Source organism: Engystomops pustulosus, chromosome 9, assembly GCF_040894005.1.
Source record: "Engystomops pustulosus chromosome 9, aEngPut4.maternal, whole genome shotgun sequence".
In the NCBI taxonomy this organism is placed as follows: domain Eukaryota; kingdom Metazoa; phylum Chordata; class Amphibia; order Anura; family Leptodactylidae; genus Engystomops; species Engystomops pustulosus.
In genome coordinates, this window is record NC_092419.1 from 91520145 (window position 1) to 91592233 (window position 72089).

General features: G+C 42.3%; 1 long non-coding RNA gene across 2 annotated transcripts; it reads left to right on the plus strand.

Annotated features, from left to right (window-relative positions):
• The first annotated feature begins 4075 nt into the window (after positions 1-4075).
• LOC140076838 (uncharacterized) lies at positions 4076-48104 on the plus strand. 2 transcript variants are annotated; one of them, XR_011849665.1, is made up of 4 exons: positions 4076-4160; positions 6956-7044; positions 45894-46009; positions 46270-48104. It is a non-coding gene; the product is annotated as an uncharacterized lncRNA (long non-coding RNA). The 2 variants fall into 2 exon arrangements; XR_011849664.1 differs by lacking the exon at positions 46270-48104 and having other exon boundaries at positions 45894-46083.
• Positions 48105-72089: the final 23985 nt, after the last annotated feature.

The window sequence follows — 72089 nt, forward strand, 5'->3', positions numbered from 1 at the left end:
AGTAAACCTAGATTCACTGACTTTGGAGTTATTTTTTGGAAATTAAAACGTAGCTTTTATTTCACATAAATAAAAGAAGTGAGGACAAAACTGTGATTGTAAACATACAACATAAATGTGATTGCTTTGTTAGTTTTTCTTTAGGTAGGTACATGGACTGTGCATGCTAGTGTATCCTACTTTAATTGTTGCGTCTCTTTTTGCAACATTACTAACAGCAATTTAAAAAAAAAAAAAAAAAATGTTTTATACAGCACTGTGGTGATTTTGGATACAGTGTTGTATCACCACTCAGTGTTTCTGGCAGGGCGACTACGGCAGTACTAGATCTGAACTGCAGCTTCTTCACTGATATTCTTTTCGGAGTGGCTAGATGGTATTATTATCTACCTTTGGCTTATTGCGACTGTGCTTGAGCCACTGGTGAAGGTTGGCTTGAGCGATTTGTGCTACTTTTTTTGTGTAGCCCTTCTACCATTGAGCTATACCAGTCTTATCTGCTGCCTATCTGGTAGTACCATTCACACACATACTCCTGGCTGTTCAGCTAATTAATAGAAGCTACGAATTAGCCCTATCACTGCCATTCACACTGAATTGACCCTAGGACCCAACGCGTTTCGTTTTGCCAGAACTCATCAGGGGTCTTTAAGGAGAGGCACGAAAAACTAAGGTATAGATTGTGTAGACGGATGTGCTGTGTGCACGCCCGGCTAACAACATGCCGGGCGTGCACACAGCACATCCGTTTTGTCCTCACTTCTTTTATTTATGTGAAATAAAAGCTACGTTTTAATTTCCAAAAAATAACTCCAAAGTCAGTGAATCTAGCTTAATTGAAGGAGCTATTGGCCAAACACCGCTAAACAATTTTTCAGTGAAAAAGTATACAGTAAACCTGTCCTTATATGCACATTGGCCTTATCCTGCATTGACTGGTCATCAATGCCCTATGGCTTATTTTTCTGCCTAGGGATTTAATGCATTGATACTTCTGTATGGCCTCTAGTAGAAACTAAGGCTACGTTCACATGGACATGTACTCGGCCAGCTACCTGCTAGCTAGGTGAGCACACGTCAGCGCGCTGGGGAGGATGAGTGTGAGCGCTGCTCATCCTGCCCTCTCCATAGGAAACAGTGCTGCCCGGCCTTATGTACAGGGAAAGATAGAAGCTCTAGCTTTTCCCCGTGTATGGTATGGTGCCACATGTGTGTGGCTCTGTACCGTCTGTGGGTCACAAGAACTCTCTATGGGGACGTATATATAAACTTGCGGCCGGATATATACCCTTATAAAGCAGTGTGAATGGGACCTAAGCATGTATAATTAATGTACTTGTTTATCCATATGCTTCAACGTACATGTGAACAATCATTTCTTAAAACTTCGGGCAAGGCTACGGGGAGTACAGTTGCAAAAGTATAGATATAGCTATCTATCCATAAGTATATATGACAGGAGGGCTCTGTTACAGATTTAGAATTTGGACCAATGCACTAGAAGTGATTGGGTCCCAATGTAAAATTAGTTACATGTGCTATTTATAATATTCCTTGCTTCAAGTCATCATTATTTACTTTTACACATTTAGCTTATTCTTTACTTTCTTTTTGCACATCCTGTGTGCATCCAATAATGTAACATAACATTCATCGTCAGAATGTCTAGGCTTCAAGACGTGAAATAAACTCAAATAATAAGACATTTCTGATGAGTAAAGCAGTATGACACTGATATGTACGTGAGGAAGAAACTGATATGAACGTGAGAAGACAATTTTTCACACTGTCATTTGGAGGGTTAAAATCTGTTATATGACTGAAAATCACGAACAAATGCAGATCACAGACCTTGGATGTGCCTGTTTATAGTCTAAACTTGGGAAAAGCCATTGTGAGAATTACCAGATGGTGAATAGGACCAATGCTATACAAGATATTTCACTGAAGACTTGCCAGCAGCAAGATATGTTACCCCATGTTCTGTGTTCCAATAGAAGAGAGTACATAACACATCCAAAACTGCATAAACCAGCTGCCCGATAAAAATATGATAGCGCATATTAACCTTTACTCAGCATGAGAAGTGTAAAAAATACACTCTCACTGTTAAAGATATATTACCATACTTTACTGCTTTTTATCTTATTTAAAATATTTGTGTATTAGTACATTAGTATATTTGATGAATAATCATATTAAAATCTTATAAATGGAAAGTAGGTTCTAAAAAGTACATAAAAGTGGTTAAAGTGACAAATAATTCAATGAATTTGACCTTGTGCAGCCTTGAATATAAAAATGCCTTCATCGAATTTTTGCCATAAACAGGTTATAAAAATAGTTATAAAAATTTTAAAAATACATGATTTTTGGTAGTATAAAAAATGTTTTGCCAGTGAATGGCACAACATATAAAACACAAAAATCAAGTCAGAATTCTCATCCTCCAATAGAAAGACATAATAAAAGTTATTTAGCAGTTTACTCATGTACTCTAAAAATGGCATTCAAAAACACAAGTAGTTGCCCCCCCCCCCCCCCGAAAAAAAAGATTGGTCCTAAATGCTAAAATCAGACTGGTCCAGAGGGCTACAATGCATGTAGTGCACACTGCAGGGTGGGCCTCTGTGCAGCATAGTGATATATGATGCATGGAGTCCCTGCTTCCCCCTTTGAAACAGAAGCTATGGAGTAATCGTGGAGACAGGGACTCTGTCATCAAATATTACTGTGGTGCTCACAACCCTTTGCTTGGTCAGTTATTCAATGACCAGACACAACCGTGTGCTTTATCTCTTAGGCCTCTTGCACACGAACATGCTAATTCCAGGCCACAAAGAATGTGCCCGTGGCCTGGAATAGCCATTGAAGCAACAGCTAGCACATGTTTGTGTGCATGGGGCCTTCCAGACTCCAAATGTGGCAATAACATTAATAAACTTAAAATTTAATAAAATAATAAAAATTTTGCTGCAGAACTCCATCTTCCATACTTGTTTAAGTAGATAATGGATTCTATGGGAACAAAATTTTGCTGATAGTACATCCTGGAAATAATTCTGAATGCTATATTTGGGGTCAGGGAGGAATAATTCCCTACTATGGACCAATTCCTCAAGGATCAGGCCCGTTCCACACTTGCGTTGCAGATCACGTCAGAGTTCAATCAGTTTTCAGTCACAGTTTGTTCAGTGTCTCAGTTTTTCATGCACATTTTCACTGCAATTTCGATGTGTTTTTCATGCACAGATAATGCTTTCTTTTCTATGGCAATTGATGCGGTCTCCATAGACTTGTATGGTGCGTTTTTCATGCGCGTGACATGCAAAAGTAGAGCATGCTGAGAGTTAAAAAAAACGCGCGTATGTGCGTTAAAAAAAATGCAAGTCTGAAAAGACCCATTGATTACAATGGGTCAGATTGCAATGCAAGTTCTGCGCTTCAAAAGCACACGCAGAACACACACGTGAAAAACTCAAGCGTGGAAGGGCCCTCAATGCTATTGGGGCATGTTGATATTATGATATACAAGCTGTAGCCTCGCCTATCTCTATCTCTAGCTATCTATATCTATCTAACTCTCTATATATCTAAATCCCTCTAATCTAGCACTATGGAATAAAGTCTGCTGATTTAGTTTCACTATTTTTTGGTGTGTCTTTTTAGATTATTTTATAGATGATGTTGCTGGGTTCTGTTGGCGAGCACATTCTGATATTTTCGCTGTGCTGCTGTGGATTTTATCTATCATTTTACCTCATATTAACTCAAATATTACTTCACATATTACCTCACACATAAGCGTCTTATACTCATTACTAACAGTAACTAATCAAAGCTCATAGTAAAAGAAGCTAAACTGTGACCAACTACCACAGCAGCAGCAGACAATGGCTCCTGTATATGGTGGTTAATAAGATTATTTTGGAAAAATTTTGACTCAGGGGAATGTCATAGACTCAGTTTTGAGTCACAGTGAGCAGCTCAAAATGGTGATCTGTGTCCTCATGGTTAGGCACACTGCTGTCCCCTACAGGACCTACTACCCAGAGACTACAGGACCTGTGATGATGTCATGTGTCATGTGATTATGTCCATATCATCACATGACCTGCAGAGGAATGCAGTGCATAGAGCTGCACTAACTCACCTGTGAGGTGAGGGGCTAACTGAGGGAACATGGAGGGGGGGTCATGAGGGGGTAACTGAAGGAGGAAGAGGAGATATTTGGGGTAACATGAGGGGGTAATTTTGTGAGCAGGGCAGAACATGAGGAGGTAACTAGTTGAGTAGTGGGGAGAACACAGTGCCCCACATTTATTACTAATAACATTTCAAACTGCACTATGTGCAACTAAGCGCTGTGAGGGGGAAGCACATTGACGGGGCTGTGTGGGACATTAATGGGGACTGTGAGGACAATACTGGGGCTGTGTGAGGACATTACTGGGGGCTGTGTGGGGACATTACTGGGGGCTGTGTGAGGACAATACTGGGGCTGTGTGAGGACATTACTGGGGGCTGTGTGAGGACATTACTGGGGGCTGTGTGGGGACATTACTGGGGGCTGTGTGAGGACATTACTGGGGGCTGTATGAGGACATTTCTGGGGTCTTTGTGGGACATTACTGGGGGCTGTGTGGGACATTAATGGGGACTGTGAGAACATTACTAGGGGCTGTGTGAGGACATTACTGGGGGCTGTGTGAGGACATTACTGGGGGGTATGTGTGTGAGGACATTACTGGGGGGGATGTGTGTGAGGACATTACTGGGGGGGGATGTGTGTGAGGACATTACTGGGGGGGGATGTGTGTGAGGACATTACTGGGGGGGATGTGTGTGAGGACATTACTGGGGGGGGATGTGTGTGAGGACATTACTGGGGGGGATGTGTGTGAGGACATTACTGGGGGGGATGTGTGTGAGGACATTACTGGGGGGGATGTGTGTGAGGACATTACTGGGGGGGATGTGTGTGAGGACATTACTGGGGGGATGTGTGTGAGGACATTACTGGGGGGGATGTGTGTGAGGACATTACTGGGGGGGGATGTGTGTGAGGACATTACTGGGGGCTGTGTGAGGACATTTCTGGGGGCTGTGTGAGAACATTATTGGGGGCTGTATGAGGACATTACTGGGGGGGGACATTACTGGGGGCTGTGTGAGGACATTACATGGGGCTGTGTGAGGACATTACTGGGGGCTGTGTGAGGACATTACTGGGGGGGATGTGTGTGAGGACATTACTGGGGGGGATGTGTGTGAGGACATTACTGGGGGGGATGTGTGTGAGGACATTACTGGGGGGGATGTGTGTGAGGACATTACTGGGGGGGATGTGTGTGAGGACATTACTGGGGGGGGGATGTGTGTGAGGACATTACTGGGGGGGATGTGTGTGAGGACATTACTGGGGGGGATGTGTGTGAGGACATTACTGGGGGGGATGTGTGTGAGGACATTACTGGGGGGGATGTGTGTGAGGACATTACTGGGGGGGATGTGTGTGAGGACATTACTGGGGGGGATGTGTGTGAGGACATTACTGGGGGGGGGATGTGTGTGAGGACATTACTGGGGGCTGTGTGAGGACATTTCTGGGGGCTGTGTGAGAACATTATTGGGGGCTGTATGAGGACATTACTGGGGGGGGACATTACTGGGGGCTGTGTGAGGACATTACATGGGGCTGTGTGAGGACATTACTGGGGGCTGTGTGAGGACATTACTGGGGGGGATGTGTGTGAGGACATTACTGGGGGGGATGTGTGTGAGGACATTACTGGGGGGGATGTGTGTGAGGACATTACTGGGGGGGATGTGTGTGAGGACATTACTGGGGGGGATGTGTGTGAGGACATTACTGGGGGGGATGTGTGTGAGGACATTACTGGGGGGGATGTGTGTGAGGACATTACTGGGGGGGATGTGTGTGAGGACATTACTGGGGGGGATGTGTGTGAGGACATTACTGGGGGCTGTGTGAGGACATTACTGGGGGCTGTGTGAGGACATTATTGGGGGCTGTATGAGGACATTTCTGGGGGCTGTGTGAGAACATTATTGGGGGCTGCGTGAGGACATTTCTGGGGGCTGTGTGAGAACATTATTGGGGGCTGTATGAGGACATTACTGGGGGGGACATTACTGGGGGCTGTGTGAGGACATTACTTGGGGCTGTGTGAGGACATTACTGGGGGCTGTGGGGGATATTACTGGGGTTGTGGAAGACATTACGGGAAAGCTGTGGGGAGACTACTGGGGCTGTGGGGAAATTTTTTAGTGCACGTTCACACATGGCACTAGCGTTGTGGTTTCAAATGTAATGCTAGTTTCCAGGAACGGGCTTCGTCTTGATCGCATATATGATTCCAGTGAAACGCATGCAATCAGTAACTAGTAACTATGCATGTATGAAACTTTTGGCTTTCCTTTTTATTTAATTTTTGATACTTTTAATGGTTATTGTGCTCATTAACGACTCTGTCTCCCTCCAAAGTTCGCCACTGTCTAGTTTCCTGCAGTGTTCACTTTTCACCTTAATCCAGATGTGAAAGTTGCAACTTTTTTAAAAAGTCGCAATTTTTTCCACAAATCTATGGATGCTCCTGAAGAGACGTAGAATTTAGCTGGAGAACTGTTTGTGACTTTTGAAGGCTTTTTGCGACTAAAAATCACTACAGACCAAACACCATATGCACCAAAAATTTAAATCGCTAACATCCATCTGACCAGTAGGAAAGTAAAAAAAACAGACGGAAAAAGACGGATTTATGATTCCTGTGCCCCTTGGTGTCTTGTATTTTTTAAATGCAGGGCCAACGCCATGTGTGAACGTAGCCTTAGAGTGTTTTGAGGAGAGTGTTAGGGGTAGCAGCAGGATGTTAGGGAATAAAAATGTAGGGACAATGAAGAACATAACATGTCTGTATGGTGAACTTCACAGGAAGGACACGTGGCTAAAAAGGAGACGTGGTGATGCCTGACCTAATGGAGAAGATAGAGGACACGTCACCTACAGACACTGGAAATAAAGTAGGGATTTCTCCAGTGTTTTTTTGTAGATGCATATAAATAATATTGTTATTGGCACAACCAAATGTGAGGGGGGTATGTATTTTTTAATGATATATATGCATTGGGGCCCAGATCTTTTATCACCCTAGCAAGGCCCCTGCGCGACGGTGCAGATTTTTTAAGCGAGAAAACATACACAGACCACCACACATATATGTGCACACATACTCTCAGCTTTATATAATAGATAGTATATTATAATAAGACAGAACACAAATGGTGCACATCACCATCTTACAGATCTCCTTTTCAGTCCACTACGCTGAGTTAGCAAGGTTGCAATGGGATGATCTGCTGGACTGTAGGGAAGTCATATGAAGGAAATCAATTGTATCCCAGTGCTATGAGTAAAATCCAATATGTCTTTAATGAAAATCTTTCGAAATCATTGCAAGCAGTGGTAGACGCTGAGCTTATTCTTTTTTAGTGCTACTGACATTCACCTACAAATTTTTGCCTTAATTTCCACTGACTTTTCATTATCCATTGCGAAGGTGTCTGCAACAATAATGGGTTGTTGTCTGCTCTTTTTGGTATACTGGGGTACTTTTACTAGGGATCCGGGGACCGCATTTCCGTCAGGTTTCCCAACTATTTCCGTTATGCACCGCATTTAACAGGGGGTTTTGGTGCACGCGATCGGATTTTGTCACAATATTTGGCTCTGACTTTCATGCAACACAAATCGTGGGGCCTGGCTATTGGACAACCCGACTGAATCGGACTAAGCACAGGATTTAAAATTCAAATTGTGTCACAAGATATGCACTCATATACACCGGGAAGAAGAAGGTGAACTCCGGCGGAACTCAGCGGGGAAGCGACACATGCAGGATATCAGTGCACGATCTTGGTGAATTGCTCATTGGACAGTCATGCTGTTTGGACAGTCCGGATCAGGGATCGCGACAGGACCGGGTAAGTAAATGTGCCTCATTGTGTCACACCACTTGTATACCAAAACCTGTATTCTATTTTTCTGAAACGCTGAAAAGCTTTAAAAATTATCCCAAAAGACAGACTTGTATTTTTTTTAAATTGTGGCAGATCACTTCTACATATTTACTTGAATGTGAGCTTTGCTCTGTCACTTTTAAGGGCATCTACCACCAGGATGAAATACTGTATGCAAATGAGCCTGAGGGGCTCCAGGCTCCATAGGTGTTCATAAAGTCTGGAGCCCATCCAGCTCATTTTCATACAGCCTTTCATCCTGGTGGTAGATGTCCTTTAGAGAGAATAAAGTTACAGTACCATCTCCAATTGGTCAGCACACGGTAATAGTAAATTGATTTTCATATTGCTGATTGTTGTATGAAATTTTAAAAATACATTTTTATTAGAACCTACTTTACCAAACTTGCTATAGTGAGTCTCTACTAGCACCATGATTGCGGTTTTTTTGTTTTCTTTATGCACATGCCGTGTTTTTGGTGGTTTAGAGTTAGTGACTGCAGGCTGTACCATAAACTTGTTGCTGTTTTGGCATCCCATGGCATGGATCTTTCTGGGAACTGACATCTGTTTACCCCTAACGGGGTTATATGCATCTCATCAAGTATAAAGTCCACCAAATTTGGGGTTTTACATTCTGGGATAACTTCCTGATGTTATTACTGGAGGCGGCGTCCTCTCTGTGTGTTCCCTTATTTTCCCTGCTTTATGTTCACCCTGGCTTAGACATGTATTCCTCATGGCATAGAAAGCACTATTACTTGTGGTATACAAAGAGTTAAACAGCTATTATCTCAGTGATAGAAGATGGAATGACAGATCATATAGCATGAATGCACTTCATCCAAGGAAAACAAATTTGCCCATTCATAACAGTTTGGTTATTGAAAATTATCCTAATCCTCATTCTGCGGGATATTGTTCGTTTCTTAGTAAATCTGAATGCACATTTCCAGTTTAGCACTTTCATTAGAATTGATGGGATGCAATATAAAGCCGAACATTTCCTTTTATTTCTCCAAACGTACGCAGCAATCTCAGTTTTTCTATCAGACAGCCTTGTTCCTTTAGCAAAACAGGAAAGGGTTTTATTTATTGCACCATTGAAATTGCAAATGAAGGTAATAAAATCAGCAACATGCCTCCAGTGCTTTAATGGAAATATAGTGGCTTAATATAACTCATGTTTGTGTTCAACATGCTGCTAAAAGTCTTCCATGCAAATGCAATTACAACCATTAATCTCAATACCTTGCAGCCATAATTTACCGGGATGTTCACAAAGTTGTCATTCATTGTGTTTCCATGTGTAACTAACAGTTTTAATGTTCCTGGCTTTGCCAAGAAGCCCTTGGGCATACTGTTAAACAGGGCCATTTTAATTCTTTGCCCCTTGTTACTTCTGCATTTATCTGCGCCGTGCCATCATAAATTCTCATGTAGAGATGTATGTACAGTTCATCCTGTTTACAGGGACATAAATACACCGAGAGGCGCCTATAATTTCAGGCAAGTTGTCTTGACTTGTTTGCACTTGCAGTGACATTGCAGCAGTGTCTTATAGGGCTGTATCCAAAATTATCTGCATCGCTGAAATGATTTAAAGAGATGGTCTCCATCCCGAAGAACCCAACCCACCCTCAAATCATCGGCTTGGGTTAACCAAGGACGGGAATATCGCTCCAGGCAAATGGTTGCATTTCATTGCTTTCTTATCAAATAGCTGAAAACCTCCTCCTATGACGTACATGTGTTTTATGCCACGGCAAATAATTACTGCCACTTGTGCTAATAATTAACAAAATTCCTATTCACTCTTCTTCCGCATCAGTCTTTTTATTACTGTGTTCTGGTAGATAATGTTGAATAAAGACACAGGTCCATTAAAGTCATCCTATAATTTTAGAGTGTTGATGAGGAAGGGAAAAAACCCCTAATGTTTTGACACATATTTATAGTCCAAGCATTGATGATAGAATTATACAGCATAAAACAATAAATGCTGTGGGTATTTTGCTCACAAGGACATCTAGGGGGGCATTTATTATCGCCTTTCAAATGGAAAACTGGCAGAATTTTTTCCCCCTGCTACACTTTATTTAGGAACTCACGACTATTTTTTTTTGTGCGCAAAATTATGGCACTGCTTGTGAATTCATTACTTTTCTGGTGCTTCTAGTTTTCTGACTCCTTTTGTTGGTGCAAAATTAGAGCAGCAGCTAAAAGTTGGTCTAGGGAATTCTATTTCATCTTCTTAATCTGTTTTGTTTGTGCACCAAATCATTAATCCCTTCGCCAAAATCTTACATCCCACTAAAAATTATAGCACACTTCCTGCGCCCAAATTAATAAATGACCCCAATATTTTTTTGTAGTTTCACTCAATGTTTTACTATTGATTGAATTGTACTTTTTGTTTGGGGGATTCACAGGAGAAGTTCTAGAGATTGAGGTGAGAGTAGCAAATAGTAGGAGAATGAAGCAGAAGTTCTATGGAGTATTGGATGTTAATTATGGGATCCCATAGACTGAAAAGGTCAGAGATATATGGAGGAGAAAGCTTGTAAATGGCTTTGCAAGTACTTTAAGATGAATTTGGTGTGCAATGGGTAACCAGTGGAGAGACTGTCAGAGAGGAGAGGCAGATAAAAAACGTCATAGATTAGCTGGGCGACAGAGTTAAAGGGGTATTCCGGATATATGAATGTCTGATACAAAAACTTATAATGCTATAGATGAATATAATAAAAATCAATGTTATTTGTTACAAAATGGAGCTTAAATAGTTTGATTTTATGATTTACAAAATGTTATGGGCTTTCTAAAGAAGGCGCAGTTATCACCAAGACGGCCACCACTGGGCACTACAAGTCCCATGATCCTTCAGTTCTCTGTAACTCCTCCTCCCTCTTATGCTCTGCTCCCAATGATGATGTAACCGACTTTCTTGGACTGTTACCATAGTAATGATGAGTGATAACCTCACTGAGATAACGTCTCACCAAAAACCGGCGATCGGTTGCCATGGTAGCCTCGGGTCTTCTTTTGACACGAGGCTACATGGCTTCTGCAGATTCGTTACAATGAGCCAGTGGCTTATTGTAATGAATGACCTGCAAAAATGCCATATATTGCAATACAGAAGTATTGCAGTATATGGTAGGAGCAATCTGACCATCTAGGGTTAATGTACCCTAGATGGTCTATGAAATAGTGGAAAAAAAAAGAAAAAAAAAAGTTTAAAAAATAAAAAAAATTTATAAAATATAAAAAATTCAAATCACCCCCCTTTCCCTAGAACTGATATAAAACATAATAAACAGTAAAAATCACAAACATATTAGGTATCGCCGCGTCCCAAAATGCCCGATCTATCAAAATATAAACACGGTCACGGCCGGCGGTGACCTCCGAGGCGGGAAATGGCGCCCAAATGTCCGAAATGCGACTTTTACACCTTTTTACATCACATAAAAAATTAAATAAAAATTATCAAAAAGTCGCACAGATCTCAAAATGGTAGCAATGAAAACGTCGCCTCATTTCGCAAAAAATGACACCTCACACATCTCCGTGCACCAAAGTATGAAAAAGTTATTAGCGTCATAAGATGGCAAAAAATTTTTTTTCTTTTTTGTACACATTCGTTTAATTTTTGAAAATGTATTAAAACACAATAAAACCTATATAAATTTGGTATCACCGCGATCGCACCAAACCAAAGAATAAAGCTGAGCTGTTATTTTGAAGTCGAAAAAACTGAGTCCACAAGAATGTGACGCACATGCTTTTTTTTTTAAATTTTTCCACATTTCGCAGTACACGGCATGTTAAAATAAATAACATTACGGGAAATTAAAATTTGCTACGCACAAAATAAGCCCTCACACAGGTCTGTACACGTAAAAATGAAAAAGTTATGGATTTTTGAAGTTGGAGAGCGAGAAATGAGCGGAAAAACCCTGCATCCTTAAGGGGTTAAAAGGCCAATAACATTTTAATTCTTTATTACAGTGTATGTCTACAGCATCTTTCTGCTAATTAATTAATTACATATTAGCTTATATTTTAAGAACCCATTTGTATATAAATTACCATATATACTCGTGTATAAGCCAAATTTTTCAGCACAAAAAATGTTCTGAAAAACCTCACCTCGGCTTAAACACAAGTCAATAAAAAAATAAACTTACATACTCATCTTCCGGCGCCCCCAAGTAGCCGCACCCAGCATCGGGGAGCCACCCGAACATCGGGACCACGCGAAGGAGAGTATGTAAGTTTAATTTTATTTTTTTTTAAGTGCTGGGCAAACTGGGGGCTAATAAAGGGGGCTGACTGGCTGGCTAGATAAGGGGGCTGACTGGCTACTAAAGGGGGCTGGCTGGCTACCAAAGGTGCTAGCTGTATACTACAGGGGGATGGCTGTATACTACTGGGGGCTAGCTGGCTATATACTACTGGGGGCTGTCTGTACACTACAGGGGGATAGCTGTATACTAAAGGGGGCTGGCTGGCAATATACTAAAGAGGGGTGCCTATATACTACTGGGGGCTTGCTGGCTATATACTGGGAGGCTGTGACCAATGCATTTCCCACCCTCGGCTTATACTCAAGTCAATACGTTTCCACAGTTTTGGTGGTAAAATTAGGGGACCGGGTATATACACTGTTCGGCTTATACTCGAGTATATATGGTATGCTTATTCCTGGAATACCCCTTTAAGGATGATTAAAGGGTTGTTAAAGAGTTAGCTGACATGCTTGAGAGAAGGCTTTTGCATTAGTCCTAACATTATATGACGATTGGATTAGCAATTGTTTAACCAAATTTTTATACCCAAAAATACTCCCTGAAATAATCATCAAAACTTTATTTTTATTTTATTTAAAACATATGGCTGCCAGGACCAAAACATAAATCCACAAAGGGGAGATAACAATTGTAATAACAATACATAATAATAATAATAATACGTAATAAACACACTGTAATATAAATTTTCTTTAGCTAAATATATCAGTGTTAATGCAAGTTGCTTTCCAAATTGTAAGTATTACAAGCAATACATACAGAACTGATCACTGCATAATAGTCACCAATGTGACCACCACCAAAACACCACCACAAATAGTAACTGGACACCTTCAATTCTGTAGAGATCCCCTCTCTGCAGTCATTGTAACAGGCAGAAGACCTAGAACAGCTTACTAGGTCTTCATTAGTGTGGCCTTTACTTCTGAACAGAAATCCATACTGTATATATCTGTGTATATATAGCTGTGTAAACTGTTACCAAGTACATTTTCTATGTAATATTCCACATTATGTGTTGTATAACTTTTATTAGAAACATACATGTCTACTGTTTCACTGTTAAGACTATTTGATTTGTGTTTATAGTAAAAAATGTAGGCTAGCTGTCATCGTAAAGCTTATATAATGTGCGGAAATGTAGTACGATGCTTGCTAGACATAACATGGAAATACAGGTTGTAGTGTTTTACTTATTTCCATGAAATCTAGGGCTGGAATGCCTCACATGTCATATAAGACCAATTAACCCATAACAATGACTGAGACATTGTCCAGCTGTTTGACATGCCTAGTCAGCTTTTGTCTGGTACCAATACATTTGTCTTCAGTTTTCAGGTGATATTCTAATATTTACATAATGTTTACTCATATAGATTGAAATTGTTGCAAAAACTCCTAAAGGACAGACACTAATTATCCTATATTATGGATAAATACCTTCCTGACTCTTAATATTGCAGAATTTCCCCAGTGCCATCACATTAATTTGTGAAATATCTCTGTGTACATTTCCCTACTCATGGGATATCTCTCTATGCATTATCCTTGTATTGTAACATTACTGTGTGTTATTGTCGTGCATTAGGGAGACCAAAATAAAGTAAGTTTTATGTTCTGAACTGAAGCTACCAAATATGGTTATGGTAGACTCTCTACATTTCCAAATTTGAGCGGTAATTTCTTGGTACATTCCTTATCCATCATCTATCAGGATGATCCCCTGCTTAAATGTTTCAACTTGAATCTTGTTGCTGTCTATAGTTATCTAAATCTTTCAACATCTGCAGAGCTGCATATGTTTTACCATCTACTAAGCTATTTTACATGATGTCTGTCGGGCTGGCGTAACATAGGGAGCATATCCAATGTGTCAATATTTGAATCAATTCTTTTCTCCCATTGTTCAATTACATCCTTTGCGCGGCTCATCCCACAGAACGCTATAGGAGCAGAGCAGCCGTGCCACAAATATAGACAGGAATAGGACCTTCTTTGTAATTTTTTGTGTGGCTGTCCTGCTCGCAGCATAATTCCCTACATCTACTCTCTCAACTCAGTCTATCACCCAACCCATGCTCTTTGATCTGCCTGTAATCTTAGATTTTCTGTTCCTCCCACTCACATCACCAAGAAATCTCCCAAGCTGCACCAATTCTCTGGAATGCCCTAACATGGACCATTATCTACTACTACTATCTTCAAACCCATCTCTTAAGGCAAGCCCATCACATTCCCTAACTGCATGAAACTCTCTCTATACTAACCCATCCTGTGTAATCCTCCCATCTGTTATCCGGTAAAAATGTCAAGCTCCAAGCTTCTCTAGAATCCTACTGACCTTGGATAATTTATATAAAATGTTGGGTGAAGAATAATTCAAGCAACAGCATTTTTATATATTAAATTATTTTTATTCAGTTCCCTTATGAAAAATGGCTGGACCATTATACAAGCTCTTATTCATCTTACTCATGTGTCACCCCTTTATCCTCATAGACTGTAAGCTCTTGTGAGCAGGGCCCTCACTCCTATTGTTCTATATGATTATGTTTTACTCTATAATGCCTTATTTTATTTGTATATGTCCCCCATAATTTGTAAAGGCTGCAGAATACGACGATGCTATAGAAATAAAGATTATTCTTATTATTAATAATGGTGATTGTAAACTAGCTTCCGTTTTTGCATTTACAGCTGTGTGCATGAGCCACTTCTTGCTCTGTCTGCCTATAATTACGCACGCCTCTTGCAGGCATTTATGTCCTCCTTCCTCCCTTTTTACTGCCCTAGAGCCGGTGATGTAAGCCAGCTCTCAGGAATTACCACGCTGTATCCCCCCTGTGGATCTGACTGCTTCTGTCTCACCCTCCTCGCTGGCAGTTCTCACTGCACAAGTGTTGAAGGAGCAGGGTTAGGGTAAGACAGTGTAACAGTCTGTAAAGCCAGTTCACAGAGCGGCTTGTGTAGCCCTTTATGTACATTAGCATAATTTTCAAAGTTGATTTTTAGAAGGAAGGCCATGGATAAAAAACAAACAATCACACTGTCTGGATCTATGATTAAGTTTCCCTGGTTTATCATCCTGTTTTTGATGGTAGATTTCCTTTAAATGGAACCTGTCACAATGAACCCCATTTCCTGTGCCCTGCCATGTCCACATCAGCAAAAAAGTTTTTAAAATAAACCTTGCCTTTTTAAGTTGACCTTATTTCCTCTTCTGAAGTGTCCATTGTCGGCTGGGTGTGTTGATTGAGAAGGAGTTTCTCCCACCCTCGGGAAACTGCTCCGTCATCATCCAGATTAAAATTTTAAAAATCTGGCCATCGTGCTAGGCCCACCATCCCCTTGAGTCTCCCCTCATGAAGTCTCAATCCTGGTTCCGTCCCTTGGTTCCTCCTCTAGCTGACTGCATCAGGCAATTCCAGCGGCTGCACGGTCAGTATCTTCTTGTGGAGAAGCACCGATGAAGTGAAGTCGTCTGCACGGTCTCCACATCAATCTGCGCATGTGCGGCACAATGCTAGGGCTTGCCGGGCACTGAAGAGGTACTCCTCCCGAAACTCTTCCATGCGTTGTGAATGGGGCTGTGGACAGGTGTGGTGCTGTTTTTGAAAGAAACTATGGGCAGCCACTTAATTCTCTGAATTATAAATGTTACAGAATACATGTTGGTGTTAACTACATTCTGATTATTATTATGTAGTTAAATAACTAAGAAGACTTGCAATTGGGAATCTTGTAAAATCAAACATATATAAAATTTCTTAAAGAATAATTGGTATTCTTTTTGGGTCACATGAAAATTTCGGCAATATGCCTCAGATAAGACTTAATTTGTAAGACATGCATTGCCTCTTTTATTAATACACAGCGGAGAGGAAATTAATTACTAGCTTTGGTGCTTTCATTTATCTTCGGCAAGAAGATAAATCTGTAGAGTTGTGTCTTATCATACGATCTGGGGTATCCAGACTGTCATCTCTATCATCTTTATTACTGCAGTCCTCCCACATAGCATTCGCTGCTATCATCATAACATGCATTAACTTGTTTTATTGCATTGTCCTTAATTCAGCAGGGTGCTATTAATAATTTACACCAGGAGTGTCAGGAATGAACAAATATTTTCCCATCACAATGTGATTGATTTCTCTGGCTGTGCATCTGCCTTAAGTTTAAAGATGAATGTTTAATATTTTTTTTTTCTTTTTTTTTACAAACTCTCGTTCCTCATCCCTTTTCTGTGATATGCACCTAAAATGCTGAACTTTAGCCACATTTTTGGGGAATTGGTAACTTTTAATATCATTTGATGAAATTCATTCTATTGAAATATGTTTTCACATTGAAAATGTTGGCTTCATTAAAATTTTAGTTTTTTAATTAATTTACAATTGTATAGATTTTTTTTCCGATAGATTTTTTTTCTGAAAAGCTTAAACGCCCACCGAATACTCAAATAGGCTAGAGACTATTCCACTTGATGTTCCAGAACATTCACACACCCAGCTTGGTCAAGCATGCTTGTGTGGAGAGGGGAGAGTCTTATCAGAACAAGAAGATCAGATATATCAGTTATATCTTATTCAATAAACCTGGAGACAAAATGTACATTGTGCACCCACAGAGTAGTAGTTAATTGAAAAAATATACATAAGTACAGGCAGTTACTTAACCTATCCACGGGCCTTAAGGTTTTACTTAAGTTGAACTTATAAGTATGTCGCAATTGTATATTTATAATTGTAGCTCCAGCCAAAAAGAATTGTACTCCTAGTGACAATTGGATTTTCAACATTTTTTACTGTAATGGGAACAAGGATTATCAATAAAGCTTAATTCCAGACACTTTACAGCTGATCATTGCAGCCTGGGAGTAAAGAAAAGCATCCAGAGAGCTGCACCAGAGGTCACAGGGGCAGAGGGGTTCATCTGTAACTCTGTTGGACCCCTTGTCGCTCCATGAGAGTAATGCAGATGGTGCAGATGGTGTGCGCATGACCGTTCTTCTCCATACATCTCAATGGAGTCGACAGAAATTGCCAAGCAGCGGGCTCGGTGATCTCTAGCAGCTCCATAGAGATGAACGGTCATGCACAGCCGTCTGCTCCATTAATCTACTAGAGCGACTAGGGGTCCGACCAAACAGCAATTTAGGCTCTATCCTGTGGAAAAGGCCTAACTTGAATTTGTGGGAAAACCCCTCTAAGTAGGGGACCGCCTGTATAGCCCACAGGAGGCCCACACTCCCCTATAGGTGAAGGGTTACATGTATCAGGCTAAACCTAGGCCCTTGTGATAGTGACTACACAGTGCCTCCCTGCGTGTCCAATAAACTTTTGACGTTATATATCTCTTCTTGAACTCTACTCTCCGATATTGTCAAACGTTGTTTAATCCCACTCAAAGGCAGATTTTTGGATAGTTAGGACACCTCTATACACATTACGTGGTTGGCTTGCTCCGCTGAACATCACTTTGTTGAGTTGGCTTTTATCTAATGTGTTTGGCCAATGTAATACTTCTTATATGGATAATTTCCATGTTTGCTTTACGCACTAAGCGAACCACCAAATAAAATTATTCTGTATGCTCACATTCCTCGAAAGCCCTAGGAATAGACCCTATTATCCTTCTGAGGTCCAGTATTGGATTAGAGCCTGGACCCACAAGATAAAATGCCACATACCTTACACAGTGAGTAAAACATATAAAGTGATTTTCTGACCTTGTTCATAGCTATGAATGACAAAACCGCATGTGTGAAAAAGAGAATAAAAATACTTTCAGAATAACAGGCAATCTTTATTAAATACACTAAAAAATACTAGTAAAAACACTAGAATGAGCTATAATGGTGAAACTTTTAGAGACTGAGCACCCAAATGACTACCAAAACCAACCTATTTATTACAAAGTGCCAATATGGCAATTTAAGCAGTAACTTATTGCTACTGCTCTGTTGCAGCTTTCAGTTGTATCAGCATTCTGAAGTCACCAATACAATAGAAGGAAAGTGGAGAAATTCAGTGTATTATTGTAGCTTCCCGACAGGGTCCCCTGAACAGGAGGAATTGTTGGGCCTTGAGTAAAAGCTCTAATGGTAATGAAACTTTGTCCACACCTTCTTGCTCCTTCAGTAGTCCCAGGCAGTCCAGGAGAATTGAGCATGGCATGTCCTGGGCTTCCTCGGGCTGCAGAAGGAGGCCTTGAGGCCAGTCTGGTGAACTGGGTGACAGCATGGATGCCCACAGAGAAGTCTCTGTGTGCCACCTCTGACATCGTGCCATAAGTTTGCCACCGTTGTGCTATAGTGATGCCTAAATGTGATAAATACTAGAATAACAATGAGAAAAAAAAAATATATATAAATATATAGGCGGTCTCCAACTTAAGAAGACCCAACTTGTACACAACCCCTTAAGAACAAACCTACAGAACCTATCTTGTACATAACCCGGGGACTGTCTGCATATATATACACCAACGTCAACACAAGTTTACCAAAATGGAGTCCTTACTGAGAAACTTTGCATAATACTGTCTTTGGATGAAGTACAATGTTATTTTGTTTATTGATCTATATTTTAGTATTTACATTTAGAAATGAATTTATCACATGTGTTTGACTCATTAATACATGCTTTTTCAGGTGGGTGACTAATCATTCTAGATGTTTTCTTCACAGACAGGTATTTTTTTCATCATTTTTATTTGTATATACAATAAAGATTGCTATTTTCAATGCATTTGTGGCCTACACTGGTCGTAATATTGGTTTGCACATTATTTGCCATATTCCTCATACTATTTGGTTGTGACTGGGACTCTTCTTTCAAATAATAAACATACCATGATTATTTTTCTGTAACAACTAGACAGAGAATGATGTTTTTGTACATCATGCTGATAGTTTGGTAACCCAAGAAGATTTGGGCAGATGAAACTGTCGACAATATAAAATATCTGTTTTTTCCTTCAGAATAGAAATTTAACACTTTATATATTATATTATACTATTTTATGCCTGATCTCCTCTTCTTCATTTGAGCTTGACTCAGTGTCACACACGGGGGTGTGGGAGAGTCTCTGGGGGCAAAAGTCAGTGTACTCCCTTGACAACCGCGGGAGATGATGGTTCTAGCCACAACCCGGCACCGAATCTAAGTGGCCCCTGGTCTTCGCCAGAGCCCGACACAAAGTGGGATGGTCTTGCTGCCGCGGGAAGCCACCAGGTCATTCCACGGGTGCGACTAGGCCCACGGTGGCAGCCAAAGTAGGGACACGGGCAGGCAGGACCTCGGGAAGGCAGGACCACAGGATGGCAGGACCTCAGGATGGCAGGACCTCGGGATACAGGACAGCCACAGGAGTACAGGACCACCACAAGAGTACAGGACCGCCACAGGAACCCAGGACCACAGGAATACCACAGGAACATGGGAAACACAGAGGCGTCTGTAAACGCACAGGAAAGATGGAGGCGTCTGGAAACGCTCGGGAGGCTTTCACTTCAGTAGAATGACTTGAAGATCCGGCAGGGGATTCTGGGAGCCTCTGGATTATGTAGCAGAGCCGGGAATGGCAGCGCCAATTAGGAGGACGCTATTCCTTTAAATGCAGAAGAGTCGGCGCGTGCACCCTAACAGCGGAAGTGCGCGGCCCAGACAAGGCAGGCGTGCGGCCTGCCCGAAGACCACAGCCTGGAACCCGGAGAGTTAAGTACAGGGCCGGGGGAGCAGGGACAGCGGCAGCGGGGCACAGATGAGGGCACGGGTGCACATGCGATCCGTACCGATCCGACTTTCAGAATTTACCAGGCACAAAGATGTGATCATGTATTGCCTCTCAGGTACAGAGCCATGCAAAGCCATAGGAAATGGGGCTGCTGCAGGAATGGTGGCATTATAATGCTGCAGGAAACGGGTCATTATGAGGGGAGCTGCTGTAGGAAAGGGGACAATATAAGCAGGAGCTGCAGGATAAGGGGCATCATATGGGAGGTTGATGCAGGCAACAATATGGGCATATTAAAAAACTTCAGATTTAGCCCCCCTTTCCCTAGAAAAACATTGTTTGAGTGCAGTTAGTCACTTTTGACAAAAAGGTTGGACCTCTGTTCTAAAGCTATATTACATGTAATAAACAGCAGAGCCTTGACATTCCCCCGTAAAAGGCCTTTTCCTCTGGTGAGCAGAAGTCATTATGGTAGAATTAACAGAGCCTTTCATTATATATTTAAAAATATAATTGGCAAAAATATTATTTTTAATCAGGAACTTTCAAGGTTTGATCAAGCAAAGTTCTATAGCCTCAATATTCAGCCTAGTTTTGTAATACTTATGTAATACAGATATACAAAGCAGAATTTCCAGCTGCCTGAATATTTTACATGGAAGCTTGTAAATCTGTCTCTCATTTCAGCTCAAAATAGGAAAACAGATTTGTAGCTGATGATTGACAGGCCTGTGTCATATAACCCCTGCCATCAAAAACAGAACGCTTGGAAGCAGAAAAGTAAAACCAAGTTTGACACCTGTTGCATTGCAGCTGTGTTTGACCTTAAAATGTGTCCTTTATTTGCTTATTATGTATATCTGGACAGAAAAATGTCACCGGCGGAATGGGAAAAGCAAGAAAGGTGTCAAACTATCAATGCTATCATTCACCTCTAATGGGTGTTTATGAGATCCTGAGCTAATCTGTCTCAGGAAATATGTGTAGGTGAAGTCAATTACGTTTCAGACCTTCAAGTCTAAAGAGCAGCATCACGTTGATGTATTTTATACAGTGTTACTGGCTTTTGCAGAAAGGACAAACTAAAAGTATCGTAATGATAATATATTATCTTGTCGCCAAGAAGGAAAACATTGCCTGGATTTTACAGCAGTTTCATTTTCTAAAATGACTTCTCCTTAGTTTTTCCAACAATTCATGTTTTAAAGTTGGTCGTATAAAGTGGTATCATGGCCTTAGCCGCTTATTTCATTGGAACCAATTACCTACTTAATGTGGACAATAAGGGGACTAATGGGAAATCACAAATGGGAATCAGCAGTAATACAAGAGACACAGATAGTGAGCCCTGATACTGAGCCCCCCAATACAAGTACTACCAACTAAATGGTGTTCAGTAACTGAGTGTGAAACTAAGTGAAAACATGTTACAGGACAAACAACACATACAGAGAAAAATAGCCAACAATCCAGGTCACAACAAAGATAGCAATGAAGTACCAAATCACACAAGCAGAAGAGTGGTCTGAAAAGGAGCTAATATCGACATACCAGAATGCAGCAAACTGAGTCTCTCTCACAAGGAATGGAGCAGATCAAGATAAACTATAACTGAATGTGTGCAGGAGGATAAGGATGTGATGCAATCAACTCCAAAACAGCTACCAAACTATGTCCATGTTCACACAAACAAATACACTGAAATACAGAGACAAAATCAATGTATCCTTAGATGCACAACACAAACCAAGGATGGTGCTAACACACATTTCACATCGGCATAGAATGCCTAGGACTATATGTATAAGGGTGTTCTAATATGGGAAGGAAGCGTCATCTGTTTTCATACAAAAAATGTCAAAAAAGAGTTCAATTATAGACATGCAATTATAGAAGTCCTGCTCCATTCTCTGTATAGTGGCTGGCATAGGAACTGCATGACACATCCCATTAAAGTGAATTTGCAACCCAGATGAAGCTGGTAGGCAGGAAATGTTGTTGTCTCCTATAAGTGAACATTTATAAGCTGTCCTGAGCACCCAAGTAGAACTTTTGTACCCCCTGTTCTAAACCCCTAGATATGCCCTTAAGTTGAGCACAATCTTAGTAAGCCTACATTCACACTGCTCCATGGGTGGCGTATATATACGTCCCCCAAAGCCGGCAATGAGTGCATGGCTCCTATCTTTTCACGGCATATGGCGCTGGGCGCCATGTATCCCTATGGAGAGGGCGCAGGGGTGAGCAGTGCTCACCTCCTCCTCCTCTCCCCACCCGCTGCCGTGTGCCCGCTGTGCTACGGCACAGTGGGCAATGGCTGTGTGAATCCAGCCTTAAGGCAAGGAAACTCAGGAAAAATGGACCAGTAAATCCACCAGGGTTATATGTAGAAAGCTTATTCTTTATTCATCGTTCATAAAACCAACAGTATGTCAGAGAAAATCCATAGATCTTACGCGTTTCGAGTCATTTTGACTCTTAATCATATAATCAGAGTCGGAATGACTTGAAACACGTGAGATCCAATTTTCTCTGACATGCTGTTGCTGTTAGTTTTATGAAGGATAAATAAAAAATTAGCTTTTAACATTTACCCCTGTGGATTTGCTGGTCCGTTTTTTTTCTCGAGTTTTCCCGTGTGGATGTGCTGTCTGCACTTCAGCCGTTCATCATTGGATCGGAGTTGGATTGTCTATCCAAGACTTGTGCTGTTAGGAAAGGCAAACTGCTAGGGATTATGGGATGCCACCAAATAACTGGATACACACTTATCTGAGTGGTTTCTTTAACAATAAAACTAAGGAACTACTTTCCATTAAAAATGCAGAGCTGTACATACATGTAATACATTTATATATATACTCAAGGAAATACGTCTTCTATTTTTAGTCTACCATCGCAATCTCAGCACATCAGGCCCTAATATTTCTCTTTTCTGCTGAAAGATAGAATGCACATGGGAGGATTAGATCTAAATCATTTCAATCCTGTCATCAGATGAAATCGATCACAATTTTCATTGTAGTAGTCACATGTGGTCACACTCATAGCCCATCGTTGTTGCCCATACTGCTAAGCAATGAATACATAATGCTGTAATATCAATTGTAAACATGAATTTTCCTGAAATCTCAATTTTTTTTAAAAATCTTTTCTTCACAGTGGTGAGCAAAGCTAAATCCAATTTATTGTTCAGTTCTGTAAATAACCCTGGAAATCTCCGCTCCGCAATGTTGCGTTTGGGGAGTGCTCATTGACGCTTGTCTCTGTGCTGTTTCTTGTTCATTTGCCTATCAACTTGAAGATCAGTGCAGGCGGATACTAATAAACACGGAGTGAGTGAAGCACGCAGACAGTTTGTATCTTTCAGCTCAGCGAGAATGTGGCAGCTCTTTCTGGCAGTTCTACATGTCGCTCTCCATGCTTCCACAACAAAGGCTACTTACAGCTCTCCTGTCACCATCTCGCTGACACATTGCTGATGGACAGCCCGTATGCAATCTCTTCACAATGCCTCCAAGAATGAGATGTATTAAGTTCCTACATTATATGTGATGTAAATTATATATCGTATTCATTCCGGAATATAAAATAAACTTATCAGGACGTTCTGCAGATATGTGAATAATGCCATCAAAGTACATACATTATAGCTAAAAATGCATACAATTTTAAAAAGTTAAAGCACCTAGAACAAAAATGGTGTAGAAATTATTATATTTAAGGTGATGTTTTGAAATTGATTTGTAAAAGACGTCTGTGAACATTTGGGGTAGATGTCTTTTTGGCCATTGAGTAGATGACAGTCTGCCTCCTTCCAACCTGATATATGGCTAAAAAAAAGTGTGGTAGAAGACACTTCATATTGGAACCAATATCTGTAAGTTGACTAGAGCTTTGTTCATGTACATTACTTCTAGTCCTAGAGGGAAACTGAATTCCCTCAAACCAGATAATGAGACTCAATCTGAAAAGGGACTCCAAAGAGGTGCACAGCTTTCCATTCAATATGTTCTGGTCAAGATCCAAAATGAACAAAGAATGTGTTATATATTAATAATAAAGTCACATGTTTTGTAAAGCACTCAATATTTCTTTGTTAGTTATTTGCCTTCCTCTGGATCAACAGTGTATAATTATGGGTTGGATTTGAGGGACTTTTTACTCATATACAGTACATACATCTACAGCTATGATACCATGGACATTGTAGACATCACAAGCATAGCTGTAAGGTAGAAGCAATCACTTGCAACTTCCTATTGCTTGGGGTTCAATAACAGATTATAGTGTGATTGTTTTGGTGTCTACCAAAGCACCCACCAAGTCTTATTTTGATCTGTAGAGATAATAATCTTCATACATGTGCGCAAGTGTCTGTTAGGCTATATGCAAATGACCGTGAACTTTCATGAGCCAGAAGGGAACTCCTCATCCCTCCCCTCTGCATAGAAAGCCGAGCGGATGTGGTCTGGCAAGAATTAGGACATGTCCTATCTGTGGTGGACAGGTCACAGTGTGGTGATCGGATGCCATAGAATTCTATTCTGGCCGTGATCCTGTGCGGCCAGATCACAGCCACAATAACGGTTGTGTACATGTAGCCTTAGTCTGGGGTTAACAATGAAATCGTTGTGGGGTTAAGTTGTCTATTGTATCACCTCTGAACCCATTATTGGGTTTAGAGGTTTGGGCCAGTCCAACTCTGGACACACATGTATATGAGGACCTTTAAGGTCCTAAAACTAAGGAATTGAAAGCCAACAGAATGGACCACCTTTTTCGTCCCAAGAATCCTGGTTCTGGTTCTGAAGACTGCAAATTGCAATACTTTTAAAAAAATTTACTTTTGTAGGGGCGCAACATTTTCATACACCTCAAGGCCCATGGCAGTCTTAATCCATTGACATGGATGATGTTAATGTACCCCTGCCTATCCCTAGTAAAATATTGGACAGTCTTTTTAAAGACACTGTGGGGGGCATTTATTGTCAATTTTCAAATAGTAAACTGGTGAAAATGTTTTCCCTTGCTGCGCCTGTCGATGTCACAATATTGGTGGTTTTCTGACGCTCACTACTTGTCCTTTTTTTGGGTGCAAAATTGTGGCCCCGCTTGTGAATTCGATACTTTTCCAGCGGTTGTATTTTTCTGACTTGTTTTGTGGCACAATTATTGGCACACAATTAAAGTTGCGCCAAAAAACTTACATCCGACTGAAAATTATAGCACACTTCCTGCAGCACCCTGCACCCAAATTAATAAATGCCTGCCTGCATGTTCTGACATTCTGAGTAGGAACACAACAACTTAGGTCACTGAAAAATAAATTATTTTGTAGAGTGACCCTCCATCCATACATATTACTTACTTGGGTGCACTTTATATGTTTCTATTCTAAGTTTACCCTGTCTGCAAATCTGCCCCTATAACAAGGATATCAGTATAATGTTTGTTCTTCCTGTAATAAAATAGCTTGCTTGAGACTGAAAATGATACCAATTATTATTGGCCTGGCTGAACCTCTGCATGCTGTATACATTCCCCTTCTTCCATATACATAACCATGTAAAGGCTATATTGACTTATCATAACTGAGAACTAATACTACACCCCTCATCAACTCCTTGGGTGAATAATCCAATAATCTAACCTGGGCTAACTTAATTAAACTAATTGATGTAAAAAGCATTTTGTCAAACATCTAGTGACACTACGTTCATTCAATTGGAAAATTATTTTCAGAAAGTAGAATGAGGTCACTATCAGAAATAGGTCATGTAAAACTCTATCACATGGAAATTATGGAAAGAAAAGACATTTGGAAAATCCAGCAAAAGGGTTCAGCATTCGTTCTGAGCGAGGAGACGATGTGACCTTACAATTCACATGAATGAACCATTTGGCATAAAATTCTAGTTGTTTTATAGGTTTATATTGTTGAATCTTTGAAATGTTGTGTTTTAGTTTCTATGCTTCAGGACAGGGACTGACCTTTAATTTCATCAGATGATGGGGTAATATGCTACTTAAAGGTGGCCATACACCAAACTTATTTGTGGGACCTTCTAACCATCCCATGTGGGGGACTTATGATTTTGCACTGATGTTTGGGAAAGAAGAAATGAATAGTGGAATTTCAAAATACCTAATAATATTGGTTTTAATGGAAACCTACCATGCGGAATCTACTTTTGGAAAAATTCCCCATGGTAGATTCCCCGTCCCTGCAGTAGATGCATCCAGTTTTTCACTAATTCTTGGATGCAGCTGATTCCCCTTGGTAGATTTAATTTAAGAAATATAAGTCACTGCCTGAAGAGTCTGGCAGCAGGTTGTTCACTTCTCCTTTTGAAGAACACATGTATGCTTGACCAAGCCAAAGGTGCAGGTGTATGAGGGGTAAGGATGAATAGCTGTCAGTCAAAGAAGCATTTGTCCCCTAAGGTGCATGACCAGACTAATAATCCTACTCAGGAGCAAATGTACCAATAGGGCATTACATAGTTAGGGTATCATGGTTAGTGTTTGAGGCCGCATATTACTCATCCCTAATTATAAAGCATTTTAACTATGGTTAAGTTCACACCTGTGTTTGGGAGGTACTGCTTCCATTTTCTGTTATGAAGCAGTGGAAAAAATAGTACAAAATTACCTTTTTTTTCTGCTATTATACTGTAACGGAAGGCAACCGTTACAGTACATGGAAGTCAATGGGGAATGGAAGGTGAACAAAGATATTCTGCTCACATTCTATCCTTCGTATACTCTGCTAAATTGTAGAGTGTTATAGAAACCCCTGCCGCTGGTGTAAACTTAGCCTAAGGCCACATTCACACAACAGCAATGGGGGCCGTGACCTAGACACACAATTTTCAGCCAGATCACAGCACCCATTGAGGTCTTTGGGACCTGATGGAGGGGCAGTGAGCACATGTTGCCTCGTCGCTTTGTGATCGAGCCAGGCGTCTGAAAGGCGTGATGAAAGTAACAAAAAAAAACAAATTAAAGATGTAATTAAAACTATTTGAATTGCTTCATATGTTGTTGTGAATTTATGTGGGAATATCAAATGATTGGGTAAAGTAACTTAAATGTATTAAGATTTTTAAAGATTTAACTATTTGAACTAGAATTTTACTATCTTGTGTAAAAATTGTTACTGATGTGTGAAACTAAAAAATAGCTGTAGAATTCTATGCTATATGTATGAGGGAGCAGGAAGTTCTTGGTCTTTTGGAAGGCCCCATTGGTGCTAGCATTTGTTGTGAGGGTGACTGGTTACAAACTCAGGAATAGAAGTACAGACAGGTTACGTACAAGAAAGGTTCTGTAGGTTTGTTCTTAAGTTGAATTTGTATGTAAGTCGGAACGGTAAATTTTATAATTGTAGCCCCAGCTCTCTGTGACAATTGGATTTTAAAAATGTTGAGTTGTCATAAGAACCAGTATTAACAGCTTCATTGCAAACACCTTTTATAAATGTTATAGATTATTGTAGCCTAAGGCTAAAGTAAAGTAAATTACCAACATCCAGAGGTCTGTTTGTAACTAGGGGTCACCTGTAAGTCGGGTGTTCTCAAATAGGGGACCGCCTGTAATAAGCAGATACAAAATGACATATAATTAGAGATGAGCGAACATGCTCGTCCGAGCTTGATGCTCGGTCGAGCATTAGGGTACTCGAAACTGCTCGTTACTCGGACGAATACTTCGCCCGCTCGAGAAAATGGCAGCTCCCGCCGTTTTGCTTTTTGGCGGCCAGAAACAGAGCCAATCACAAGCCAGGAGACTCTGCACTCCACCCAGCATGACGTGGTACCCTTACACGTCGATAGCAGTGGTTGGCTGGCCAGATCAGGTGACCCTGGGATAGACTAGCCGCTGGCCGCGCTGCTCGGATCATTCTGTCTCTGGATGCCGCTAGGGAGAGAGCTGCTGCTGGTCAGGGAAAGCGTTAGGGTGTTCTATTAGCTTACTGTTAGGCAGGAGTGATTCTCAAAGAACCCAACAGCCCTTCTTAGGGCTACAATAACGTTCTACTTTTTTTATTTTAATTTGCATCTTTTACCATTTTGTGAGGAATTAGCAGGGGGACTTGCTACCGTTGTGTTTAGCTCTTAGTGGCACACATATCCATAGCAAAGACCGAAGTGGGAAAATTCAGTAGGGGTTGGATTTCTATTAGGCAATAACTCAGTGTCATCTCATCTGGCATAGTAGTGTGCTTCCTTTGATACTTGGCTAGAAAATAGCCATAGGAGAATACAAACAGCTTCTTGAAGCCTACAGTAGCGTTCTATATATTTGATTTCTGGTTGATCTGCTGGTGGCTTTAGTTTCTGCAGTGCATGTACTTGCCAATTCTGAGCAATTTGTAGTGAGACTTGCGACCGCTGTGTTCTGCGCTTAGTGGCGCACATATCCATAGCAAAGGCTGAAGTGGGAAAATTCAGTAGGGGTTGGATTTCTATTAGGCACTAACTCAGTGTCATCTCATCTGGCATAGTAGTGTGCTTCCTTTGATACTTGGCTAGAAAATAGCCATAGGAGAATACAAACAGCTTCTTGAAGCCTACAGTAGCGTTCTATATATTTGATTTCTGGTTGATCTGCTGGTGGCTTTAGTTTCTGCAGTGCATGTACTTGCCAATTCTGAGCAATTTGTAGTGAGACTTGCGACCGCTGTGTTCTGCGCTTAGTGGCGCACATATCCATAGCAAAGGCTGAAGTGGGAAAATTCAGTAGGGGTTGGATTTCTATTAGGCACTAACTCAGTGTCATCTCATCTGGCATAGTAGTGTGCTTCCTTTGATACTTGGCTAGAAAATAGCCATAGGAGAATACAAACAGCTTCTTGAAGCCTACAGTAGCGTTCTATATATTTGATTTCTGGTTGATCTGCTGGTGGCTTTAGTTTCTGCAGTGCATGTACTTGCCAATTCTGAGCAATTTGTAGTGAGACTTGCGACCGCTGTGTTCTGCGCTTAGTGGCGCACATATCCATAGCAAAGGCTGAAGTGGGAAAATTCAGTAGGGGTTGGATTTCTATTAGGCACTAACTCAGTGTCATCTCATCTGGCATAGTAGTGTGCTTCCTTTGATACTTGGCTAGAAAATAGCCATAGGAGAATACAAACAGCTTCTTGAAGCCTACAGTAGCGTTCTATATATTTGATTTCTGGTTGATCTGCTGGTGGCTTTAGTTTCTGCAGTGCATGTACTTGCCAATTCTGAGCAATTTGTAGTGAGACTTGCGACCGCTGTGTTCTGCGCTTAGTGGCGCACATATCCATAGCAAAGGCTGAAGTGGGAAAATTCAGTAGGGGTTGGATTTCTATTAGGCACTAACTCAGTGTCATCTCATCTGGCATAGTAGTGTGCTTCCTTTGATACTTGGCTAGAAAATAGCCATAGGAGAATACAAACAGCTTCTTGAAGCCTACAGTAGCGTTCTATATATTTGATTTCTGGTTGATCTGCTGGTGGCTTTAGTTTCTGCAGTGCATGTACTTGCCAATTCTGAGCAATTTGTAGTGAGACTTGCGACCGCTGTGTTCTGCGCTTAGTGGCGCACATATCCATAGCAAAGGCTGAAGTGGGAAAATTCAGTAGGGGTTGGATTTCTATTAGGCACTAACTCAGTGTCATCTCATCTGGCATAGTAGTGTGCTTCCTTTGATACTTGGCTAGAAAATAGCCATAGGAGAATACAAACAGCTTCTTGAAGCCTACAGTAGCGTTCTATATATTTGATTTCTGGTTGATCTGCTGGTGGCTTTAGTTTCTGCAGTGCATGTACTTGCCAATTCTGAGCAATTTGTAGTGAGACTTGCGACCGCTGTGTTCTGCGCTTAGTGGCGCACATATCCATAGCAAAGGCTGAAGTGGGAAAATTCAGTAGGGGTTGGATTTCTATTAGGCACTAACTCAGTGTCATCTCATCTGGCATAGTAGTGTGCTTCCTTTGATACTTGGCTAGAAAATAGCCATAGGAGAATACAAACAGCTTCTTGAAGCCTACAGTAGCGTTCTATATATTTGATTTCTGGTTGATCTGCTGGTGGCTTTAGTTTCTGCAGTGCATGTACTTGCCAATTCTGAGCAATTTGTAGTGAGACTTGCGACCGCTGTGTTCTGCGCTTAGTGGCGCACATATCCATAGCAAAGGCTGAAGTGGCAAAATTCAGTAGGGGTTGGATTTCTATTAGGCAATAACTCAGTGTCATCTCATCTGGCATAGTAGTGTGCTTCCTTTGATACTTGGCTAGAAAATAGCCATAGCAATAGGATAGGATTGTTTGGTTCTAAAAACTCAAAAAAAAAAAAAAAACACAAAAAAAAACAAAAAACACAAAAAAACACAAAAAAAACAAAAAAAAGTAAAAAAAAAAAAAAGTTATAACTCTCATTTTAAAAATGTTTAACCCCAGGGCTAGGGGTAGAGGACGAGGGCGGGGACGTGGGCGTCCAACTACTGCAGGGGTCAGAGGCCGTGGTCCTGGGCGGGGTGAGACACCACCTGCTGATGAGGGAGCAGGGGAACGCCGCAGAGCTACACTCCCTAGGTTCATGTCTGAAGTTACTGGGACTCGTGGTAGAGCACTGTTGAGGCCAGTACAGTGCGAACAGGTGATGTCGTGGATTGCTGACAATGCTTCGAGCAATTTGTCCACCACCAGTCAGTCTTCCACGCAGTCCACCCATGTCACCGAAATCCCCACTCCTCCAGCTCCTGCACCTCAGCCTCCTCCCCCCCAGTCTGCCCCCTCCCAGGAAAATTTGCCATTTGAACCGGCATACTCTGAGGAACTGTTTTCTGGACCCTTCCCACAGTCACAAACCACTTGTCCGGTTGCTGCTGAGCAATTTTCCGATGCCCAGGTTTTCCACCAGTCACAGTCTGTGGGTGATGATGACCTTCTTGACGTAGTGGAAGTGTGTAAAGAGGTGTCCGACGATGAGGAGACACGGTTGTCAGACAGTGGGGAAGTTGTTGTCAGGGCAGGAAGTCCGAGGGGGGAGCAGACTGAGGGATCGGAGGATGATGAGGTGACAGACCCAAGCTGGGTTGAGAGGCCGGGTGAACACAGTGCTTCTGAGACGGAGGAGAGTCCTCGACCTGAACAGGTTGGAAGAGGCAGTGGTGGGGCCAGACGGAGAGGCAGGGCCAGAGCTGGTGCATCAGCGCCACTGTCAACTAGTGAAGCTCCCGTGGTGAGGGCTCTTGCGGCGAGGGCTAGATCTTCAGAAGTGTGGAGGTTCTTTAAGGAAACACCGGATGACCGACGGACTGTGGTGTGCAACATTTGCCAAACCAGGCTCAGCAGGGGTTCCACCACTACTAGCTTAACTACCACCAGTATGCGCAGGCATATGAATGCTAAGCACCCCACTCAGTGGCAACAAGCCCGTTCACCTCCGGCCGTGCACACCACTGCTCCTTCCCCTGTGTCAGCTGCTAGTCAGCCCCCTGCCCAGGACCCTGGCCCAAAAACCCCATCGTCGCCTCCACGATCCTCCACAGCATCCACCAGCGTTCAGCTCTCCATACCCCAGACGCTGGAGCGGAAACGCAAATATAGTGCAACCCACCCGCACGCCCAAGCCCTTAATGTGCACATCTCCAGATTGCTTAGCCTGGAGATGCTGCCCTATAGGCTAGTAGAGACCGAGGCCTTTCGCAACCTCATGGCGGCGGCCGCCCCTCGGTATTCGGTCCCCAGCCGCCACTACTTTTCCCGATGTGCCGTCCCAGCCCTGCACCAGCACGTGTCAGACAACATCATCCGTGCCCTGACCAACGCCGTTTCTGACAAGGTCCACCTGACCACGGACACGTGGACGAGTGCTGCCGGGCAGGGCCACTATATATCGCTGACGGCACATTGGGTTAACTTGGTGGAGGCTGGGACCGAGACTGACCCTGGGGCTGCTCATATACTGCCGACGCCGAGGATTGCGGGGCCTACCTCGGTCCAGGTGTTTCAGGCCTACTATGCCTCCTCCTCCTCCCACCCCTCCTCCACCTCCTCCTCCGAACTACCATCCGTGGGCACGGCGCCATCAGTCGGTAGCTCTAGGCACAGCAGCAGTGCCGTCGCTAAGCGACAGCAGGCGGTGCTCAAACTGCTGAGCCTAGGCGACAAAAGGCACACCGCCCAAGAGCTATTACAGGGCATCACGGCGCAGACTGATCTGTGGCTGGCACCGCTGAACCTCAAGCCGGGAATGGTTGTGTGTGACAACGGCCGTAACCTGGTGGCGGCTCTGCAACTCGGCAGACTGACACATGTGCCATGCCTGGCCCATGTGTTAAATCTGATAGTGCAGCGTTTCCTCAAGACATACCCCAATCTGTCTGATTTGCTCACGAAGGTGCGCCGCATCTGTGCGCATTTCAGGAAGTCCAGCCCAGATGCTGCCACTCTCAGGGCAGCGCAGCGCCGCCTCCAACTGCCCGCTCACCGACTGTTGTGCGACGTGCCCACGAGGTGGAATTCAACACTGACCATGTTATCCAGAGTTTACCAGCAGCGCAGAGCGATTGTAGACTGCCAGATGTCAACTTCCACCAGAACTGGTAGTCAGGTCAGTCAGCTTCCTCAAGTCTACAATGAGGAGTGGACGTGGATGTCTGATATCTGTCAGGTGCTGAGTAACTTTGAGGAGTCAACACAGATGGTCAGTGGCGATGCCGCCATCATCAGCCTCACCATCCCGCTGCTTGGCCTGTTGAAAAACTCTCTGGTCAGCATGAAGTCGGAAGCTTTGCGCTCGTCACAAGAGACGGGGGAAGAATATTCCCTTGTTGATAGCCAAAGCACCCTGAGGTCTGTTTCTCAGCGCATATCGGAGGAGGTGGAGGTGGAGGAGGATGAGGAGGAAGAGGAGGAGAATGTTGGCGAGACACAAGAGGGGACCATTGTTGAGTCCTTCACTGTTCAGCGTGTATGGGCAGAAGAAGAGGAGTTGGAGGAGGAGGAAATGGACAGTCAGGCCAGTGAGGGGAGTGAATTCTTACGCGTTGGTACTCTGGCGCATATGGCAGATTTCATGCTAGGCTGCCTATCCCGTGACCCTCGCGTTCAAAGAATTTATTCCAGCACCGATTACTGGGTGTTCACTCTCCTGGACCCACGGTACAAGCAAAATCTTGCCACTCTCATCCCTGCAGAGGAAAGGAGTGTGAGAATGCATGAATACCAGCAGGCCCTGGTGCACAAGCTGAAACAGTATTTCCCTTCTGACAGCGCTAGCGGCAGAGTGCGTAGTTCTGCGGGACAAGTAGCGAGGGAGAGTAGGCGAGCAGGCAGCTTGTCCAGCACTGGCAAGGGTACGCTTTACAAGGCTTTTGCCAGCTTTATGTCACCCCAGCAAGACACTGTCACCTGTCCCCAGTCTCGGCAGAGTAGGGCTGATCTTTACAGAAAGATGGTGAGGGAGTACGTAGCTGACCATACCATCGTCCTAAATGATCACACAGCTCCCTACAACTACTGGGTTTCAAAGCTGGACATGTGGCACGAACTGGCGCTGTACGCCTTGGAGGTTCTTGCCTGCCCTGCCGCTAGCGTCTTGTCCGAGCGGGTTTTCAGTGCAGCTGGTGGCATCATCACCGATAAGCGTACACGCCTGTCGACTGACAGCGCTGACAGGCTGACGCTTATTAAAATGAATAAAGGCTGGATTTCTCAGAATTTCCAATCTCCACCAGGTGAAGGAAGCTCAACCTGAATAATTGATCCACTCCTCCTCCTCCTCCTCATTTTCCTCCTTCTCCTCCTCTTTGTACAGTAAAGCAGAGGAAAATGGCTATTTTTTGACAGGGCCCACTGGCTCTTGCTATACTTCATGCATTTAATTTTTCTGGAGGGCCACCTACCCGGTCCTCTGTTTGAAACAATTTTTGTGAGTGCCACATACAGGCACTCAATCTATTCCATTTTTCTGGAGGGCCACCTACCCGGTCCTCTGGTTTGAACAATTTTTGGGACTGCCACATACAGGCACTCAATCTATTCCATTTTACTGGAGGGCCACCTACCTGCTCCTCTGGTTTGAAGAATTTTTGGGACTGCCACATACAGGCACTCAATCTATTCCATTTTACTGGAGGGCCACCTACCTGCTCCTCTGGTTTGAAGAATTTTTGGGACTGCCACATACAGGCACTCAATCTATTCCATTTTACTGGAGGGCCACCTACCTGCTCCTCTGGTTTGAACAATTTTTGGGACTGCCACATACAGGCACTCAATCTATTCCATTTTACTGGAGGGCCACCTACCTGCTCCTCTGGTTTGAAGAATTTTTGGGACTGCCACATACAGGCACTCAATCTATTCCATTTTACTGGAGGGCCACCTACCTGCTCCTCTGGTTTGAAAAATGTTTGGGACTGCCACATACAGGCACTATCCAAATTAAATTGTCTCCATAGCAGCCTCCACACGTTGTCTCCATTGCTACCTCCAAAAGTCGTCCATATAGCTGCCTCCATACATCGTCCCTTTATCAAACGAGGTGTGTCAGGCAGAAATTTGGGTTGTTTTCATGGATTCCACATCAAAGTTGTTAACTTTGTCGCCACCCTGCTGTGTTATCCACAAAATATACTGGCAAACTTTTACCATTTAGGGATATTATTTCAGCGCTTCTTGCGCATCTGTTTACATTCCCCTCACCCGGCATATCCTAAACTTATAAGAACGCTACTACACTTGATCTTATACAAAAGGTTCTTAGAAGTGCTGTTTGGGGAGTAGCCTAGAGACAGGGGCTTGGATTGGCGAAAGCTCGCCTGGCAGCGGAACGCCAGCTCCATGCGCATCATGCGCTTCTTGCGCATCTGTTTACATTCCCCTAACCCGCCATATCCCAAACTTATAAGAACGCTACTACACTTAACTTGGTGCAGGCTGGGACCGAGTCTGACCCTGGGGCTGCTCATATACTGCCGACGCCGAGGATTGCGGGGCCTACCTCGGTCCAGGTGTTTCAGGCCTACTATGCCTCCTCCTCCTCCCACCCCTCCTCCACCTCCTCCTCCGAATTACCATCCGTGGGCATGGCGCCATCAGTCGGTAGCTCTAGGCACAGCAGCAGTGCCGTCGCTAAGCGACAGCAGGCGGTGCTGAAACTGCTGAGCCTAGGCGATAAAAGGCACACCGCCCAAGAGCTATTACAGGGCATTCCACATCAAAGTTGTTAACTTTGTCGCCACCCTGCTGTGTAAGCCACAAAATATACTGGAAAACTTTTACCATTTAGGGATATTATTTCAGCGCTTCTTGCGCATCTGTTTACATTCCCCTCACCCGCCATATCCTAAACTTATAAGAACGCTACTACACTTGATCTTATACAAAAGTGCTGTTTGGGGAGTAGCCTAGAGACAGGGGCTTGGATTTGCGAAAGCTCGCCTGGCAGCGGAGCGCCAGCTCCATGCGCATCATGCGCTTCTTGCGCATCTGTTTACATTCCCCTCACCCGGCATATCCTAAACTTATAAGAACGCTACTACACTTGATCTTATACAAAAGTGCTGTTTGGGGAGTAGCCTAGAGACAGGGGCTTGGATTTGCGAAAGCTCGCCTGGCAGCGGAGCGCCAGCTCCATGCGCATCATGCGCTTCTTGCGCATCTGTTTACATTCCCCTCACCCGGCATATCCTAAACTTATAAGAACGCTACTACACTTGATCTTATACAAAAGTGCTGTTTGGGGAGTAGCCTAGAGACAGGGGCTTGGATTGGCGAAAGCTCGTCTGGCAGCGGAGCGCCAGCTCCATGCCAAGATCCAACTAACATAGTTTTAACTGCAGCACCTTTAATCTACTACTAGTTCACTGCCTCCATACATGGTCCCCTTATCAAACGAGCTGTGTCAGGCAGAATTTTGGGTTGTTTTCATGGCTTCCATGTTAACTTTGTCGCCACCCTGCTGTGTAATCCACAAAATATACTGGCAAACTTTTATCATGTACCGATATTATTTGAGCACTTCTTGCTCACCTCCTTTGGTTCCTCTCTGCCACCCATTGGTTTGAAGCCTGAGTCCATTTAGGGTATGTCGCCATGACACTCTCTAGCCTGCTGCCGCTGCCTCTGCATGCCGTCCCCTATAGTGTCAGGGTCAATTATTGCATGTTTTAGATACTATCTAGCTTCATTCTGTCACTCTGTCATGGCCATGCTGTTGCCCATAATTTTGGCATAATGGTGCGTTTAAGCAGCCTCAGAGGCATCCATGCATGCTGCCCCTGCTGTTTCCTGTCCATTTCCGTGGTGTTTCCATCCTTTTCTGAGGTTCCCAGGTGTTTGGCCAAGCTTCCCTGTGCAGAGCCTTGGTCCCCTTGAAAAATGCTCGAGTCTCCCATTGACTTCAATGGGGTTCGTTATTCGAGACGAGCACTCGAGCATCGGGAAAAGTTCGTCTCGAATAACGAGTACCCGAGCATTTTAGTGTTCGCTCATCTCTACATATAATTTATCAAAGTTTTAAAGACATTTCCAAAACTGTAAAATCTCCTTGAATTATATGAAGAAGCTGTGATGACATTTTTTTTTCTTTTAACAACTTAGATAAGTTATTACATGTGGAAACGGCAGATAAATAAAGGTCCTTTGGTAAATTAGTTGCCATAATATGACTACGGTAGTTTACATGTAAAAAGTCAGGGTTGGTTCTCATTAAATCCTTACTGATCTCTGTATTGGATGGTTCCTATAATTGGAATTTAATTTAATTTCCTTTGGATCTTAAAGATCGCTTCTATGCATGTCACAGCCTGGCTGCCCATCGCCGTTTGTCCAACAACAGTGTAATTCTGATTGTTTTAACATTGATTTTCAGAATTTTAATGATGACGTTGAGTTAAACTGGCATCATTGATCAAACGTGGCTCTCTCCTTCCAGCTGTCTCTGTGATGGACCTTTACATTCCATTGACTAGCTCATTAGTCATGTACAGAAGTAGCCAGACACGTTGGCTTTGCTGTCTCAGCCATGTATGAGAAGGCCCTGTGTCCTCGGGGTAGAAAGTTCAGATTTTTACCAAGGTACATACAGCTCTAGCATAGTCCATTGTGCTTTTATCCAAATATTCACAATACAAGTAGACTTCTTTTCATAAGATTTTGTACAGATTCTTGTTTTCTGCTTTTTTTCTAGTTATGTAGCTTATTATAAATTAGCAAATTCTCTTTAATTCACTTTCTGATTATAGTAGGTATTGAAAAATTAGAAAACAATTGGAGAAAATTTTGGATTTTTTGAACAATCAAAACAATAGGTAGTATAACGGAGTGGATTAGAACCATGGGCATGGACAGAATGAGAATTTTGGTTCCCTAAAAGTCTAATCTTTTTCATGGTTGACATTTGCTGACTACATATGGTACCAGAACCAATATTCTTGGAGAAAAAGAGGGTAACTTCTGTTGGCTTTCTGGGCTTTTCGGTCCTTGTATACATTTGTGTCCAGGGTTGGACTGGCCCATCAGAGCTCCAGAGAATCCTCCAGTAGGTCTAAGCTGTAATACAATAATGGGATTCGGAGAGTTACTGAAATAGACAACCTAATCTGAACGCTTCAAAAAGTTAATGGAGAGGGGGCTGATGGACCCAAGTAAGCCCAGTCTGAAACTGAGCCAAGGGCCGCATGTATACAAGCCGCAAGATACACATATATGAGGATCGGTATCTCAACAGACCAATATCAAACTTGGTGGGTGCTTTGAGTGGCCATGGGCCATATGAGCTTCCCAAATGCCCATATTATAATCCCCTACTGGTAGTATAAATGTGTTATAATCAATGGGGGGCATTTATCAGGGCTTGAAATAGTTGCCATTTGTGACACAAAGCCCTTGCAATTATTTTACCCCTTACTCCACAGTGAACCTGAAGGTGCTTGGAAGGGTCAGTTCCCCGTGGAGTGGGCCGGCATGAGTGGTATACCCTGCACCAGGCATATAGTGCAGTTTTATACCAGTCAGGACCAGAAGTAGTACTGCCCCGCCAACAGATGTATCATGGAGGCCAGAGCCACTAGATGTATCTGGTGGAAGGGGGTAGTGTTACATAATATGTTGATGTGCCATGCATCAACCTATGATAATCCCCCAGGGAGTCAAAGTATCAAAGTATCTTTAGCTAAGATTAGAAGCTTTGACATACAGTAGGCAATGTGGCTGTATACCTGTTAATTTGCTGTTATTTGCACAGTGCTTTTTAAGGGGTGTCCAAAGTAAGATCAGAATCAAGAAGCCAAGGCATGGTTATTTCCCTTATAAACTGCATTGGTCTATTGCAAAGTAAGTTAAGTTTTTTTTGACTCATTTAACAAATTTTTCTATTAACCGCTTATAGTATGAATAGCGTTTGTTCGTCTGTCACATCACCTTTTACTGACATAGTTATTTCTCCCCTTGAAGACCGGACTGGACATCTATTTTTTTCTCTTGCACTATAAAGCACTCTCAGTTTAATGCCTTGAAACCAAAATGATATAAATGGTGAAGTGCCATCAAACACATTTTTCATTCATTTTGCCAGTAATGTGGCTTTTCTTGTCTGTCCTACAGATAACAAGCTCTATCTAAAGCAACTTGCTGTGAGAACACTTACCCTCCATCTAGTTTTTCTTCATAATGAGTAAATTGCTGGGTTCTGAAAACTGGAGGAAGCACTGTGTATAATTGCTAAAAAAAAATCTCTTGCCACAAAGACAAGTAATCAATAGCCATCATAATCTTTCCAGCTAGAGACAGTGATACATTGTAGAAACACTGCACAGACAACATTATAGCCATCCTTTACTGCTGTCATCATCAGGAGTTTTCTTATTACCTTCCTTACAACTTCATAGTCTAGTAAACAAGAATAATCCCTCTTTGGAATTAACTTTAAAGTATCCAAAGTTATAATTAGGAGGGAGAAAATGGAGGGTTAATGCTCAGCAATCCTGCAGATAACAAATGAACAGATGCATTGAAAAAACTTGTGTCCACAATGTTTCTCAAAGTCGCCATCTGCAGGAGGGTATTATACTTACAAATGTCACATTTTGAGTAAGGAGGTAATGTTTTCCTTTATTGTGGACCTATTGGCATCAGCCAAATGTTATAATTGATGGATCTTTGTGTTTACTCAACCTTATCTACTATGATGTACATAGCATGGTTTCTAGTATATAGACAAATATCTAGCCTATTGTCTGTCTATTATCTATTCTTTATGTTGTAATATATATATAATATATATATATATATATATATATATATATGGGTAGTTTGTATTTTGAATTTCTGAAGAGTAAAGATAAACCAATCTATTTGGGGATTTTTAGACTTGGTAAGAATTAGACAATTTTTAGGCTAATCTTTTCCAATTCACTTCGGGTGAAATTTGGATTTACCATAATAATTCCTGCACCTGCACATGAGAAGCCTGATTTATTAAGAGATGCACAGTTCTCATACGCTAGAATGAAATCTGTGTTGGTTCCGACCTGGTGTATTTTTAAGCTATAACCTGTGCCAGATTATAGTAAATTCAGCAGGTTGGGATATTCCCACAATGCCCACTATTCAAAAAGATTTTCAAGGACTTTGAGGACTTGTATGTAGGACATTGGCTGATCAAAATAAGTTTAGTGGGGTCTGACAGCTAGCAGCCCCACATATTAGCTGTTTTAGGCTGCTTCTACTGACAGGACGACACAATGGAAGGCTTGTGTATAGTGTAGTGGCCAAGCTAGGTAACTGCACATTAGCTCACATTAAAGTCAATTCACTTCAAGTGTATTATAATATAGGCGGTTAGATTTGTAGCACATGGCTTCAAGGGGGCCCATGGCCATCCAAACCACCCACCAAATTTTATACTGAGAAAGACCTTCACCCATGAAATCCTAGTCCGTGTTTCAATACATATGTACACAGTAGCCATTTCAGGACCTCTGAAGGCCCTCCAAAAAGGTCCTGAAACCGCAAATTAAAAACAGGTAGAAGGGACACATCCTCCATTCCCTAAGAAGTTTGATTCTAGTGCCACATGTACGCAAGAGCCTTTTGACGACATTTGAAGGTCCTCCAGAGATCCTAACATCACAAAGCTATAATAGTTATAATATTCATTCAGCCCAGAGCTCATAGCAGTGTTACCCAGCCCCTGCATTCAGTTCAGTTAGCATCTTCTTTCCACTGGGTAGGTTGACCCTGATTTACCTTTCTTGAACTTTCTTAGCTATGATACTATGAATTGCTTTTTTATACCCCCTATCCATTGAGCCATTTAAATTGTTATCCGGGGGCTGGTAAAGAGCTATATGCTATGTAGTCTCTATAATTACATCTAAAAGTTAACTTTTCATTATTTTATCTAAAACATTCTGCAAATCCCACAATAATTTAACCTATCATTTCTTTTATTTACTTTCAGACAGTCAATATATTCCACAACAGTCTTCAGAGTTTGGCATCACTGATAAGGCATCAAGGCTGAATTCCAAATTATCCTGTTAGTCTTTAGGAATATCACTGTTTTAACCAATGGGAATCTGTTCCATAAGAAACGCCTTCCAGATTTTGATTTTAAATTAACTTTAATGATTGGACTTCATGGAACTTCTTTATTTCCCCTTATCTACTATGATTCTTGACCCCAGTGTAGCAAGGCAATAGTGTATAATGGACACTGGGTGGTGGACTCATTGGGGCAGATTTACTTACCCGGTCCATTCGCGATCCAGCGGCACGTTCTCTGCGGTGGATTCGGGTCCGGCCGGGATTCACTAAGGCAGTTCCTCCAAAGTCCACCAGGTGTCGCTGCTGCGCTGAAGACCATCGGAATTGTTCAGAATGAAGTTCATCGTCCTATTGTGGGTGAAGGTAAGCGCGTGTCAAGCGACACTTTTTTTTAAAAAAAATGTGGCGGTTTTTCAGAATCCGTTGGTTTTTTTTTTATGGCTATGCCCCCCCCCCCCCATTTCCGTTGTGTGCATGCCGGTGCTGATGCGACACAATCCGATCGTGTGCGCCAAAAACCTGGGGCAATTCAGGAAAAATTGGCGCAAATCGGAAATATTCGGGTAACATGTCGGGAAGCCGCGAATCAGGCCCTTAGTAAATGACCCCCATTGTGCTATTCAACTGGTTTGACTTTGGGCCACCACTAAGGGAACTCCTCCTGTTTTTATCCTTTCACCTCAATACAGGGATCTGGACTTTGCTGCAGAAAGATCGCAAGACTGCTACCTCTTTTGGTGGTCCCGATGTAGATCCATCCCAGGCAGTTCAGGAGAACAACTTTAGCCAATTACAGTCCAGTACTCAGGGAAGACAGTAGTCCAGCAGAATACCAAGTAAGTAGATGTAGAGTCCAGGGTGCATACCATCATCAAGATGAGGTCATCAACAAAGAGTCAATAAATGGAGTTGAGGCTCAATTAGAGTAATGCAGTTAGAATTGGAGTAACAGGAAAACCTCAACCTTTCTATTAGGGATCGAACCGTCTTCTTCAGTGGGAGTCCCATTGTTGATTCTGCTAATGATCTTAAATTTTTTTTACCAATGAAGTAGATTATTGGTAAATGTATGATGAGAATGAAACAAATCCATTAAGGAATGTAAAACCAAAAAGTGTCAGCATCCCAATAGTTAAAACGAAAAATTATGTGGGTACTTGGCAACCAACTTTTTGATATGTATAAACTTTTCAATAAGGAATATGGTTAAATACAGCAACTACCACAGAAACATTTCACTTAATTTCCTTTTTGGGACTTCTAATTTTTATTATACTCTATGTTAACCCTAAAAGTCCCTGATTACATAAAACATTTTTTTCTTTGAATTAGTTACGGCTCTTGTACCGCTGTGTTATTACTTGGTTTACACTTGTAAACATGGAATATCTGCTGATATACATCCAAAAGCTGCTCTTTCTCCAATAAATCTTTCAGTGCTCTCAGGATGGTGTCGTAAAACTGCCACTGTAAAACAATAATGGTCCCAGGTGGATGGTGAAAAAGTTTCTCTAACTCCCCGTTGGTTGATCACACTTTGGTACTTCCATGAGCCTAAGCAGGCGCACTTCAGGGAAGCACAAAATGGATATATGAATGTAATGCATCAAAAGCCCAAACAACACGCATCAGAACTGCCGAGTCCTCAGGCAGCCTTTTTAGAGTTCATATTGGGGGTAGGCAAAATTTACCCACAAGGCTTCTATGTCTGATAGCAACTCTATGAATACATTTCCACATAGAGTTTATGCTTCCTACAGCAATCTTCAACGTACTCGAAATAACAGAATAAATGGAATCAGAAGTGTGACACATGTAACAGAAGTGTTAAAATTGTATTCTACAGCAGGACAATGATCACAACGATACAGAAATGTTTTTAAAAATAACAAAGGACTTAAAGACATAAATAATAATACATTAACCCCAGTACAGGCAGTCCCCGGGTTACATACAAGATAGGGTCTGTAGGTTTGTTCTTAAGTTGAATTTGTATGTAAGTCGGAACTGTAAAGATTATCATTGTAATCCCAGCCAGAACTTTTTTGGTCTCTTTGACAATTGGATTTTAAAAATGTTGGATTGTCATAAGAATGAGGATTAACAATGAAGCTTCATTACAGACGCCTGTGATAACTTATAGCTGTTTATTGTAGCCTATGGCTAAAGTACAGTAAATTACCAACATCCAGAGGTCCGTTTGTAACTATGGGTCGTATGTAAGTCGAGTGTTCTTAAGTAGGGGACCGCCTGTACTTGACATTTTTTAAGCATTGTTCGTTTAATGTCTCAATAGCCTGATTCTGAAATGTAGTACAATATACAGTATACCGGTAGTACCAGTAGTATAGTAGTATAGTATAGTGCAATATAGTACAATACAGATATATCTCTGTAAGCTTGAACATTATTGGTAGCATAAAAAATGCAAAACAAAAATTTCGTTTTCTGACACACAGGCAGTCCCCAGGTTACATACAAGATAGGTTTTTTTCTTCACAGACCTCACTGTTTGAAACAACAACAAAGACCTCCATATATTAGAAATTTGCAGTGTAAGGTCGGCTGCACCTGAATGTGTTCAGCCCGTCCAACAGGCCCGTGTGGTGTCTGATCACAGTGCAGTGGACAGAAGTCCTTGTATTGTCACAACAGTAACAATGCCAGTGCTGAAGTTCGGTAGGGAGACAGAGAGTTCTTGCATATTTATCCCACCCACTGCACTGTTCACTGCTGACAATGTGCTTTGATTATCAGGGTACAAGGTTTATCTACACTTTTATTTAGCTTCTGAACATTCTACTAATAGTATCTGATACATGGCAAAGAGAGATGAGTCAGCTTTGCTATTTGCCTCCCTCCTGGATAAAGACCTTATCTGTCTGTAGCTTGTAGAGTAAGTCTCTGCACACTGGTCTTCTAATACAGGGGGGAGGGGCAGGAGGCACTGTGCAGTGTGCAGACGAGAAGTTATACATGAGAAGAATCCGACCATAGTCAGAAGATTTATGGTCGGATCCAGGGGCAACCAAAATTGTATAGAGCAGGACTGATGGAGACAGGATGGAATGTGTTATTTTGTTATCCTGAGTATTTTAAGAATCTTGTCTTCATGGGGAAACCCATTTAAGTTTTAGTTTTTTTTTTTTTTTTTAAATAAAACCATAAATCCTTTTGGTCACATGCTCACACGACCTGCAATTATGACATCCTATTAAACGTTTGGCAAAAAACATTTATTTATTATCCAATAAAAAGATATTAGGTTTTTTAGTATTCTCTGTGTACCTATTCCTTACAATTTTCAGGTCTCAGTTTACTGGAAACAAGATCCTTCAATTGTTACTTGTAGAATATAAAACCTTGTACTGGTCATGGACAGATGTACCGGTGCAGGGATCATTACAAGACGCAGCTCTGATTACTGTAACAAGCCGCACACCTGTGTGTCCATCAAATGACCAGGACATAGTTTTATGTTCAGGATGTAAAATATCATGAATTCTGTTTCTAATAAATAGCAATCTAGAGAACCACGAGGACTTCTTATTATTGAATGCATGGTGAGGTTATGCTCACTTCACTGATCCATGCTTTTTCTTAGGCATATTGTATACCACTTCCCTGCTACGGCCATAAAAGCAGTAAGGCCTGGAAATGCCTGCTAGATAGGGCACTATGTACAATCTCAGCTCCACCTGCTCTATAACATGCTGCCTGCAGATGGGACACTATGTATAATCAGCTCAGCCCCTCCTGCTGTATAACATGCTGCCTGCAGACAAGGCACTATGTACAATCTGATCACCCTCTCCTGCTCTATAACATGCTGCCTGCTGAAAAGACACTGGGGCACATGTATCATAGTTTTGTCTCTCTAAAAGCTCATTCACACTGCCATCTGCGGGGCCGTACATGCGGCGGCAAATTTGCGGACGCATGTACGTCCCCATTGATGGCAATAGCGGTACGGCGGGGATACGGGCCACACACTGCAAAAATCTGCATGCTCTATCTTTCGGCGAGTGTGCGGCTGTGTGCCACTGTTTTCTATGGAGAGGAGGAGGGGTCAAATCCTCCTCCTCTCCAGCACACGTCGGGCATACCTTGTGTGTATGTACCCTGATGTGAATTTTAGAGACATTTAGCGGCTCTTTTTTGCACCTTATGTATGATCCTGTCTTTTTACTTTTTGTGATACATGTTCAGTGTTTCCTATCCTGTCAGGCGCAAATTTTGTCTTCTTTTTGAGACATTTTGTTGCAAATGTCTCAAATTAACATGGATACAAGCCACGTGAGGGGTTATATACAGGAGAGGACACTACTGCTAATGTGGGATTTAACATGTTTCATTTTTAATGTATTTTGAAACTAATTACAACAGCTGAGGAGAGGTGATTTTCCTAATTACATTACTGTTTACATTTGAATGTACAAAACACATAGTAAATGCAATGTTAACACATGCGTTAATGGAGTGTTTACATTGCGTTTTCTAAACACAAATGTTAACAGTAAAGAAATAAGGCAAATCACCTCAGCTGTTGTAATTAGTTTCAAAATGAATTAAAAATGCAATTAAAAAAAATGCACAAATGTAAGAATTTTGACAAAAGAGGTTACTGTGCAAAATGTTAAACATTTAAAGCATGTGAAATAATTCCAATTTACATGTTAAAATCGGGTCCATGAAAAAAAAAAACTTCCTTTGCACCTGCCCTGGACCAGGTGCAGAATTGCGCCAAAAATGAACATCTGGAAAACAATTATACATAAGGCACACTGCACAAAGGTGCAGACAAGACGTAATTGAAAAAGAACAGAGTTAAAAGTCGTAAAAATGGCGCAAAAACGACAAAAGTTGTTAAAATTTTACAATTTGCCTAGCTGAATCTATGATACATGTGCCCCACTGTGCACAATCTGTTGGAGATTTTTGTTTACCCCTAATACACACCTTATTGTCCCATCCCTTACTCCACCCCCTTGTATTCCCACATAATATAAGGCCCAATTTAATGGTTTCCACATAGTGAAATCATCCACCAAGAAAAAAAAACCCTAACTATTATATTGACCTAAATATATTCTAGAATAATAAATACCTTATATTTTTTACAATTTTTTCTATATATATTTTGACCTGTTCATTACCTATCCTCACCTTACTCATCTAACACTCTATCAATTAAAGTGGCAACGCTTCTTGCTAGAATACAGGAGCAGGTGATACAAGATGTCTCCTCCATTTTTTCTTCTAGAGTCTCCCAAGATGTGTCCATCGATGTCTCCAGTGAATGAAATGAAGTTACAAGACGGGACGATCTGCAGGTCCCAAATGTGTACAGATCTTAAGAGCTCTATCATTTGCGGCAGGGTCAGTCAGCACTTTCATGGTGCACCATAACCTTAACATGCCCAATAAAACGCAAAGGAGCCGTCATTTATCCAAAGATTGTGTGGTTATCCCCAACTCCCCTACTCACATTGTGGCCCCTGAGCTCCCCCTCATATTGTGGCCCTCTAAACTCCTCCTTTCCTTGCTGCTGCTTAAAATACTAAACACCAGATACCCACCTCTCCCCTTTCCCCTGCAGCAGTCCTCTACTCACTTTACCTCTCCCCATTTCTTTGCAGAAGTGCTACTCTCACCACACTCCCTCAGCAGTCCCTGCCTCACCTATCCCTGAACCATCACAGAAGTCCTATTATCACCTCTCTGAGCTCTCCTGCAGCAGTTATTTCCTTCTGCTGTGAGGGCAGTATGCAGGATGACATCTTATCATCACGCCTTGCGGCCTCTGCTGCATGCAGCTGCAGTAGAGGCATGGGGATGGGGATGATGGCTCCCTGCATCATCACCGTATATATAGCTCTATCAGCATCTGGAGGACCTCCTGCTGAACAGGACAGAGTGACTGATCCCAAAATCTGGGATTGTCCCACAAGATCTGGGACAGTTGGGAGGTATGTAGCATGCAGCCTGCATATAAGAGACTATATACAATTTTCTCAGCGTTTCCTGCTCTATAACATGCAGCTTGCAGAAAGGACACTATGTACAATCTACTCAGCTCCTCCTGCTCTATAACACCATTATATTATTACATTTTTATGCCTTTTTCCCATACATCCCACCTTAACAAAATACTTATCATTACATGGTACTTAATGGCATTTTGTTGCATTAGCCTAGTAAAATTAAATGGTCTCCTGTAAGTGATTTGGTTACAACATTACAAGAGCACAGTAGTGATTCCAAATTCCAGAGCACAGGGGTCCTGTTTTATATCAGAATAGGATTATATATGTCAAGGTCTACAGAGCGGAGCTCTCCACACACAGGCACAGCTACAGTGTCTTCTACAGACAGCTGCTGTATGTCTGACTTTTGGCAGAGATCCTTATGCTGCAATCTAAGCCTCCCATAGGGAGAGTAGCAAAATTCAGATTGACGCATAATGAGTGAAAGTCCCCGCTCAGAATCCAGCTGTGACCACTGATCTGTGTTGATGGGCACTTGCGGGGTGTTTACATATGGAATCTATTTCTCTAGGAAATAGAGCCACATGTTCCTAATACAGATTGAGAGGACATGGCATCACTTTTTTGTACACATATCGGAGGTGCCCACATCAAGCTCTAAGCGCCCCTTGTGTCTTGCTACAGGTGTAGCTCCGCTCAGGCTCCTTCACAACGGACATTGTCCTAATTGGTCCCAGTGGAAGCTGAATATTTAGTTACAAATATTTTTCAACCAACTCCCTCAACCAATGCGCTCCGTACTGTGCTTTTTAGAATGATTTGTTTCCACGAAGCCTAGAAGTGGTTGTGACACATAGCGAGTAATGGAGAGGTTTTGCAATGCCTGTGATGTGTATAAAGTTGGGCTTGAGGGAAGGATTTGAGCTTGTATGTGCATTGCTCAAGCATTTTCCCCTAATAGCAACACATTTTAATAGAATGCAGATTTTGTAGTTTGGCTACATCTGGACATTTTTTTTGGAGGGATTTGGCCACAATATACCACAATCAATACATTCTGTACATACAAAGTATTTCTATGTACTGATAGAGGGGTCTGGCAGAACATCAGTTGGGAACACTATTGCTGTTCTAACCTCTGACTGTGTGGAAATGAAAAAGGAGGCTCTGGTGAGGTGTCTCAGCAATAAGAGCAATAATATGTTATTAAAAAATAAGACTCGAGCTATGATAATAAGGAAAAAAAGCCGGAACATGTGCTGGAAAGCAGGGAACACAAAGGCAAACTGTCTCTCTCAAACATCTGGGGCACTACAAATTCTAAAAAGTCATAGTATGTATAAGAGATTTATCAATACTGATTAAGGCGCCAAAATTTGGGTCTTTGTGAAATGAAATTTTATCTAAATGACAACTAGCTTTGCTTGACTTATTTCTCTTTCTTACTTGCGTGTTTCTATTACTTAAAGAGGTCATCCAGGATTAGCGTTTTTTAAATATATTTCTTCTTCACTTTTATCTGCTTGGATCTGGAGTGCTGCTTCTTGTTTGGGTTTTATGTATACATGGGTTCCCACCCCGAACTCTGAGGCCTCTGCACCCCCCTTTGTAGGGGTACTTTGGAAATTGTGCTGCTGTGGATTGTCCTGCATAAATGATATATGTGCAACACCCTCGCCGATGCAATGGCGAGGTAGTGCTTGCGAATAAGCCCCACAGCATGTCATCACTTAACACAGGGGACATTGCAGTGGTTAATCCTGCCTGGCAAGGCAGAAGTTAATTGTTCTGTGTGATGTAAGAGTCTGGTAACCAATCACATGTATTGCATCCTGTCTCTGTAAGCTGAGAGGTAATTGGAGGAGCAGCCACCACCTGACCAAAGGGAGGTAATAAAACCTCTGGCCAGGAATGTTCTAGGGTAGTCTCTCTTAGGAGAGTTAGGAGAGCAGTCTCTCCCGAAAGGGAGAAGAGACCGGTCCTAGTCAGGCCCTCTGGGTCTGCAGGACGTATGTAGAGAGTAGTTAGCTGAGCAGCAGCAGAGAGTCTCTAGCACACCGGACCAGTGCAGGATGAGCCTAGCCCCTGCCTGAAGTGGAGAATAAGACTAGAGTTAGTGTAGTGAGGAAAGGGGTATCATCCTACCTTCAAGGGTGATACCTGAAGAGATCCAGGACCGAGCTGAAGCATCCTCTAAGGACACAGCTACCGCCCAGCCTGCCATCTGCATCCAGGCTGGTGCTCTACTCCTGTGGCTCCCTCCAAGCACCTCTCCAGCGCTCTACCAATTTGTTCACGGCATGTTGCTGAAGTTCCTGCGGTTCCAATAAAGGACTGTAAGTGTTTTTGTTCAACTTCTGCCTCCGTCTGGTCCCTGCTACTACATCTACCATCACCACCGGCACCCTGTCCACCACACAGAGACTCACACTCGGGACATTAAGGGGTTGCCCCAGGGAGATCCGCTATAGCAGCCGCTCCCTCATCATTTCTTGCCAACACCACCCTGCTGGAGACCTGCCAGGCTGTAGGACAGCCCTCCGGTTCCCCCGTACCAAGCACCGTGACAATAGCGTGCTTAGGCCGCAACCGCCAGCCACTCCGGTACTGCGGGCCCCGGCTGTCTCCAGGCCTCACCTCAAGGGCTAGGCCCCGGTGGGGGATGTTGCAAGTGGCGTCACGAACAGGATTGATACTTCTGTGCCTTATTACGGCATTAAAGACTTTCCTTTATTAAAAAGACTGTGCTGCCTAACCCTGCTGCCATCCGGGTTTAGGCCCAAGTATTTGTGCGTTTCTGGAATGAACTGTGTTATACTGCTGCCACGTGCTGTCGAGCGCCGCTCCAGCACTCCAGAGGTTAATCCTGGCAAGAACTGTACCAGCTCTGCTACATCCGGCGCTGCCGCGCCCGAAGATTTTTACCTCAGAAGCTGTGGCGCAGCAAATAATTCAAGCCCGCCAAAACCCTCACTGGCGGGAAACCCAGATGACGCATCAAGCTCCACCCACGCGCGAAGGGCGCGAATCCCGCCTCCTGTGGCGCAGGAAAAATTAGAGCCCGCCACAGTTCTTGGCGGGAAGGACTTGGACTCCTCCCACTGGCTAGAGGCGGACTTCCTGTCCCGCCTCAGAGAAGCGCCAGAACTCGAGGGGACTTTGGACAGTGAGGACAACACCATGTGGGGTCCTCCGCCTTTCCCTCCTGTGGAGCGTCCGGATTTTTACGAGGTCCTAGAGACTATGGTGGTGGTCTCGGCGCAGCCCGTCCAAAGACCCTCCGCTGGACATCGGCTGCACCGAGGATTGACTCGGGCCTTCGTCACCAGGACATGTTACCAAACGGTGACACAGTACCAGATTCCACCCGGGTGGTTCCTCGTCCCTATCCCGGCTACCATCCCGGTACCGCGGGCCCACGTGGAGGCACCACGTGGGGAGGCCCCGACTCCTGGCGAGCCAACGCCTGGGCCTAGTGTTGCCGCTCCACCTGCTCCGAGGCCTGCTACTCCGGCTCCGCGGCCTGCTAGCCCCGTGGTGGTGGTTCCTGATCCTCCGGTGGTTCCTGCTCCTGTTCCGGCACCTACCTGTCGCCCAAGGAGATCCGAGCCTGAACCGGAGCCACGAGCCCCAGCACCGAAACCTCCGCAGCCTCGAGGCCGAGGTGAGGCCGCCCGCCAGCGACTCCGGGACGCTGTCTTGGAGCAGCGACGCCGCGAGAAGGAGGCCCAACGTTATATGGCCGGCCGGTCTACAGCTGGAGCCTGGGTGGAGAAGAACCGCACCACCGGCATGGTCCGGTTCTTTGATAAGCAGCGGGGCGATGGCTTCGCCACCCAAGACTACACCGGACGGGAAGTATTTATACCCCGCCGGTCCGTCAAGAGGCCTGATCTGCCGGAGAGCCAGCACAACCTGAAGCCAGGCGAGTGCATTGAGTTCTCCCTGCAAGAGGGGCCCCGCGGACCTTGGGCGGCTGGTGTGATCCGGATCCCCGATTCCGATGAGGACCGCTACTACCCGCACGATGACTGGTATGAGGACGACGAGTGGCCGGAATCTCCGAACACCTCTTCTTCCTCGGCTGCGAGTCCCCGGGCGGTGACCCACGTGAATGCCCCATCCACGGTAATCGTGAGTACGGGTCCCATTGCCATCCATGGGCCGGGCATGATCCAGGGCGCCACCCCCACCGTCTCCCCTGCCGGGAGCATTGCCAGGTCCCGCGGCTCTTCTGTGGGAGAAGACATCCCGGCTAGCGAACCTTGCCCGGAGGTTCCATCTAGGCCCGCATCTCCCCTTGCTGGTTACCAATGGGGTGATGACCCGGCCCCGGAAGAACCGGAGCTGGAAGGAGCCGCGGCGCTACCGCAGGTCCCTATTTATGTCTTGCTGGACCCCTCCGTGGTCCCTGGCTCAGTTGAGCCCCCGGCTGGATCAGCCGACACCCCGGGCGACAGTGCTCCTCCCCCTGAAGGTCCGGAGGATGTTGCTGCACCTGCAGTACCCACTACTGCCACCGGGTGTCCCCAGCCGGCACCTACTCCCGCTGAGGATGCACAGGATTCCCTGCAGACTCTGGATCCTGTCCCTGCTGAACCCAGCGAAGGTGCATCTGACTAACCCCTGAAGGGCTGTAGCCCTCTTCAGGTACTTTGTCCAGTGTACATATTGTATATTTGTTTTTCCTACCCTATAGAGCCAGAGACTTTCCTGAGACTCTTACCCTTATTTATCTCAGTCAAGAGATTATACACTGCCCTGTGCTATGATAGCACCCCTTCCTCTGCCACAGCAGAGATTTCTTCAAAGGACTCTGTCCCTCTACACATAGAGGAGACCCTTTGCTTCTTCATTGCACTTTTCCCCACATCAAGGGCTGTACCCAGAAGATGGACTTTGTCACTAGAGACCTTCTGAGAGACTTTTGCCAGATACTCCAGGGAAAAGTTGCTATTGACTATTATTTTGCACTTAATGCCTTCCTTTTTAGGTATGGACATTCTGTTTGCACTTTTTATGCCTTTTCTTTGCAGGAAAGAGACATTTACTATCGTGCTACCCTGAGTAGCCTATCCACCTCTGTAACGTTTGCAAAGTTATAAGATGTGTACCCATTGGGCTCCTAAGCCAATGTGAGCTTACAATACGCTAGCACCCTGTCTATATGCCAGTAGTCTGCATTAACCCTTTCATAGGCTTTTCAGGTTGTAGTGTGGCTGTGTCGGACCGTCTTTATGTGTGAAACACTGACTGTTACCTTATCCCCAAACCGAGGTTTGCACATGGGGGTAGTCCGTAAACTGCGGGTACTTCGGGGACCGGGGGTGTTACAGAGATAGCACCTGGATGCCACCCATACATGGGTAGGGATGCCAGTCAGGAGGTACTCGTGTCGCATATGCTAATGCAATGCATAGACACCTTATATATAATTGCCGCCAGGGAAGAAGCGTTGATACAACAAATATACAGGCCTTGGTGCAAGGAGTGGATTACAGGACATGACACCACACCTTTCCTACTGTACAGTTCGGTTTAATGGCGTCAGCGACCAACTGTCATACAGATATACATATTTTTGTCTTAGTCCGACACCAACCCAGGTGCCTGTCTCCAGGACCATGGGCGGTTTGTCCCTACACCTCACATAGCCTGCACTTCCCAGAAGTGCCCTTAGCCCCCTCTGTGCCCCAAAACATCTATAGTCGAGCCGAGGGCGGCTCTTTCAATTGCCCCCGGGGTATGCAACACCCTCGCCGATGCAATGGCGAGGTAGTGCTTGCGAATAAGCCCCACAGCATGTCATCACTTAACACAGGGGACATTGCAGTGGTTAATCCTGCCTGGCAAGGCAGAAGTTAATTGTTCTGTGTGATGTAAGAGTCTGGTAACCAATCACATGTATTGCATCCTGTCTCTGTAAGCTGAGAGGTAATTGGAGGAGCAGCCACCACCTGACCAAAGGGAGGTAATAAAACCTCTGGCCAGGAATGTTCTAGGGTAGTCTCTCTTAGGAGAGTTAGGAGAGCAGTCTCTCCCGAAAGGGAGAAGAGACCGGTCCTAGTCAGGCCCTCTGGGTCTGCAGGACGTATGTAGAGAGTAGTTAGCTGAGCAGCAGCAGAGAGTCTCTAGCACACCGGACCAGTGCAGGATGAGCCTAGCCCCTGCCTGAAGTGGAGAATAAGACTAGAGTTAGTGTAGTGAGGAAAGGGGTATCATCCTACCTTCAAGGGTGATACCTGAAGAGATCCAGGACCGAGCTGAAGCATCCTCTAAGGACACAGCTACCGCCCAGCCTGCCATCTGCATCCAGGCTGGTGCTCTACTCCTGTGGCTCCCTCCAAGCACCTCTCCAGCGCTCTACCAATTTGTTCACGGCATGTTGCTGAAGTTCCTGCGGTTCCAATAAAGGACTGTAAGTGTTTTTGTTCAACTTCTGCCTCCGTCTGGTCCCTGCTACTACATCTACCATCACCACCGGCACCCTGTCCACCACACAGAGACTCACACTCGGGACATTAAGGGGTTGCCCCAGGGAGATCCGCTATAGCAGCCGCTCCCTCATCATTTCTTGCCAACACCACCCTGCTGGAGACCTGCCAGGCTGTAGGACAGCCCTCCGGTTCCCCCGTACCAAGCACCGTGACAATAGCGTGCTTAGGCCGCAACCGCCAGCCACTCCGGTACTGCGGGCCCCGGCTGTCTCCAGGCCTCACCTCAAGGGCTAGGCCCCGGTATGGGATGTTGCATATGCACTGAAAGGTACCAAAAGAGCCCTGTAGAAAATCTACCAGGTATTTATTGTAGTGTAAAAATTACAAAATAATATCTGTGAGGTCTACTGGGCATAGGCTGTACTTATGGTATGTCTGCCCCAAATAGTAGATTGGTTCACATCCATAAATGTAGCAGATTCTAATTTGGCTGGTTCGTGTAGCATTCAGGGCCCCATGGACATCCAAACTACCCACCAAGTTTGATACTGCCTTGTTAATGTAGTATGTAGCATGTGTGCAGGCTCTAGACACACCAGTCTTTAGCTCTTTAAATGGGTTATCCGGGTGTTAAAAATTACTTAGGGCCGGGCTGGGGTGGGCTATTTAAAAATAATAAACATCTACTTACCTCATCCGGCGCTGGTGATGTCCCGCGCCGCGGTCCATCTCCTCTGTGCCGCGGTTTGATTACAAGGGCGCACAGGGAGCTCCCGGCTGTCCAGAAGCTCCCATCTGACACCATCTCCCAGCACTTACAACGCTGAGAGACAGGGACGAGTGGGAGGAGCCGGCCACATGGTGGATCGGAAGCTCCCTGTGCGCGGCTTCTGTGCCCCTGTAAAAAACAGGGGCACGGATCAAACGGACCGCGGCGACATCGGCGGCGCCGGAGGAGGTAAGTACATGTTTGTTATTTTTAAATAGCCTGCCCCAGCCCGGCCCTAAGTAATTTTTAACACCAGGATAACCCCTTTAAAGCGACCTTTGTCAGCATTCAGAATCATTTCAGTACTTTACAGAACTTTTTTCACATTACCTGGCTCTCTGCCAGAAGTGTGTGTGTGGAGTTCTGGGGGGCAGTAACAGCTCGTGTGCCTGTGTCTCCCTTCATTTTTCTCTCCTCCACACTCATCCAGTTCTTTCCCACTCCCCGGCCTGCTCAATATACACGACAGGAAGAGGGAGATGAAATTCTGAAATGATTCAGAATGCTGACAAATGAAAAAATTACATTCCTTGTGACAGGTTCGCTTTAGACTACAGAACGCTCGAAAGTACCATCCTCCTTTCCCAACAAGCTTGGTTCTGGTAGAGTATGAAGGCATTAACCCCTAAAGCCACCATGATGCTGGGTAACAACATGGTCAGCTTCCCCAACATCATGGGGAGCGATTCATGTTGGAGGCCGGCTGTATGTGACAGACTTGCCTCTGCACGAGCTGAGATAGCTGCGATCCTGGCTGTTTAACAATTTAGGCACCGCGATCGAACACCGACGCAGCACCTAAAGGGGTTTCCCACCTCTCCACCCGCAGATAGCCCACCCATGCGCCAAGTATGGGGCTGCCAATCGTCTCCACAGCAGCCCTGGTATCCGATGAAGGACCCCAGAGCTGCCTTACATGAATGCCTGCAGGGTCGGACGCAGCAGTGCCAGTGTCAGCCTATACATTTGCTTAGATTTACTGTTCTAATACACTGCCATACATCATTATGGCAGTGTATTAATTTGAACAAGTGATCAGATGATCACTTGTTAAAATCACAGTGAGAGCCACAAAAAAAATGTAATTAAAAAAAAATAATAATGCAAATTAGAAGACCCAAAATGCCCCAAATAGTATAAAACTGCCAAACACAATAAAACGTTACTACAGCACATATTGGGTATAGCCACGTCCGTACAATAAAATAAAATCATTACTGAACCTGTATGGTGAACACCTTAAAAAATAAAACACAGCAAAAATTGTCACATTTACCAAAAAAAAGTACAACTCATCCCACAAAAAATAAGTTCTAAAACAGCTCAATCAAAAAATATTACGCTGCTTAGTAGTCAGACATAAAAAAAAAGCTATATAAATTGGATATTACTGTAACCGTAATGACCCATAGAACATAGGTTGCTTGATAGCTGCGGTATTTGGAATGCAAAACACATAAAACCCATAAAAATCAATTACTGAATAGATTATTTTTTGTGACACCCCCCCAAAAGCTAATAAAGGTTAAATAACAGGGTACTGCACTCCCAAATATAGTGTTACTGCAATCCTTGAGGGGTGTAGATTTTAAAATGGGTCTACTATTTGGAGTTTTCTACTGCCCTACTATATTAGGGGCTCAGCCAATGGGACATAGCACCTGAAATCTGGTCCAGCAAAATATCACATGTTGGATCTGCCCTCTAAAGGTCAATGGCTCCTTCCGTTTTGCGCTCTGCTGTGCGCCCCTAAAGTACTTTACATTAACATGTGGGGTATTGCTGTACTTGTAAGAAACTGCACAACAAAATCCGAGGTGTGTTTTATCTTGCATGAATGTGTAAATTTTAGAACTAAATAATAATTTTATTGTCAAAATGTAAAAATTCCAAATAGAACCTCCATTTTGTTTTAATTCTTGTGAGATGCTCGAAGGGTTAACACGCTTATCAAAGGCTGTTCTGAATAGTTTGGGGGGTGCATTTGGGGCGATTTGTGGGGAGCTTCTAATAATAACCTTGAATACCCTTAAGAAGATTAATTGTCCTCTAAAATATTGAATCTGAAATATACTTGACGATTTGGAAAATCGCTTCTTTTGAAGCCTCCTAACGTCCTAATAAAATAAATGAACATATAAAAAGTTATGTCAGCATAAAGCAGACATATGGTTAATGTTAGTTAGCAACCAATTTGGGCAGTAAGTCTAAGTGTATAATGAGCATAAGAATTAGAAATCAGAAAAATAGGAAATTTATTCAAAATTTTCACCAAATTTCAATTTTTTTTACAAATAAGTCCAATATATTTCAAATGAATGTTGCATTAATGTAAAGTACAACATGTCATGAAAAAACTGTCTAAAACTCAGTAAGATAAAGCATTCCAAAGTTATAACTGCACAGGCAGATGTGTCCTGTCCTAAAAGAGGACCTGTCACCCAAAATTTCGACACTAGGAGCTTCTTACTAAAGTAAGCAGCAACTAGTGCTTAAACAAACGCTGCAGTGTTAGAAGGATAGTGTTACCACTGCGGCGGGGCACAATGTAATCACCGGACCACTTGCAAAGCGGTCCGATGTATTCATGAGGAGGCGGTCCGAGGCGCTTCCTCTACCCCGAACCGCCCCGCTCGCTCACATAGGCCGGCAGTGACTGCTGCACGTCATGCGGCAGTCACCGCCCCTAACCACGCTCCAACCCCGCCCCCTTCTTGAATACATCGGACCGCTTTGCGAGCGGTCCGATGATTACATTGTACCCCGACGCAGTGGTAACGCTATCCTTCTAACACTGCGGCGTTTGTTCAAGCACTAGGAGCTGCTTACTTTAGTAAGCAGCTCCTAGTGCCGAAATTTTAGGTGACAGGTCCTCTTTTAATATGCACACAATTTTTTATGCAGCCCAAGGTCCAAAGCAGTGTTCATCGCCCTAAAAAAGGTTGAACAAATCCAGTAAAGTTGATACAACTTATTAATAGGCAAACTGGTACAGCTTAAAAAATTGAGACAAACCTACCATGCATAATTTAGTCCGAATCCTGTGGTGACTATGTGGAACGCTTGGTTCTAAAATTGATGCAAACAAAATGCTGTCCAGTGTTACCTTTCGCCCAAGGTCGTTTGAGAAATAAAAAAGAATAGACTCTAAGCTCTTGACGGTCTCTAGCGGTGTATTCATATATTATTTACATATCGCCTCGACACAGATCTTTGATAGTCAATAATTCCATGTTTATTAAAAAAGGTCAGGCAGCTAGGAATAAACTCCCACTGCAAGGACCTGCTGCTGAGGAGATTTTACTGCTTTAAAAATTTAATGAGACAGGGGTCATTTCCAGCCCATGCCCCTGACACTAAAGAAAAGGGGCTCATCTGAAATGCTATGTTTACCGTTCTATTAATTATTGGACACTTTAACTCTTCCAGGACCAAAGGGTCAACTCTATGTTTTGCTGTTCCATTTCCACAATACTAATTAAACAATTCCTCAATGAGGATGACTAAATGAAGTCTACTATACGTAACATTATCTTGAAGCACTCTCCATATGACCCCCAAAGTTTGGATGATCTTTAATTGCAAGCTTAGGGATTATTCAGATATAAGCTTCAAATATGTAGCCTATACCAAGCAGAGGAAGGTAGACGTCTGTAAGGGTAGGTCTTTGTCTGATAGTTCTTTGTGGCATGTGATCTGGATTGATGGAATTTGTCACAAATATAGAGAGTAAATCTACTTGCTCATCCTGGGCTTAAGAGTCCAGTGGGAGGAGCTACTCAGTGATTGATGTATGCGCTCAGATATAAGGACGGCTATTATCACTGTGTAGCTCCGCCCACTAGACTTCAAATCCCAGAATTAGTTGGAATGTAAGTGAATGTATTATGATTTATACGAAATTAATTCCAATAAAATTATATGTCAATGTTCTTGGCAATAAAACTGGCAATAAAACTGATGTGCATCAGAGATACTTTGTATTCCAAACATTCTATGATACAAGTTTTAAGCAACTACTGACACTAATCATATAATCATATCATATAATCATAATCATATAATCATAATAATAGTACATTATAATAACGAAAACCTTCATCTTGTAGTGAAAAACATTAATTGCAGAATATAATGGGGCAGATTTACTTACCCGTTCGCGATCCAGCGGCGCGTTCTCTGTGCTGGATTCGGGTCCGGACGGGATTTATGATGGTAGTTCCTCCGCCGTCCACCAGGAGGCGCTGCTGCGCTAAAGTCCGCTGGAATGCTTCGAAATACAACGGCCTATCCTGGATGAAGGTGAGTGAAATTTTCGTGACACATTTTTTTTTTTAAATGCGGCGGTTTTTCCGAATCCGTCGGGTTTTCGTTCGGCCACGCCCCCCGATTTCCGTTGCGTGCATGCCGGCACGGATGCGCCACAATCCGATCGCGTGCGCCAAAATCCCGGGGCAATTCAGGTACAGTCGGCGCAAATCGGAAATATTCGGGTAACACGTCGGGAAAACGCGAATCGGGCCCTTAGTAAATGACCCCCAATATCTTTCCAACCATCTAAATTCTTTATTTACCGATGATCTCCAGAGTACTTTCTTAATTATGAGCATTTTTAAAAAGTTCTAAATGATCACAATTGATTCATATGATTAAACAGTTTCAGAACTTGTAATTGTCCAGCAGCTCTGCTCAGTGCAGTCTGTATTATTAGTTTGGAGTCCTCTTTGTGCTGGTGGGTGCGGACCTAGCTGCTGTGACTCACTGCTATACATCCCTCAACATAGAGCTTCTACGCAATCTCATACCTCATTGAGCTTCTATCTATTAGAGATAAGCAAATCTATTTGACTATTTATATATTTGGTATTTTCCAGCACTGAACTAAATATGAATTAGGCTCCCTACTTAATTCTGTTGCAACCCAACAGTAACCCTGACTCCTACCCTAATTTAAAAAAAATCTAACAAAATGAATGAAATGAGGTATGACCTCTTTATTTTAAAAAAAAAACAGTGTTTTAGAGGACTAGGCGTGGTTATATACCAATTTCCAAAATAATTGGAGCCATATTGATTTGGTCTTATTAGATTTGAATCCAAACAGAATCTTTAGTGAATCGAATATTGAATGATTAGCTTGTCTAAGCTATCCATCTTAATAGCAAGATGGAATTTAGGAGAGATTTCAGAGTGATGATTAGTTTAGGTGGGAAAAAGGGAGACAGGATGATGAGAGCCATAGTAAATGGAGAAGGTTACACTTTTCTCTGACAAAATCTAAAGTCCCTTATGATCACTTGGTATTGATGCATACAAAATATTTTCTAAAAGTTAGTGACCATTTGACTATTTAGCTGTGAATGAGTTTGGGGTTGGAAGACATATTGTAGTTGTTTCTGTAATTATTGTAATGGCTCAAACTCTGAGGATCAATATTGGGTTTGTTTCAAACTTTTACATTCATATCAAAGTTTTAAGACCTGTGCAGTTCCACTGCATGGAACATAGTTTATCCTAGAACCTTGTGGTGAGCTAACCAGCTTAATAGTCCCAACGTAAGAGCGTAACATAGCATTGGATGTTGGCCATTCCAATGAATGAAGAAAATGCATGATGGGGCAGGTCACATTAAATGGATGGATGGAGCAGGTCCAAAACACATGAAATGGATGAATATTGGGCAGGTCCAAAACACATGAAATGGATGGATGGGGCAGTTCCAAAGCACATGAAATGGATGGATGGGGCGGGTCCAAAACACATGAAATGGATGAATGGGGCAGGTCCAAAAGAAACTAAATGGATGGTCGGGACAGGTCTAAAACACCTGAGATAGATTTCAAATAGTGGTTCCGTCCTCTTGTACTGAGCAGTTCTATGATCAGTTTCCAGGCAGGTGTCACACCCCCACGGTGTCCAAGTGCTTTAGTAGGACATATATAAGGGTTCTTGTCATGTCTTCATTATAATATTGCATGTGTATTCACATTGAGTCCGGATCTGCATTTTGTAGTCTCATTTCAATAGAATGAGGATTCAGCATTTGAAGCTTGGACACCGGTTAAAGCAATGCATTATTGATAATTACAGATCAGATCAGGTTTGTACCTTATTTCCGACGCTGTGCATGAACAAGGCAGCTGCCAGATGTTCTATTACATTGTTTGGTATATTTGGCACTATCTATCTTGACAGTCAATACGTGTGTTAATTTATCACATACATGCCCATCTCCTGAATGAAGTAACTTGCTTCCTTTGACTGAGTATATTTCACCCGCAGCTATTTTGCTCTTTTGTAACGCTTTCTTTAGTAAGTGATCCGACTTTGATCCCTTTTTAAATGGGAATCTGGTGTTTAAACATGAGTTATCTCACCGAGGCAAGAGGAAAAAAAAATCATTTGGGAATGCTCTTCCCTCTTTTGAAGTGTGTCTTTCATTCTCTTTAATCCTGTCTTTATTGAAGTTAAAATAATAAGTGTAGGGGTGCAAAATGCTGGCCAGAGGCAAAGAATCTGCTCTGCAGGTGAGAAGGGTGGAGTGTCGGCCAAAGTTTTAACCACTTAGCTACCTGCTTATGAGAAACCGATACTTTGGAGACATCAAATACTCAGATATAGTAGTTTATAAACTCAGTCATTCCAGGTTTGAATATCAAGCAGCATATGTGGAAGAAAGTTCTGTTCATCACACATCAACCTACAATATTGAGTAGAAACAACTTTGATTTGAGAAGGTTACCTAAGCCTAGAAGAGGTGAGGAGGCATGACCTATGTACCATGACCCAACTCAGGAGGACAACTTGTAATCCTTCACTTTATCATGGAAATTTGCCCTTGAACTTCACACATATGCCCCAGGACATGGAGACAGAAGATAGAATGTAGGTGGGTCAGTAAATCTGGATGACTATCACATGTTCATTGTAGAGACATGTCACTTTATTGCCATGTAGATGAAGAAAAAAGACAGTATTAACAAATATATAGAAAAACTACTAATTAAGTCTATTGTGGGATTGTGGAACTTTCCATTAATGGAAAATACAATGGAAGGTTCATATTAGGAAAAAATAAGCACTAGTTTGTTACAAATTCCTAATAGTTTATGTCAGCGCACACTTCATATGATCAATGGTCATTAAAATGGTTCTTTGCAGCCATTTAATTTGATCAAATTCAGTCAGTCTGAGGCTATACATATTACAATACTGTCTTTATCGATACATAACATGATACATTATGATAGTACATTTTGAATGAGCCATTAATAAACCAAACTTAATAGTGAAGGGAATTCTTAAAGTGTCAAGAATGACAATGATGAGATTTTACTTTGGTCAAATTTTAATGAAAGATATTTAATTGGGGCAGATCGATTCAGAGGTGACCTAAACTAAGGCTGTCCTTATATCCATTGATTTATCAACCTCAGTATGCAACAAATCAACCAATCATATTCTATTGTTAAGAAAAAAAAGATTTTTACAATGTGATCCATACTGGAATATATTGTAGCAATAATGATAACCTACAGAACTTTAGAGTTAATTCTCACATTAAAGCAACACAAAGAAGTAAAAGACAACGTCATGGGGCACTGCTCTTATATCCCAAAGGATACAATGCAACCTCTATGAAGGCAGAGGTAAGTGGCTAACTTGCCTTTGCTGAAACGTATACAAACTAATTAAATTGCTGCATTTTGCCTCCCCAAAAAATCAGAATAGAGAGGCAATAAAAAAAATCTGAATATCTACAAACAATCAAAATAACTACAAACCAATTACAAAAAAACAAGCCCTTTCACTACTAAAAAAAAAATATTTGAATGTTGTAATTTGGCGACAGAAAAAAACATTTTGTTAAGTATTTTTCCTCTGAAAACTTCAAAAATGTTAAAATTATAAATTTTGTATACTATATTACAAATATTATACTAACTTTAGAATAAAATGTGATTGTATAATTTATACCATATGGTGAACATCATCATATTTATTTTACTAAAAAGTAATAGGGTTACAGTGACATTTCTCTCTTTATTCCACCCCTAAAAAAAAGTGACTTTGACATTTTGATTGCCGATCTTGTTCTGTTCAGTTGCTATGTTGTAGCAAAGGGGAGACATAAGTAACAGTAACAACATTTAATAAAAACTACCCGAAGAATAATTGCCTACAGGATAGGTTCTGTAGGTTTGTTCTTAAGTTGAGTTTGTATGTAAGTCGGAACTGTATATTTTATAATTGTAGCCCCAGCGAAGAATGTTTTTAGTCTCTGTGACAATTGGATTTAAAAAATGTTGGGTTGTCCTAAGAACCAGGATTAACAATAAAGCTTCATTGCAGACAATTTTGATAACTGTTACAGCTTTTTATTGTAGCCTAAGGCTTAAGTACAGTAATTTCCCAACATCCAGAGGTCCGTTTGTAGCTTACGGTCGTATGTAAGTCTGGTGTACTTAATATGTCCTATACTGCAAACCTTGTCTGAGGACGGTCCGTAAATAGGGACCAAAACGTCAGATAATTGTTCGCCTTGAAAAATATAATAAAAATAAAAAATATAATAAAGAAAATCAGTAACTGTATACCGTAAGTGTGACGGGAATTTCAACTATTGGCATGGAGAAGGGATTGGATCCCTTTCCAGAGAATCTTAATTATTTTTACACAAATAATGTGCAGCTGAATTATTTTACCCAACTTCTTCTACACACCTGACCAAAGCCCTGTAAAATGCTTGAATGCATGCAAATTTTGTTATGTGATTAAAGATGTGAACTTCACTTCATCTCCCTGTGCCTGCGTGTACTAAGGTCTATGATGTAATTGCTCGTGATCAATGGTCTATATTTTGACTTTGTATTCCTTGTTCAATAAACTGAATGATACAAAAATAGTCTGCGGAATCTTCGCTGACTTCTCCATTCCGTGAAACATCATTTTGAAATGATATGTTTAACCGGTTGTAGCGAGTTATCTACACGGCCATATTGATTTTACTTTACCTTTAAAAAATTCCAAGTTTTAGTCTAGGATCAGATTGATCACATTGACCTGGCAGCTGCAGCATGTAAAAATCTATCATGACTTTACTGACCTTCCTTTAATGCTGATTTTATGGTGGTTTGTAGTCTAAAGTCTACCAGCCAACCATATGCTGCCTCATAATGGGGTCGAAAGGGTGGTAGAGGGTTAAAGGGCAACATAAAATGTTGAAAGTTCCAGTGAAGAAAGCATAAGGCGGCACTCACCGATATTCGGATGAATACTTTATTTTCAGATGCAGCACATAGAAAACAGAAAGCGCCTGAAGACGCAAAACGGCCCGTCACCTCACTCTGTTTTCTATGTGTTGCATCTGAAAATAAATAATTTGTACGAATATCGGTTAGGGCCACCGTATGTTTTCTTCACTTGAACTATATCACATGGACTGTATTCCGAGCAGAGCACCACCAATAAGTACGATAAACTTGCAATCCACCTTTCCGTTCTCCTCCATCCATTAGTTGGGTAGTGCCATTGCATTTTTTGCAGATTTCTGGATAAAATGTTGACAATCACTGTTCAACATACTTACTATGTTTTATCAAAGATTTTTATAAACTTATTTTTATAAGGTTTTTCTATATTTTTCTGTAAGGGCTTTCATATAGATGCATTAAGTCTCTACAGCAGCAGAGGGTGAAGCATTCATATGGCACAATTTGTAATTCAATTTTTAATGTTATGGTTTATAAAGCTAATTTGTTGGCAAAATTCACAAATAAATTTCATTAACAAAATTAATAATACTTAAAAAAAATGTTTTTTTATATGCAATTTTTGTTTTGCTTTCTATTTCAGATACTTTGGAATAAAAAATGCCAACTACATTTCAAATAGCTTTTATTGAGCGTTTGTATTGGTTAGAATCCTTTGTAAAACGTAACGGTTACTTCTATTTTTGTCCGAAATTCCTCTATCATAAACATTTAATGCTAACAAACAAGCAAACTTCTTGGGGAGCAGCATTCACCAAAAAGTCTAGTCTTTAAAAAAAAGAAGAGACTTTGCAAGACTTTGCAGGGTTTCATTGTCAATGGGAGGGGGGGGGGGACGGTATAAAAAGCAAGAAGTAATCAGAGGTAAGGATGGCTTCTCAATAGTACAGAAGCAGCACTGGGAACCCATGAGTGCGTCTCTTAAACACAAGTGAAGTGCTTTCTTTTTGGACTGTGGCTTTTGCAAAGCCAGGGACGGCATGTTCAGTGTACTTGTGTCAGTCCCTCTAAATAGCTTCACATCTGCTTGTTCCCTATTTCTGACATTTTCATTCATCTTGTCTGCCTTATTGGGTGATAGAGGCCTGTACAGAAGCATCTTTTTCTGCAGTTGTCATTGTGTTTGCAGGACAATAGGGGGACCTCCCACTGACCGCAGCTGTGCCGAGCTCTGAATACAACAAGGCCTCTCTTGGCACTTGCTCAGAGGTTTTGCTGTTGGAAAGTTCCTCTGTGATTCAGCTGTCACTCAGAGGCAGGCAAAGGGGCACTGAAAGGCGCTGCTCACTGAGTAGGAAATATTCTCTAGGCCATCAGCGGTGAATAAGAGAACTTGCCCATTGTACCGTTTGACCACTCAAATAGACTGGGGTCCTTTGCAAATGGACAATAGCTGGCAAGTATGTACAAGGCTGCACATAACTAAAGAGTGAGAACAGTCCACTACTTTTTATTGGCCCTTGTAAATGGAAAAAGAAAACAAGAGAGGGCATGTTTAACCCTCTTCTATGCCAGGTGGATTAAAATCTCTGGTCCATGGATAAAAAAAAACTCATCAGAATGAGATAACTCTCATCTAAAATACATCATGGGCAAAGAAAATGTTAAAAAATATTATGTTTGAACTGGCAAATGCAGCTCTGAGGGACAATAAAATTGACCCAAAATATTATTTTCATGATTGCTGATCAGATCTTGGTGTGGAGCTATATATGTAAACAGGCATCGCACCAAATTTCTCTTAACTGCCTTATCAGTTTTTTTATGGGGGTCATTAGCTGTACTTCTTATACAACGCCTTTCTTTGGCATTGCATCGGAAAAAGATTGCAGGACCTAGCGTCCTGCTGCTGTTGGGGTTAACCTGTTTTATCACTCACACTCAGGATCAGAGAAAGCTCACATATGGTCAATCGTGTCTAAGGAGCTGAAGAGGGAGTGAGCTCCCTCTGTCACCCATTGCCAACCTGCAGGAGCAATCGCGGAGTGCCATTGGTGTCGCACAGCAGTCCAGGTCCACTGAATGACCCCTCCTGCCTGTCTAATGGATATCTGGGGGATGGTATAATGCATTGAACTACACAAGTAGTGCAGTGCATTATATAAGAGATCAAAAAATCTCATATCAGTGTCCCCTTGTGGGACAAAGTAATATAATAAAATGTGAAAAATAAGTTTTGTATAAAAAAATCATCAATTCTAAAAAAAACTTGCAAAAAACCACCAACACACCAACAAAGAAAATCACACATTTTGTACCTCCACACCTATACCAACCCAGGCAACAAAACTATAATAGTATTCATCCCATACATCAAAAATAAATGAAAAATGATGCCCAAACAAAACACAAAAAATATATATCAATCGTGATCAAAAAATTTTATGAGCCCCTAGTGTGTAAATATAAAATCTACAGGTCTTATCACAAAAAAATAAACCCTCACAAAGCCAAATTGAAAAAAATTCAAAAGTTATGGAACTTTAAGGGTGGCAAAGCAAAAAGTTTCAATCCCCCAAAAAGTATTGTATGCAAAGTAGGGAATATTATGCAATACTGAAAAATGGTCCGACAATTAATATGGAAGAAAGGTGCAGAGCTAAGGGTTTAATGTTCACATATACACTGTATCTGAATTGTTCATCCTTGTTTGCCCCCTTCCTTTCCAGCTGCTAATTGTTGGGGGCAGGGAAGAAATTTAACATGGCATTTTTTCTTGTTCTCAGAACAAAAATAAACTTATTCCCCACTTATTATTACCAGCACATGTCCTCTTGACTCATTCAAGGACACTTATGCATAGAAGGCTTTAGGAAAAATGGCTGTAAATCAAAAGCTCATGGTTGGCCAGCAATAGTCAGAAGGGTGGTAATAGTGTAATAACAAATTTGCTAGCAGATTTTGTGCCCAAATCCATTTAAAAATTATTTCTGGGGGCATAGTGTAAATTGAAAGGATGATACCTGTTGATACCTGTAGGACAGTCAAAATCTGCTGCAGGACACAGTTGAGGATGGAGCCTTGGATATCTGTCATGGAAATACATTAGATCTTTTTAGACCAGTGCATTTGTCTTAATTCTCCTACCCACCAGTGCCAGATTCGGCAGAATTTTTTGTTGGTTCCCGACTATTAATTCTGGGTCTTGATTTGCATTAGAATTGTCCAAAACAACCAAGGATGTACATTTCAGCTATAGGTTAATCAGGCATTTGTTATCTATAGCACATCTGATTGGCCAACTCTTCCATATCCTAATCGACCTTTCCTCCTACATCCACTTTTTTGAGAAGCTGGATACACATAGCCAAAATATGTCAATACTTCAATAATATGCACCCAAAAGTGTGACTTTTTCATGCCTTGATGACAAATTAACCGCATTGGTTTTATTCTGCCATGTGAACATATCCCATGTGCCCTATTAGATGGACAATCTGTACAGAACAAGCATTGTTTTATTCATGCATGCAAAGGTCAAACATATAATGATAATGGTTAATGACCCAAATGATTGAGGCCATCATCGACACTTCTTGTCATGTCTACAGAACTAAAGTTCTTGTTTTTGGTTACCTAGACCAGGATGTCCTAAAAATCTAGTTACCTAACAAAGCCTGTAGAGGAGAGGTTACATGTGAGAACTATATCCATACAGTGGGACAAATTTAATGATGCTGTTAGTTATGGTCATTAGACTCGTGGTCAAGTTGGCATTTGTAGCCATAGCACTATTCATATATCTCAAATGATAAATTACTGGCATCTAACCAAAACCGAAATCTTGGCATTGCTATTTTGTCAGAACCTGGAGCCACTGAAGGATCCTCTACCAAAAGGAAACTATTAATTCATAGCAAGTTTATTAGAGATTAAGAAAAGTAGTAATACAGGCGGTCAACTTATTTACTACTTCTACCACCAAAAAATGCTGGTAAGCAAAGAGCTATTCTGAGGGTGAATTAGTACATCCAACAGCTAATATATCAGCTGAAAGGCTTATCATTTCCAGAGGCTGGTTTGAAAGATTTTCTGTTCTGTTAAGAGTTAAGTTCCGATTCCCGGATATCTGTCTGGCTGCCAAATGTCTGTCTGATGAAGCAAATCAACTGGGAAGTTTGTAATGTTCATTCCACTTACTGAGACCTAATCTGAGGACTGCCTAATCGGGCAGATAGTGCAAGAAGATTTACTGAAATTAATGGAGCCGAAGCTAAAGTTTTTGACCTGCAAAAATATTGTGAATTTCGGAAAAAATCCTTCCACCTTATATGACCTCTAGAAACTGGCAACACAGCGTGGCCATGAAATAATGGGCTTTACGAAGATCCGGTAAATTGGTGACTGTTTAGAGAGAAATGTAGCTGTTACAGACCTCATCTTAAGTAAAGGACATCTACCACCAGGATGAAGGATTGTAAACCAAGCACACTGACATAGTGGTGTGTGCTCCCTCTGGCAGAATATGTTCTTCTTTTATCTTCTTATGCCCTAGTTTTTAAAAGAAAAATGCTTTAAAAATCATGCAAATCAGCCTGGGGGGGCTCTAGGCTCCATTAACACTTATGGAGCCCGGAGCCCCTAAAGCTTATTTGCACAATTTTAAAAGCCTTTTTTTGTAAAAACCAGGGAATAAGAATATAAAAGAAGAGCATACCCTGCCAGAGGGGGTACACACCAGTATGTCATTTACAATCTGTCATTCTGGTGGTAGATGTCCTTTAAGTGGGTGTGGATAATTGGAAATAATTGCATACATATGCAGCAAAGTATGCAATGTCAAAATAAAAAGGTTTTGGTTTTTAACCTTGCTATGGCCAGCGATTGGTTGAGCAAAAATAGAACGTTTAGACCAGCAAAAGCCAACTTTTGTTTTAATATATCTGAAAAATTATATTAAATCTCCTATTGATCTATTTCTTTGACTATAGATGATCTGAGGGGCGTGGCTCAGCAAAATGGGAAGGGCTTAACAATCTTTTTTGTGCTGCTGCTGATAAGACTTCTCCAGCCAGTTGTCCTGCAGAGGAATAGCATGGCTGAGAGAGATTTTTTTAAACATTTTTTCAAGGTTTATAAGATAATTTCATATGAGATAAAATAGATTCATCATGAGATGAAAAGATTTTGATACTGTTTTATTTATTGTGCTGTTTCTATGTTCAGTGTTCTTTAGTTTACTCGCTTGACTACTCAGATATGTAGACATCCAGCACATTACTTCGTTGCCAATGTCCTTCTAAATAAAATCATTAATGCAAAGCAGACCCAGCATGTCTGACAAGAAATGGCCAAAGAATAGCGAGAATATGAATGCTCATGTCTCACTGCAGGGTGTGTTTATCACTAACTTTGGCATTTTATTTCAACAAATCTATTCTTCCCGCAGAGCAGCCTCACTGCACCCATAAAAATAACAAGGCCCCAACTGAGTTCCGAATAAAGGAGATGTCTGCTTCTTATAGCAGCCGAGGGATGAGCCTGTGAATGTGCCCTACCACAGTACACATTGATTTTCAGACAAATACAACATCGCAATCACAAAGACAACTTCGTCCCTCCAACTCCTTCACTGCCACAGTGAAAGCATCCAGTATTTTCTCCTCTGAATGCCGTGACTGGTGCTTTCTATGTCTTCATTCGTATACTTTTGTCAAACTGGGTTTAAAGCTGCAGTTTTAGCACCTTATGTACGTTTTTCACAGCTCTTGACCTCACTGACCATTGTATAAAATGTCCATAATTTTTACTGCAGATATTAGTGTACTATAAGGAACTCATTACAGCGGGTTTATCAATCTGTTCATTACAGACTTCAGTCAAAACTTGCTCCAAAAAGACTGACTAAAGCCATACATGGGAGAGCTTTATCAGAAGTGTCTGAGGTAAAACTGATCTCGAAGCCCATAGCAGCCAATCAGAGCTCAGCTTTCGTTTTATAAACAGCTATGGGAAAAAGAAAGCTGAGCTCTGATAGGTTGCCATGAGCAACTAAAACAGTTCTGCTCTCAGACACTACTGATAAAATTTCCCCCCATATTTCTAATCATTCCCTGCATTAGCATTAAAGGGGTTTTCCCTCAAATGTCCTCCATTCATCTCTATGGAGCTGACAGAGATCCCTGAGCATGGCGCTCAGCAATTTCAGTCGGCTCCATTGAGATGTATGGTTCAGAACAGTCATGCACAGCCGTCTGCTCGATTACTCTTCGGGAGCAAAGAGGGGTCCAACTGAAGTACCTGGGATGCCATTAGACCCCTTGTTCTCATCACTGAGACCCCCACTGATCAGCAACTTTGATTCATGGGAAAACCCCCTTAAGCCTATGATGAATCATATGTAATTAAGAACCTTGAGTTTGTTTTAGTAATCTAGCCTAGTGACATTGTGTCATTTGGAGATGTGCATTTTTTACTCGGTGGCATTTCTTTTAATTCAGCCTATAGATTTTCTCTACAAATGCATTTTGATCCTCAACACTTTACCCACAAAAAACAATCACCTGAAAAAGTGTTTCCTAACGGAAAAAGGTATTTGCAAGAGTTCTATCTCTTCTCTGTGTATGGTGGCATCGTACCACCGGTGGGAGGCTGTTGCCATATATGGGGGCATTTATGTGGCTGCAAGCTTGCGGTCGTATATATACGTCCCCATGGGAATGTAGCCTTAGCATGACATTACATTTTATGGGTGATAAGGATTCAAGACATTGGGAGAGATTTATCATGACTTAATAGTGCACCAGTCGTAATCCCTCCCTAAATGCACAATGTAGCCCATAATCTAAGAGGTTCTGCGCCGGCCCACTCCCAAACCTACCCACATGGCATATAACTGCTGTACAAACCATGAGAAAAGCTTCCATTGAATTCAAAAGAATCATTGCTAATTGGCGAGGTGATGCATTATGTCCTTGTGATAAGAACACAGGTAAAATACTGCTGTCACTTCTTTTAGACTATATAGTCTAAGGCTAGATGCCCACGACAGATTCTCGGCCATGAACGAGCGTTAATAGAATAAAATAAAACTTTATTTATCCCGATGGAAAATTATTTTGTACATCACAGCTGCAGCTCATATCTTAGAGAACATTACAAATAAACAGCACCACCCAAAAATAAACAGTACTTTACAATAATACTATATGCATAGTGAAGGGGGAGGGATTTAGTACTTACTTTTAGTTTTTGCCACTAATTGGCTTCACCATTTGATTATTTTTGGGATGAATGAGTTATGGTTTTTCCAAGTCCGGCACCTGGCGATAGTGATTGCTTATGGTGCTCTGTTGTTGCAGTAAAATGTTATGGTAGTGGGTAAGCGATTTTAAGGCATTCTTTAGGCATCTATAGTGCCAAACATAGATGCCTAAATTGTGCCCTGGGTTCTCTCATGACTTTATTCAGCCTCTTCTTTTCCATTGTTGCCTCCACCCTAACATAATTAACTTTAATATTCTGATGGAAATGCGAAACAACCTGAGCTTCCATAACTAGTACAGTCTGGCCGTCGCTTTGCCATTTAACTTCCATTTTTTACGGCCTATTCTCATCTATTTTGGATCCATCAGTATATTTTTCACTGACAAGATGGCATCCGTTTTCTCACGTCAAGAATGTTAAGAGTATATCGCAACAATCATGTGTTTTTCCCAGATGGCACTTAGATGCCTTGCGAGTGCCATGATTTTTTTTCACCGACTCTTGTGTACAATAGAAGTAAATGGGTCAGTGAAAAAAAATGACCCTTCTCAGATGTCTGAAAACAGTTCAAATTAGGACATTCTCTACTTTTTAACAGAACAAATAAATGGTCTATTAAGACATATTGCATTCAGCGCAGCCGTTTGCTCAGGTGGACACGAGTCTTAGGTTTATGGCTTGTATTATAAAACAAGATCAGTGAATCTACCCCAATGTGTTATTTTGTTATCTGAATCCATATAATTCTGTTCCTCCTTAAATGTGGGACTTCAAAGAAAGTTGGGAGATGAGCCACAAGATGCGCTGAGTCTGATGAAGTCCATATTTCGGGACAGTTATGTGCTTGTTTTACAGCTGAGAAGAGAGCAATCAAAGCATTCAGTAGATGAATCAAGAACAAAATTGTCCCGGGAGCTTGAGAACACAGAATAGATTGTTATTGAAAGTGAAGTAACAATTATCCTGCTGAATAGATGACACTTTGGTTATGTAAGATCTAGTTGTGCCTTACCTGCACAGCTGTTCCTTTCTAGACTACTTTAATATGTTCTTAGATCAGTGTCACAGCTAATTAGGGCAAACAACATGTGTGTTTTGTTTGCACATTTCCTTTCATCCTTCTTTTTCCAAAGAAGTGGCTTTCACTTTGTCAAGGTCTTGTGGGTGTAAGAAAAGCCTTCAATGCCCTTTATGTCGCATTTACCGAAATGCAACTTCTGATATCGTCATTATAGCAGGTTTGGGTGTTGTTTTAATTCAAAGTGTAGCACAAGGTTATTTCTGAAGAGGTCAAATGGGATGAAGAAATGTGTGCTAGATATGTATGAAGAAGAGACCTTTCCGTGTACAGGCATGTCACAATGAAGTAATCTTGAGCCGGTTAAAGACATGTGCATAGAACTATTAACTTTTTCCTTTTTTTCCCATGTTGCATAGAACTATTAGTTTGTCCATGAAAAATAGACCATGCGTTGGCTGGATTTCGCAGACTGACTACTGTGCGGAAGATGGGAATCCATGCATCATAGTGATGTAAGAAGTCCCTGCATCCCCTCAAAAAGCAGTGGCAAACTGATCCTCATCTTATGCCATATCCTGTAGATGGGGATTACATTAATTTTGTGTTACAATGCATTTAATGGAATCTATCACAATGCTATAGGGTCAATCTGCTATCATAATATAGCTGAACAATATAGAATTGTAGGAAAAGTCATTTGGGGCTCATTTACTTACCCGGTCCAGTCGCGATCCCGATGCGTGTTGTCCGACGTGGATTCGGGTCTG